General features: G+C 43.4%; 4 protein-coding genes across 9 annotated transcripts; 2 read left to right on the top strand and 2 right to left on the bottom strand.

Moving 5' to 3' along the window:
- Positions 1–27,030: 27,030 nt before the first annotated feature.
- On the top strand, positions 27,031–31,613 carry LOC136531016 (phosphatidylinositol 4-phosphate 5-kinase 6-like). 2 transcript variants are annotated; one of them, XM_066523722.1, is made up of 8 exons: positions 27,031–28,372; positions 29,210–29,374; positions 29,470–29,635; positions 29,728–29,841; positions 30,143–30,336; positions 30,443–30,525; positions 30,608–30,692; positions 30,891–31,613. In XM_066523722.1, exons 1-8 carry the CDS (start codon positions 27,240–27,242, stop codon positions 31,180–31,182), a joined length of 2,232 nt encoding a protein of 743 aa, XP_066379819.1. In that variant the 5' UTR covers positions 27,031–27,239; the 3' UTR covers positions 31,183–31,613. The 2 variants fall into 2 exon arrangements, with proteins under 2 accessions (XP_066379819.1, XP_066379823.1); XM_066523726.1 differs by having other exon boundaries at positions 27,032–28,372; positions 30,446–30,525.
- A 2,445-nt stretch (positions 31,614–34,058) lies between these two features.
- On the top strand, positions 34,059–37,911 carry LOC136531028 (phosphatidylinositol 4-phosphate 5-kinase 4-like). 2 transcript variants are annotated; one of them, XM_066523747.1, is made up of 8 exons: positions 34,059–34,357; positions 35,474–35,638; positions 35,742–35,907; positions 36,015–36,131; positions 36,253–36,446; positions 36,524–36,630; positions 36,713–36,782; positions 37,051–37,911. In XM_066523747.1, the coding sequence occupies exons 1-8, from the start codon at positions 34,332–34,334 to the stop codon at positions 37,346–37,348; spliced, it is 1,143 nt and encodes a 380-aa protein (XP_066379844.1). In that variant the 5' UTR covers positions 34,059–34,331; the 3' UTR covers positions 37,349–37,911. The 2 variants fall into 2 exon arrangements, with proteins under 2 accessions (XP_066379844.1, XP_066379835.1); XM_066523738.1 differs by having other exon boundaries at positions 36,521–36,630.
- Positions 37,912–38,538: 627 nt separating this feature from the next.
- Positions 38,539–57,090, bottom strand: LOC136531009 (rho GTPase-activating protein 7-like). Its single transcript, XM_066523714.1, has 22 exons — positions 56,638–57,090; positions 55,421–55,457; positions 54,782–54,858; positions 52,032–52,099; positions 51,858–51,936; positions 51,611–51,755; positions 51,412–51,531; positions 51,236–51,313; positions 50,541–50,596; positions 50,368–50,437; positions 49,456–49,543; positions 48,793–49,036; positions 48,399–48,623; positions 47,505–47,819; positions 47,314–47,363; positions 46,450–46,510; positions 46,286–46,369; positions 42,909–43,022; positions 42,660–42,829; positions 42,287–42,353; positions 39,337–39,525; positions 38,539–39,259 (listed from the first exon to the last, which is right to left on the bottom strand). The coding sequence occupies exons 1-22, from the start codon at positions 56,722–56,724 to the stop codon at positions 39,071–39,073; spliced, it is 2,613 nt and encodes an 870-aa protein (XP_066379811.1). The 5' UTR covers positions 56,725–57,090; the 3' UTR covers positions 38,539–39,070.
- A 6,230-nt stretch (positions 57,091–63,320) lies between these two features.
- On the bottom strand, positions 63,321–66,890 carry LOC136539842 (uncharacterized). 4 transcript variants are annotated; one of them, XM_066531832.1, is made up of 6 exons: positions 66,508–66,890; positions 65,087–65,222; positions 64,476–64,613; positions 64,271–64,392; positions 63,971–64,099; positions 63,321–63,728 (listed from the first exon to the last, which is right to left on the bottom strand). In XM_066531832.1, the coding sequence occupies exons 1-6, from the start codon at positions 66,573–66,575 to the stop codon at positions 63,551–63,553; spliced, it is 771 nt and encodes a 256-aa protein (XP_066387929.1). In that variant the 5' UTR covers positions 66,576–66,890; the 3' UTR covers positions 63,321–63,550. The 4 variants fall into 4 exon arrangements, with proteins under 4 accessions (XP_066387929.1, XP_066387930.1, XP_066387931.1 ...); XM_066531833.1 differs by having other exon boundaries at positions 63,321–63,722; XM_066531834.1 differs by lacking the exon at positions 63,971–64,099.
- Positions 66,891–71,126: the final 4,236 nt, after the last annotated feature.

Below are 71,126 nucleotides of genomic sequence, written 5' to 3'. Positions count from 1 at the left end.
TTTGCTTGAGCCAAACGAGATGAAATTTTCATATAAGGTTCTCGAAGGGGGAAAAGGCCTAGACAAGCGGACCTAATTTTAACAGCTGGTATGGTAACAATGAGTTCTTGAAATTCAATGCTCACAAAAACTTGTGGAACTCAGGTAGTCAGAATCCAATTGTGCATAGAACATTAGTTTTATCTCTTAGATCAAAAAAGTTGATAGCCAAAATGTGTCAGATTTTTGCAATAGTGACCATTAACATCGTCATCGTACACCACATGCAAGTGTGCACACACCTGCTACGAAGAGAGATAGGGAGGGGAGGTAGAAGGGATAAAGGAGATAAAGGGTGAGATTGGTGAATGAAAGGATAAAAGAGAGAGAATGAGTGATGGAAAGAAATAAAGTAACGACGATAGATAAAGGACAGAGAGAAAGAAGGATGTTGTTTGTGTCTTTCTAAATTTTTGAATGGGAATGGCGCGAGTTGGTTTCAACCGTGCCTACCAAGAGTGCACTATTTCTACATATAGTTGGTGTTTCCAGCTGTCTATTATATAAATAGGGCTCTATTTTTAGAGGCGGTTGGAAACACCGAGTGTCTCTAAAAATAAAATTTCATAGGTAATTTAGAAGCTACGATCCTCCTCTTTATTTTTAGAGGCGGCTAGAAGTAAAACCATGTTTAAAGGAATAATGCGTCTCTAAACATTATTTTTATAGTGCTAGAAGTAGTTCAGCTTTGCAAATGGTTGGCCGTTAAAGTCCCTGTAATTGAATTTGCACAAATGACTCATTGGTCCTCGCAATGAAAGTTACTCGTTGATCCTCATATTTTCTAATTTATTTCAAAATAAACAATGCTATCTAATACTCCCTCCGTCCCCAAATATAAGGCATGCACATATTTGAAAATTCAAACTTTGTTATCTTTGATTAACAATTAGTCTAATTATATCAAAAGCTTGTATTACAAAGGTAGTTACATTAAATTTGTATTTAGAAATACTTTCTAATGATTAAACTTTTGTTCCTATAAACTATGGGTATTCCTAGCGCCCGGTTGTCCAGATGCGGCATTCGTCCGGATGCAATCCCGCGTATGCCCGACGAAAACAACTCCCTTCACCGCGCCCATCCCACTCCAAAGGCAGTGTCCATCCATCCCGGAGCTCCTGTGCCTGTGCCCCAATAGACACAGCTCCCTCGCCAGCTCCCCATCCCACCTGATGTGCCACGCCCATCCCGCTCCTCACCCCGACCGATCCGCCATGGCATCCCATCCCTACCACTCCTGTGTTCGCGGCCTTCATCTTTGCCACACTAGCATGTACATCCAGATCTACTTTTGCAACACTCAGATGAAACAATTGCAACATACGGCTAAAACAGATGAAACATTTGGAACATACACTTGCAATATAGTTATTTGCAACATATATAACATTCAGATAAAACACTTGCAACATACGTTCTGAAACAGATAAAACATTTGAAATATGCTCTTTGAAACATGCTTTTACAACCAAAGCAACATGTGCAACATCCAGATCTACTTGTATAACATCCAGATGAAACACTTGCAACATAAGTCTAAAAATATCTGAAACATATGCTTGAAACATGCTTGTATAGCATAGCAACATATGCAATGTCAAGATGAAACACTTGCAATGTACGTCTAAAATAACTGAAACACTTGAAACATAGGCCCGCAACATGTCTAAAAATGCCTGAAACACAGCGTCGCCGGCAGCCACAGCCTACCTGGTAGGGAACTGCGGTGGCACAGTCCTCCCCTTCCTGTCGATGGTGCGAGGTGGATGGGGGCGCAAGCGCAGGCCTCCCCTACCTCCCCTTCCCATGACAGATGAGGTAGATGAGGGCGTGACGTAAGACAGTGGCGCAACGCTGGTGAAAGCTCTAGTTTGGTTTTGGTTAATTGATGAAACCATAAGTACTAATCTAGTTTATCAAAGTGATTATGAGATAGGTAGCACTATTCCAAGTGGTGAAGCGAATGAAGATCATGACATGATCATGGTGATTCCATGGTGATGATCAAGTGCTTGGACTTGAAAAAGGAGAAAGGAAAACAAAAGGCTCAAGGCAAAGGTATAAGTGGTAGGAGCCTTTTTGTTTCGGTGATCAAGACACTTAGCTAGTGTGATCACATTTAGGTTCGATAGCCGTACTATTAAGAGGGGTAAAACTCGTATCGAAATGTGGTTATCAAAGTGCCACTAGATGCTCTAACTCATTGCATATGCATTTAGGATCTAGTGGAGTGCTAACACCCTTGAAAATGTTTGTGAAAATATGCTAACACACATGCACGAAGGTGATACATATTGTGTTTAGCACTTGGGAGCAAGGGTTTGAAACTCCACCGGCGGAGTGTCCACCTGTAGAGTGCGAACAGTCCAATAGTGCCACCGGCGCTCTGTATAGAAAAGATAGGATTTCACAGAGTGCACCGGACGCTGGTCACGCAGTGACCGGATGCTGGTGTCCTGCGTCCAGTCAGTAGAAGCAGTGAAGACGCTAGCGTCGGTCTTCGACCGGATGCTGGGTCACTTAGGGACCGGACACTGATGGGGTGCGTCCGGTCCTGTTGACGTGACAGCACACAGTGAAGAGGGTGACTGACCGGATGCTGAGTGAGTCCGGTCAAGGGTGACCGGATGCGTCCGATCGTGAAAAATTGTCTCTGGATGCTTACTGAAAATGATCGGACGCTGAGGTCCTGCGTCCGGTCACTTTGAAGCAGCGCATCCGATCATAACTTAAATGTACTAATGACCATTAAGATCGGGCGATCAGCGTTTGAAGCAGGGGCCACGTGGCGTGCATCATGTGACCAGACGTTGGGGAGCCAATGGCCGGCACGTTCGATCGCCCCATTTTTTAGTGGACTGAGGAGCCAATGGCTCTATTTAGTGGGGGCTTCTATTTAAGCCCCATGGCCGGCTCAAGCTCACTCTCTTGGCCATTTTGCATTGACATAGCAACCTTGTGAGCTTAGCCAAAGCCCTCCCACTCATCTCCATCATTGATTCATCATCTTTATGAGATTGGGAGAGAATACAAGTGTATTGCTTGAGTGATTACATCTAGAGGCACTTGGTATTCGTGTTTTGCTATGGGATTCACTTGTTTCTCTTGGTGGTTGCCGCCACCTAGACGACTTGAAGCAGCGAGGATCATCAAGCGAAGGTTGGTGATTGTCTCTGGCTCTGATCATGGTGATTGTAAGGGGTCTTGTGCCTTCCCCGGTAGAGCGCCGAAAGGTAACTCTAGTGGATTGCTCGTGTCATTGAGCTACCTCACTTGTGGGTAGGTTCTTGCGGTGTCCAATTGTGTGGACGAGGTTCGTGCAACACCTCTTAGCCGCCAAACCACCAAGTGTTGGTTGACACAACAGGGACTAGCGTGCCATCAAGCACGTGAACCTCAGGAGAAAAATTAGTTGTCTCTTGCCCTTTGGTATTCTCCCGGTGATTGATTTAGTATTCATCTTGTGATTGGTTCACTCCTCTACACAGCGGTATAATCACCCTACTCACTCATTTATATTCTTGCAAACTAGTTGTAGCAAGCTCTTTAGTGTAGCTAGAATTGAGAGCTTGTTTTATAGTTTAAGTTCATCTAGTGGAGCTCTTTAGTGTAGCAAGTGTGAGAGCTCTTAGTGAGTAGTGACATAGCAAATTGTGTGTTTAGTGATCATAGCAACTAGAATTATTGGATAGGTGGCTTGCAACCCTTGTAGAGCTAGAGCAAAGTTTGCATTTCACTATTTGTTATACTAATCAAATTGCTCTAGTTGGTTTGTAGATTTTTAAATAGGCTATTCACCCCCTCTAACCATATTAGGACCTTTCAGCTAGGCACGGCGCAGCCGTGCTGGAGAAAGCTCTAGTTTGGTTTTGGTGAATTGATCAAACCCTAAAAGTGTTAACCTATTATTCTAGTGATTATGAGATATGTAGCACATTCTAAGTGATGAAGCAAATGGAGAAGATCATGGTGATGGTGGAGTCCATGTGATGATGATCAAGCTCTGGGACCTGGAAAAGAAGAAAGAGAAATAAAATGGGCTCAAGGCAAAAGTGGTATCCATAGGGCCATTTTTGTTTTTGGTGATCGAGACACTATAGAAAGTGTAATCACATTTAGGATAGATGGTCATACTATTAAGAGGGGAGCTCTTATCAGACAACTCGATCATCTAGTGCCACTAGGTGTTGGAATACATGCATATGCATTTAGGCCTAGTGCACAATCGATGAGAAGTGATTAACCTTTGAAAAATGTTTGTGAAAATGCTAACACACTTGCATGTGATGGTGAAGCACTTGGAGTATTAGCACATTTGCAAAGGTGGTGAAAAAGGTGAAGAAAAGGAGGCATAGCCAGGCTTGGGGTGCTGCCACAGGGGCATCGCCATGCCCTCTCGGGTGCATCACCACCCCTATGGCGGTGACTGAGCGAGGAGGCCAAGAGTGGCATGTTCGGTTGGGGGCACCGCCACCCTATCTAGTGGCACTGCCACACCTAGGGTGGTGCCTGCCTAGAGTCAGTCGAGGAGCAGCAACATAGGCGTGGGCACCGGTGCATCCAGTGTACACTTCCGTCATGTGGGTGCTGCACCACCTAGTCACTGCCATGGGTAGGGCGGTGTCATCGTCGCTTTTTACCCGAGAGCAAGGGAAACTAGTTTGGTCACCACCGCGGGCACCGCCGCCCTGATGGCGGTGCACCACCATTTTTATCCAGAGACTAGTGCTTTCGGTGGGTTGTCCGGGTGGTCACCGCCACCCTAGGGGCGGTGCCACCGCTGCCTGTCCGGTGACCGCCTGACTAGTTAACTAGCTATTGGATTCAACCGTTGGGGGGGCACCGCCACCCCAAAGACGGTGCCACCACAGTCATGTTCAGTGCCCTCGTAGAGGCTAGCTCCAAAGGGTAACAACTCTATTTGCTTATGGGCTTATAAATAGAGGGTGTGGCCGGCCTTGACCACTCTCTTGACACTTCTAATAGTTGCATACACCCTTTGAGAGATGAGCACACCACTCCACTCACTTGCACACTTGATTTGATCATTTTGAGTAAGATAGGAGAGCCTCTAGTGCATTGCTTAGTGGTCTAGCATCTTGTGGTACTAGTTGGACGATTTGGGCTAGTGGAGATCTTGTTACTCTTGGTGTTTGCCGACACCTAGATGGCTCGGTGATTGGCAGATCGTCGAGCAGAGGAAGATGATTGTCTTCAGCTCTGATCATTGTGATTGTGAGGGTTTCATGTGCCTTCCCTGGTGGAGCGCCAAAGGCAACTCTAGTGGATTGCGCGTAGCTTGTGGATCCTCATCTCGTGTTGGTTGTGCGGCACCTGGTTATAGGTTAGGCATGTGATGCCTATTAGTGCATGAACCTTCAAGTGAGTGAATCGCCACAATGGGGACTAGCTTGCTGACAAGCGAGTGCACCTCGGAGGAAAAATTGATTGTCATCATTGTCTCCTTGGTATTCTTGGTATTCATTGTGATTGATCATTTGCCATGGCGGTATATCATTCCTACCTCTCTTACATTACTATCCTAGTGTAGCTAAGCTCTTTAGTGTAATTAGTTTTGAGAGCAAGCTTGTGTCTTGTTAGTGGTTAGTGAGGCTTTTTAGTTAGTCTTTGAGAGCTCACTAACTTAGAGGTAGTGACTTAGCCCTTTGTGTGTGACATAGAGATTATAACTACTAGAATTATGGTAGGTGACTTGCATTTTTAGTAGGCTAACGCAAAACTTGCTTCACCTCATATTTGTCTAACCTTTTGGCTTAGTGTTGTTGTAGATTTTTTAATAGGCTATTCACCCCTCCTTTAACCATTATGACCTTTCAAGTGGTATCAGAGTCGTGGTCACCGTGATTTGAGGCTTAACAACCTTCAGTGTCAAAATGGCTCAAATCAACAACACCAAGAAGCCATCCCAATTTGATGGCTCAAATTATCCTTATTGGAAGGCGAAGATGACAACATATATCAAGTCGATCAATAAGAAGGTTTGGAAGGTGGTGGAGACCAAGATTGAGGTTGCTAATGCTGAAGCTCCTACCGCTGCCGAAGAAGTATTACTCCAAAACAATGGTATTGCTCTTAGTGCCATTCATGATGCATTAGATGAGAGAACATTTGAGAAAATCAAGAATATTGAGATGGCACATGAGGCTCAGAGTAAGTTAGAGGAGTCATTTGAGGGCACTCAAGCGATAAAGGGTGCCAAGGCTTACATCCTCAAGGAGAAGTTTGCTAGTTTCAAGATGAAGGATGATGAGAGTGTGCCGGAGATGTTTCATAGGCTTCAAGTGCTTGTCAATGATCTCAAAGCACTTGAAGAAGAGGTGAAGGACAAGGACTTATCCCACAAGTTCTTGAGATGCTTGCCATCAAGATTTGGCACATTGGTCACTATTCTAGTGAGGAGTGGTTTGGACACTATGACACCAAACCAAGTATTGGGTGATGTAATGACCGATGATACATATCAAGATGATGATGAGAAGGAAGAAAAGAAGGAGAAGAAAGATAAGAAGAAGGATGACAAGAAGAAGAGTGTGGCATTCAAAGCCACATCATCTAAGGGCAAGGCCAAGCAAGACACTTCAAGTGAAGATGAAGGTCCATTCTCTTGGGATGATGATGATGATGAGAAGATGGCTCTCTTTATGAAGAGATTTGGCAAGTTCATGGTGAAGAAGGGCTATCATGCTAGAAGGAAGAAATCTTCATCCAAGAATAAGGAAGAATCAAGGAGGTGCTTCAAGTGTGGAAGCAAGGATCATCTTGTTGCTCAATGCCCATACAATAGCGACAATGATGATGATGACAAGAAGAGAAAGAAGGACAAGAAGGAAAAGAAAGAGAAGAAGGACAAGATGACCTTCAAGAAGAAGAAAAAGGGTGGTTCATATGTGGTGACTTAGGATAGTGATGCTTCCTCAAGTGATGATGATGATAGTGATGATGACAAGACCACCAAGAAGAAGGCTTTTGCTAGCATTGCCATAAATGAGAAGCCTTCTCTCTTTGACACTCCATCGACATGCTTTATGGCCAAGGCCACTAAGGTATAATCCAATGATGAGTGTGATGATGAGAAACATGATAACAACGAAAATGATAGTGATGATGATGATGAATCAACTAAGGATGAACTACTTGACATGCTAGATGATGCTAAAGAACATTTTAACATTAAGAGAAGGAAATGCAAAAGCTTATGTAAGAAATTAAAAGACCTTAAGCAAGCCTTTGATGAGCTCAATGTATCTCATGAGAGGCTAGAGAAAGCCCATGAGAAGCTTGGCAAGGCTCACAAGAAGCTTGAAAAGGCTCATTCCTCTCTACTTGATGAACAAAATGTGAAGGAGCATGTTGTAACATGTGATGTGGGCTTAACTTGTGACATAATTAATGAATCTTTCTGCAAGCCTATCAGTGTTGCTCCCACTAACCTTTCTTGTAGCACTTCCACTTCTAGCTCATCTAGTAGTGATGGTTTCATTTGTGATGCCTTACTAATGGTTAAGGATGAGACACTCAATAAGGAGGTAAATGAGCTCACTCTTGTCTTAGGCAAAGCCTATGGTGGAAAGGACCGTTTGCTTATGTGTTTAGGTAGCCAAAGAGCTTCTCTCTACAAAGAGAGATTGGGCTATATCCCCAAAAAAGGCAAGGCGGCCTTTGCTCCTTACAATACTAGTTTTGTGAAGAACAATGGTCGGTTTTTGCACTAGTTGCAAGCAAGTTGGTCACATAGAGCAAAAATGCATGAACAAAAAATCACAAGCTAAAGTATCCTCAATTAAGCTTGATTCTTTCTATGTGCTTACCAAGGGTACTAATGGTGTGAAGGCTAAGTTCATTGGTGCACCATGGATGGACTCAAAGAAGAAAGCCATTTGGGTGCCAAAGAGCTTAGTAACTAATCTTCAAGGATCCAAGCAAGTTTGGGTACCTAAAAAGAATTGATCTTCTTTTATAGGTCAATTATAAAGCTAGAGGAAGACATTGGGTTCTTGATAGTGGGTGCACTCAACACATGACCAGTGATGCAAAAATGTTTAACTCAATCAATACCAATTGCAATGATGGTTATGATAGTATTACATTTGGTGACAATAGCAAAGGCAAGGTCAAAGGGCTTGGTAAGATTACAATATCCAATGATATGAGCATTTTCAATGTGTTGCTAGTAGAGAGTTTGAATGTAACACCCCAAAATTTGCCAATTTAAAATAGAGTTAAAATGATTTATTTGTGAATTATTGTGCACATGAAAATATAGGAAAATAAAAATTTTCATTAATTTAAAATTTATCATAAGGTAGAAACGTATTTGTTGCATTCATGCCGGTCGCACCTCGTGTTTCTATGTGCAAAATGTGTGTTTTTTTATATGTTTAGTAGACGAATATCTATCTTTAGGAATTTTCTAGCTTCTTTCTAGAATTTAATTCCTACTTCTTCACCTTAATCTTTATGTTCTAAGTTCCCAACAATCTTTTTATGAGCTCTAAATACTTTATTTGAGTTCATCATGTTCCAAAGTGTCTCTGAGAATTTTCCCCAAATTTTTGGAGGTTTCGGAGTATTTTTCGTGGCTTAAATATCAATTCTAGACTTTTCTAGAATTATTTTATCCATGAAATTAATTAATTCCGAAAATAATAAATCTCTTATTTTTTCCAACGCTCAAAGCCCATGTGCAATAATCCTAATAAATCCTAAAGGCCCATGCATTTATTTACTAATGGGCTTTAATAATTATTTAGGCCCATTAGTAAATGTGGAGGGGTAACATCAATTAGTACCATATTGCTAGTTGATGTACATGTGGGGAGTTTTTCTTCCTATATATATCAACCAACCCTTTGGGTAAAGCACATCAAAACTATCATATGGGGAGCCCCTGGTTTGGAAAATCCCTCGTGTAGTAAATTATATTTTTCCCTCCTTTCCTCGCCGTCGTCGTCGTCGTCGCTATCGCCGCCGTGCTGCCCAGCCTGGTCATCCTCACTGCTTCTCGGCCATCGGTAAGTGCCCCACGCAACACTCTTGTTCCATCTATCTTCTACGTTTCTCCGAGCCCTGCCCCTGACCGAGCCGTGCCGTCCTGCTCCATTGTTGCCGTGTAGTCGCGACCTACAGGAAGCCAAGCAACGCCAGAGCAAACCGATCGATGCCACCACCGGAGAATTGTTGCCGTCCCACGTATCTGGGAGCCAACGTTGCTACCGTGCCACCATGGCCACTCCATGGACATGCATCTTCCTGGCCGCACGACGCCGCCGATCTTCTTCTAATGCCGCCGAGCACATCAGTTTAGCATATACAACTATGTTTCCTGCTGTTGGCTTCCAGGAGCGCTAGTCGTCTTCTTCAAAATCAAGAGCCATGCCATGCTGCATGATCAGTTTATCTGGAATCATCATCGTCGGAGTTGCGTTGCTGTTCCCTTGCTATCCTAACCCACCGGCCGAGACACCTGTTGCCATAAGACATGGTAACGCAGATGCATGCAGCTGTTGCACGTTCTTCCTTCACATTCAAAGGAAACCAAGTCACGGCTCCTATTTAGCATGCAAGGATTCTATAGAAAATTCACCTAGTGCACATGTTTGCCTATCATGTACGTATCTTCAGCCTTTCATACTATTCATGAGCACATGCAGATTTATCATCCACTCAACTATCTGATGCTTTTCTTTTTCCAATCAATGCATATTAAATCTCGTAGATACCTGCTCATGGAATATTCAGCAACTTTCCACGTACCCTTTAAACCTCCCCTGATTCATCACCATCTTAACCTGTTTTAGTCCATTCATGTTGTGTTAGTACCGTATCGACGCGATCCACGTGTTATTAGCGATGCTAAATGTTTTTGAGCATTATAATTTAAATATTAAGTTGATGCAACTAGTTTATAGTTGAAATCAATATAGATCTTATACTTCGGTGTTTTATATATAAATATTAATATGATTAATTGCTAACATAAATGCGTTTCTAAATTATAATTTGCTTAGGATAAACAAGACCATATAAAACTTGTTTATATGCTCTCACATGCACCATTGTTTTTTTTAAATGTTAAAGTTTAATATGACTTAAATTATATGGCCGTATTTATTAATAAAATATGACTAGTCTTAACTCGACTTTTGAATTAAAAGATGATTTGCCTAATCTGAATTAATATACTTCACATGGTTTTTGCTTAGCTAAAATAAATCAAGCTTACATTTATTTGTTTTATAAAGTGATGAATCTTTCTGTAGCCGTTCTTTTGTCACCAAAGCTTCGATTAGCGTGTCTATCATGTTTGTGTGTTCGTAGCGATGCGTAGAATCGTGTTTCAAACTCTTTTGCTTATTTTTCTATGATTGGTGTACTGTTCTAATTTAGATCTATTGTTTGCTTCGTGTATGATTGTACGGATGTTTGTGTGGTGCTATATGATCATGTCTAGTCGGTGAGGTATACGTGGTGATCAAGAAGAAGAAGAACATTGAAGATTAAAGCTTACCGAAGGATCAGTGTTTTAATGCAAGTATAGCATGGGATCTTCCTTGTTACCTATTCACCTTTAATCATTTAATTCATACTACATGTGTCTACCTTGACTGCCATTAAGGAATTCCTAGTACTTTGTACCTTGTACCTTGATACCTTTGGGGTATTGCATTGGGTAGTATGATGCTAGTGCTCAATTAAAGACCATGATCTTGTAACTTGACTAATGGTATATGCAATAAACATTAAAAGATGCTTTTTAGCAACATGGAACAAGGGGGCTAGAGCATTGGGCTATTTATGGCGCTCTAGATTCCTCTCTCTAAGAACTTATCTGTAAGTGATCATCCGGGACTTATAGTACAGCTGTGAGGGCTACATGGCTCTGGCTTTAGCTCAGTATGAGGACCTTTTCTAGCTTGTTAGTGGTTACCTTTATTGGCGTAAGAATGGCTTGACGAATCGGGTATAGGACAGCCTCTACTCTTATGTGTATAGCCATGATGGAATTGTGCCATTCGACAAGGGGGTTCCTACATCTGTTTGCCGAGTGAATCTAATGGCCCTAACTTGTTAGACGAACCTTTGAAAGGCTTCATAGTAAACCCTGCCGACCTTCCCTAGTAGTGGGTCAAGAGGCTGATCACCTTAGGCGAAAGGGTAAATCACGACTCACAGTGAAAGTGTATAACATCTGCAGAGTGTAAAATTGGTATATCAGCCGTGCTCATGGTCATGAGCGGCCTTAGAACATTTACGGAATAGATGATGGACACTGATGATACTAAAGATGAAGATGCTCACTAATGGTTAACTGTTTATGCTATTCATTATTCATGTTTACCTGATCATGTGTTTATGGCTTGTGATAAACTTGTTGCTACTCAATTGCTAAAAGATGACTCATTAAAAGCTAATCGCAGTAAACCAGTGTCAGCCTTTTGAGCCTCATGAACCCCATATTATATTTGTTGAGTACGACATGTACTTACGCTTGCTTTATTTTTAATTATTTGGATAAAAATCCTGGATGGGTACCAGATTGCTAGAGTTTGGAGGAATTAGACTTGTGATCAACCAGTCAGTTGTCCCTGTGGATTTGGAGTCTTCGCCTGAAGATCAGAGTCAACTTTCCGCTGTCTATACTCTGAGGTTATACTCTTTATACTAATACGCTATGTATTTAAGTATTGTCCTTTGATATTATACTTATTTGTAGCTATATGTGAGATTTGACTTCCTGGGCTCGCATATGGTGTGTATTTAGTTTTGTTCTTAAAACCGGGTGCTACATTGAACTTCAATTTGCTATCCATGGCTCAATTATGTGATCTTAGATTCAAATACATATTTAGAGTAGATGATGTAGAAATCATAAGTGTAGATGGCTCTAATTTAATCTTCAAAGACTTTAGATATGAGAATCTATACTTGGTTGATTTCAATGCTAGTGAAGCTCAATTGTCAGCATGTTTGTTCACAAAGTCTAGTATGGGTTGGTTATGGCATAGAAGGCTTGGTTATGTTAGAATGAAACAATTAAATAGATTGGTTAAGCATGACTTGGTTAGAGGCTTGAAAGATGTTGTATTTGAGAAGGATAAGCTTTGTAGCTCTTATCAAGCTAGCAAATAAGTTGAAAACATCCATCCTAAGAAGAGCATAATGAGCACTAGCAAGGCATTTGAGTTATTGCAAATGGACTTGTTTGAGCCAACACAATACACTAGCATCAGTGAAAACAAATATGGCTTTGTGATAGTGGATATGGCAGAACTACCCAAGTTATATGGCCCACATATGCCTGTCATTGTCTTCTAAACTTCTAACGGCTACACATGGGAGCCAGACAACTCTGGTAGTCTATCGGGTATCCTCGAGGAACCCTGAATCATCCATGTTTCCTTTCCGAGTAGGATACATCACAGGAAGCATTGCAATATTACAACAGTTTGTACAAATATACAAATATATTACATCAAAGTAAGTGGCAGAAGTATTACAAACTATAAATTTACAAACCATTTTTAGTTCTTACAAACTATAAGTTTTAGCCATCTAGGCAGTGGGGTAGCAAAAGAGTACCACTTATATTACAATCAAAAGAAGTTTACCCTGCCCAAGAGTGCACAACAACAACTGCTCTACTGCTAGGACTCCTCTAGAACCATCATGCAGCAGGGGCAAAAGCCTAACTGCTCATGAGGCTCACCTGTAACAAGGGTTTAACAAACCCTGAGTACAAAGGTACTCAACAAGACTTAATCGATGAAAAGGAAAGACTCCAAGGACATGTAGGCTTTACAGGAATCAAGGTAAGTCTGTAGCAAGAATCAAGATTAACTTTTACATAAAAAGCTTACTAATGATTGATCCTTACCTTTAATGTTTTAGCTCAAGTTTAGTTATTATGAGTCTCTCATTGGCACCTAATTTAAATCAATCACTTCTTTAACCATCTCATCACATGATCACATCACTAGGGTTTCAGTTATTAACTATGATGTAAGTTAGAGGATCGAGTCTCCTTCGAGAAGCATGGCAATTCGAATCGATTTAGCCCAGCTGGGGTTTCCTTACCACACGATATATATAGGTCTAGGTCTAGACCTGAACCTACATATATCAACCCTCACTCAGATCCTCCAAAACATGAACGGGTCTAGCGCTACCCAAGAACATAGTACTCCACCTCCCTATGCCACTCTTGGTGGATTCACAGGATGTGTACACGCTACTCTCACAATCTCTCCACTCCCAATGCACGGTTAGCCTTTCACATAATGGAATAGCTGAGGTATTAGGCTTACCGGGGTATGTTGCCAGTACTACAAAGTCCCGACCACATGGTGGCCTACAATGGTACGGTCCTCAATTGACACCGATGGAACAAGCCCGACCAGGTGACCCTGTCGGCTCAACCGCCAAAGACATAACCCAGGTCCCGTCTAGTCTCCAGTTTAAGCATTATTCATTATTTAACGCTCAGGACATTTCCTGAGGAAAGAACCATTGCGAATGATGAAATCACCACTCGACTCTTATTACTAAGCAAAGCTAAGCATTACTAACCTATTATACTAAAACGGGTATCAAGGAATGATATAAGAATATAAAGGCAGATAATGTAGCAAAAGGTGATCAATTAACTCCTATAGTACTTAATGCACCAAACATAAGACTTAGGTGAATAATATTTGTAAAAACACAAGGAAGTGGTTGTATGCTCTGGGGCTTGCCTGCGGTGTCAGGGTTGTCAAATATTTCAGAAGTAACACAGCCCTCGACCCCAACCTCCACAGAGTGAAAACCCTCCTCTGGGACTTGCTCAACACTAGGGTCACCACTTTCGTTCACTAAACATAAATAAATATGCATGCTTTAGGATGATGAAGTGTTACACATGTATCACGATGATTAACAAGATTAATTTAGCTTGAGTACAACTCTCCTTCGCTAAACAATTGGGTTAATTACTCACTAAACACTATTGTTTTTTATCATTAACATGTTAATCATGAGAACACAATCATGTAAGTAATTGCCATGGAACAGCAAGGCGTTAGTGTTCCAAGGTCCACAATCAACCCCAAAGTTCATTCAATTCATTTCAATGATTTAAGAAAATCATTTTTTGTATTTTTATTAATCCATCAAAGGCATCCAAATTAAGTGAGCATATTATTTTCATCAAAACAGGACCAAACTTTTTGTGGAGATTTATTTTAGCATGTAAAGCATATACACAAAATTTCATGATTTTCAGATAATTATTTTAACCAATAAAAATCATGGAAGTTTTATTTATTAATTAAAAGAGGTAATTTTTAGACCAAGCAAAAGTACTGATTTCCACCAACTCATATTTTTCTCTAATCAAACAGGAGATAACAAGCTTACACAAATTTTTTTATAATTTTATCAGCTTTATTTATTTAGTTATGAATTAATCAAATTTTAGGGTTTATTAGCATTTTCAGAAAAATGAAAAAGGATAAAAGCCTTTCTCACCCATTTCCCTCTCACCCTCTCTGACTAACAGTCGGGCTCGGTCAACCGCACACAGTGCTCCCACGCTGACCATGGTGCTAACGGCCGTTGACCACGTGGGTGCTCGCCGACGGCGAGCTCGCCGGCTATGGGACCTACCCCGACGGACTCAGTACTCTCTCACACAGATGCTAGTGGTGATGGGTGAACAGATGGAGCTCGATAGTGAGCACGACGACAGCTCTGGTGGATCAATGATACTCCGGCATGGCGGCTAAGGTCATCGGCAGTGATTCTGGTGACGCCAACTAGCTCTACAAGACCCTCTCGACCTCACAAACACACTAACAGTGCTAGACGAAGGGTTAGGGTACGGTAGCATACCCGCTGGTGGCCATGGCGGCACGGCGGTGCTCCGACATAGCGAACTAGCCCAATGGCAAGGTTCCCAATGGCACGAAGGCCCCCAGCATACTCAACTCCCTCTTGCGCACACACCCGAGGGGTCTGTCGAGTGCATGTGGCTTTGCTACTCACGCAACTACGGTTGCAGCGGCTCGACAAGGCAGAGCACACTGACGTGGCGGTGCTCTAGCCACAATGGCATGGTAGAGGTTAAATGGACAACATGGTTAGACTCAGGAGCTCATCGTGACTCTAGAACGGTAGCTGGTTGAATCAGGGACGTAGTGGAGATAGCTCGTCGACGTCGAGGACAAAAGCAGCGGCGTGAACCAGCAGCGAGGGCACGTTCCGGTGCATCTAGAGTCCCACTGTGAAAACCGACAAGCATATGAGCAACAGGGTGATGAGAGAAAGTGAAAACAAGAAAAAGTTGGAGTGGAGGTGCACCACAGAGGGCTAGCCATGGTGAGGTGGCTCACAATGGTGCAGTGAACATCGAGGAGGAAGACAACGGCGTTAGGACGACTCCGGTAGCTAGAGCAAGCATGAGCTGGCTCAAGCGGTGCACGAGATGAGGGCAAAGCTGTGGCTGAGGTGAATTGCGGTGGAGTGGAGCGTTGGCGGTTAATTTGACGGTGAACCAAGGGCTCAATGATGATGGTGGAAATAGAAGAAGGGGAGCTCGGTGACCGACTAGTGACTTAAGGATGTCAGGGCGGCTTCTAGGTGTCCAGCTCTAGCTTGCAAAGCGCCCAGGTGAAGCAGTTGCATGCTGGCACACGCGAAGGTGGTGCAACCGTTCAGTGGCGGTGGCAGCAAGTAGGTAGGTAGTCTGTTGCCGGCGACGTGCACTATAGTAGACTAATGGCTAATGGTCTTTGTCCATTTTCTCCCAATTCTAAATGGCAACTCACTGAGATCCAGAAACAAAATTTGTTCTCCATACTTTGATCTTCAACTTTGCTTCAAGCATCAGCATCTAAATCTAACTGGATTAGAAGATCTAACCCAAAGAAGGATGGAAGATTGAAACTAAAAACTCAGCATAGACAGACTTGCAGTTAGGGTTTTGAAAATAGTCAACTTTGCAACTTTGGTGAATTAATTAGTGACTAATTAGTGAGCAAACACTTCAACCAATAACATCATTGTGAAGTACAAACTTCATACTTTCAACTGATGCCATTGTTTGAGCAAGTTTATTCATGAAATCCATTTTAATAAAGCCCACAAAAATGAACCCAATGCTGATTTCCAAGATAGCTAAAATGGCTAAGTGCTGAAACCCAAGTTTTGAATTCAAATTTGAGGCTCAACTTTTAAGGTTTTGGACTTGAATTCATGCCCCTTACTTGACACTAGTGTAAAGCACCATCTTTACACTCTAAATTTTATTAGAGCATAATTTCAAGTATTTTAATAAAATTAAAAAATATATAAGGCCATAAAGTACCTTAAGAGAATTTTTAAGTTTTAACTCAAGCATCACACATGCATTGCATTTCTAATAAAATAAATATTGATTTTAGTGGATGCAAGGCATGATTAGCTATTATGGATGATCAACATGCAAGATGATGACATGGTCAAGTTTTAGTGATGCTTAACACCTAGGGTGTTAAGTGGATGACTATACAAGATACACTTGGGTATTCTTTCTAGTGGATAAGAGTGATGTGTTTGCAACATTCAAATCATTTGTCAAGTGCATTTACAATAAGTTTGAGACAACCATCAAGAGAGTTAGAAGTGAAAATGGTAGTGAGTTCAAGAATACAAGAATTAATGAGTTGTGTAATGAATTTGGAATTAGACATCAATTCTTGGCCAAGTACACTCTACAATTAAATGGTCTTGTTGAGAGGAAAAATAGAACACTCATTGATATGGCAAGGTCTATGCTTAGTGAGTATAATGTGAATCAATCCTTTTGGGCCGAAGCTATCAACACGACTTGATATTGTAGCAACCGATTGTATTGTCACCCATTGAAAGAGAAAACACCTTATGAGCTCTTGAATGGTAGAAAGCTCAACATTGCATATTTTCGAGTATTTGGTTGCAAATGCTATATCTTGAAGAAAGGCACTAGATTGAGCAAGTTTGACAAGAAATGTGATGAATTCTTACTTCGATACTCAACCACTAGCAAAGCATATAGAGTTTAGAATTTGGCAAGTGGTACTCTTAAAAAAGTTTATGATGTTGAATTTGATGAAATCAAGGGTTCCCAAGATGAGAATAAAAATCTCGAAGATGTAAGAGGCATTCAACTTTCAAATGTCATGAAGAACATGGATATTGGTGAATTAAGGCCTATGCAAGTGAATGATGAAGAAGATGATCAAGTGCGAATGCTCTCTAACTCAATGTGCAAATTGACACTAATCAAGCAAGTCCAAGTGGCTCTCATGAAAATTAAGAAGATTAAGTGGCTAGTACATCATCTCAATCTAATGATCAAGCAAGTGCAAGCAACAATGTTACAATACTCCAACCAACTCATATTGCAAGGGATCATCCATTGGACACTATTATTGGTGATATCTCAAGAGGTGTACAAATAAGATTAAGATTAGCATCATTTTGTGAACACTTCTCATTTGTATCATCCATTGAACCTGTAAGGTCGAGATGGCGACTAGAGGAGGGGTGAATAGTCGTTTCTAAAACTTAATCGCGTTGGCTAACCGAAACAAGTGTGGAATTAAACTATCGGTCTAGCCAAGACTACACCCCTCTATCTATGTTCTCTAGCACCTTACAAAGATCCTAATTAAGCAACAAAGGTGTCGGACTAACTAGAGCTCACCTAACCAATTCTAGGAGCAAGGTCACATAAACCTATGCCACTAGTATTTCAAGCAATGATGGAGCTCCTATACATGCTAGTATGCAAAAGTATAAAGCCAACTAAGCTCACTAGCAATGCTCAATAATAAGGCAACCAATGCCAAATTAGAGAGCGCAAATACTTAGCTACACAAACTAAGCAAAGTGACTAATAAGGTTACACAAACCAAATTAGCCACGCAAGGGAGCTACTTCTATGCTACACAAGCAAAAAGGTAACTAGTGAGCTACACAAGCTAACTAATCACAAGAGCAACTACACAAGCACAATGTATATAAAAGCAATCACAAGCTTGTGTAAGGGGATTGCAAACCAACGGGAAGAACAAGGTTGACACGGTGATTTTCTCCCGAGGTTCATGTGCTTGCCAACACGCTACGTCCCCATTGTGTCGACCACTCACTTGGTGGTTCGGCGGCTAATTGGCATCACCCGCCAAGCCTACATGTCGGGCACCACAAGAACCTATCCTGAAAGTGAGGGTAGATCAATGACATGCTTAACTAGAGTTGCTCTTTGTGGCTCCCACGGGGCAAGCACAATGCCTCTCACAAAGCTCTTCTCCAGAGCACCGTATAAGTTTCTTACAGGCTTCGACGGAGACCACCACCAAGCCATATAGAAGGTGGCAACCTCTAAGAGTAACAAGCACCACCGGCTTGCAACTCGATCACCTAGTGCCACTCGATGCAATCTCACAATGCAACACACTAGAATCATACTCACTCGCAATTGATTCGCACTCTTGTAAGCACAAGTGAGTTAGAGGACATCCAAGCACACCTACACAAGCCACATAGGCATGACGGTGCTCTACAACCAACCCAAGGCCGACCACACACTCCTTTTATAGCCTCAAGGGCTAAAATAGCCATTACCCCTTCACTGGACAAAGTGCGTACTGACCGGACACGTAGGTCATAACAATCGGACGCTGGAACCCAGCGTCCGATCACTTACAGAGAGGTTCCAACAATGTTTTTTAGTGACCGGACGCGTCTGGACTCTCCCAACATCCGGTTGCTTTTGGACACACTAAAAACACTGACCAAACACTATGACCAGACTCACAAGTGCTGACCAGACACAGACCCTAAGCGTTTGGTCATTTTTCACGCCAGCGTCCGGTCACAGACCTTTCAGCGCTAAAACAGCTATAACTCTTAGCTTCGAACTCCGATTTCGATGATCTTAGGCATTTTGGAAAGCTTACTCAGAGGGCTACACATCCCATGTGCATACTTGATCCAAATCACAATGGATCAAAGTAGTATTCCAATCCAAGGACCATCCTATAGTTTAGAGTACACCGAAAAACCTTTTTCTCTTCTCTAAGTTGATTCACAACAACTCTAACTTCTTCTCCTTTGCAAATGTGCCAACACCACCAAGTGTGCACCACCATGTGTATGTGTGTTAGCTTTTCATAAACATTTTCCAAAGGATTAGTCACTCAACTTGCCACGCCACTCGATCCTAGCGATGATGCAAAGTTAGATCACTCAAGTGGCACTAGATGACCGATATGCAAATAAGTTTGCCCCTCTTGATTGTACGGCCATCTATCCTAAACCCGGTCATCAACTTCTCTGCACACCTATGACCGGTGAAATGAAATGCCCTAGGTTATACCTTTGCCTTGCACATTTCATTCCATCTCCTCCAATGTTGATGCAACACATGCACCAACATGATCAGCAATGATATGATCCACTTCATAATATCACATGATCATATTGGTTCATCGATCTTGACTTCACTTGCTTTTCATCGTTGCCTTCGTCCATCGGCGCCGTCTTGCTCAAGCTTCACCGCCACACGGTCTGTCGCTCCAAAGCCTCTGACTTGCCCTTCATGCTTGCAACCGGTCCATCAAGCCAAGTCTTGTCTTGATCTTTTCCACCTTGATCACATGACTTAATGTCATGTCTCATGTGCAATAAGCTCCTTCATCATCACATGTGTGAGCTTTGAAACATCTCCAAACTATTTTCACCTTCATGCCATATATTGCTCACACACATGTACTTGTGGACTAATCAACTATATATCTCACATAAACACAATTAGTCCACTAGGGTTGTTACTCAATTACCAAAACCACGCAAGGACCTTTTAGAACCAAAGAAGATAGAAGAAGCATTGATGGATATTGATTGGGTGAATGCTATACATGAAGAATTGAACAACTTCACTAGAAATCAAATATTGGAACTAGTTGAGAGACCAAAGAACCACAATGTGATTGGAACCAAATAGATCTATAGAAACAAGCAAGATCAAGATAGGATAGTAGTAAGGAACAAAATAAGATTGGTAACATAAGGCTATACATAAGTTGAAGGCCTTTACTTTGGAGAAATATATGCCCTGGTTGCTAGATTGGAAGCAATTAGAATCTTGCTAGCCTATGCTTGTGCCCACAATATCAAGCTATATTAAATGGATGTCAAGAGTGTATTTCTCAATGGCTACATCAATGAAGAAGTTTATGTTGAGCAACCTTCCGGTTTTACAGATGACAAGAAGCCCAACTATGTGTATAAGTTGAAGAAGGCATTATATGGTTTGAAGCAAGCACCTAGAGCATGGTATGAGGGGTTAAGGGACTTCCTACTCTCTAAAGGGTTTATGATGGGCATGGTTGACACCACTCTTTTTACCAAGAAGATTGGCTTCATTTTTATGAGCATTTCTCATTTGTGTCATCCATTGAACCAAAGAAGATAGAAGAAGTATTAAAGGATGTTGATTGGGTAAATGCAATGCATGAAGAATTAAACAACTTTACTAGAAATTAAGTATGGGAACTAGTTGAGAGGCCTAAGAGATACAATGTGATTAGAACCAAATGGATCTATAAAAACAAGCAAGATCAAGATAGGATAGTTGTAAGAAATAAAGCAAGATTGGTAGCTCAAGGATACACTCAAGTGGAAGGTCTAGACTTTGGAGAAACATATGCCCCTGTTGCTAGATTAGAAGCTATTAGAATCTTACTAGCCTATGCTTATGCCCACAACATCAAGCTCTATCAAATGGATATCAAGTGTGCATTTCTAAATGGCTATATCAATGAAGAAGTATATGTTGAGCAACCTCCTAGTTTTGAAGATGACAAGAAACCCAACTATGTGTACAAGTTGAAGAAGGCATTGTATGGCTTCAAGCAAGCACCTAGAGCATGGTATGAGAGATTGAGGGACTTCCTACTCTCTAAAGGGTTCATGATGGGCAAGGTTGACACCACTCTTTTCACCAAGAAGATTGGCAAAGACTTATTTATATTGCAAATCTATATTGATGACATCATATTTAGATCAACCAATCAAGACTTTTATGAAGAGTTTGGAAAGATGATAGCTAATGAGTTTGAGATGTCCATGATTGAAGAGTTGAGTTACTTCCTTGGTCTTCAAATCAAGCAATTGAAGAATGGTACATTTGTGAGTTAAGGTAAGTACATCAAAGACATGCTCAAGAAGTTTGGCATGAATGAGAGCAAGGCCATTAGCACACCAATGGGAACAAATGATAATTTGGATAGTGATGCAAGTGGCAGTCTGGTGGATCAAAAGTTGTATCAGTCTATGATTGGAAGCCTACTCTATGTGACCGCATCAAGGCCAGATATCATGTTTAGTGTGTGCATGTGTGCAAGATTTTAAGCCTCACCAAGAGAAAGTCATTTGAAGGCTACAAAGAGAATATTGAGGTACTTGAAGCATACATAAAATATTGGTTCGTGGTATCCTAAAGGAGCAAAGTTTGAATTTGTTGGATATTCAGACTCTGACTATGCAGGATGCAAGGTTAAAAGGAAGAACACCTCGAGCACTTGTCAATTGTTGGGAAGATCACTTGTTTCATGGTCATCAAAGAAGCAAAATAGTGTTGCATTATCAACCACCGAAGCCGAATACATATCCGTCGGTAGTTGTTGTGCACAAATCCTTTAGATAAAGGCCACCTTGAATGACTTTAGAATCAAGTTCAAAAAAATGCTATTGCTATGTGGCAATAAAAGTGCAATCAAACTCACCAACATCTGGTTCAACATGCAAAAACAAAGCACATTGATGTCCGCCACCATTTCATAAGAGATCATCAACAAAAAGGGGACATTTATATTGAGAGTGTGGGCACCGAAAATTAACTTGCCGACATATTCATCAAGCTACTAGATGAGAAGAGGTTTTGCAACTAAGGAATGAGTTGAACATATTGGACTTCTCAAATATGTGTTGATGCACCCCCCCCCACTTATATTGGACTTTGATAAACTAGGTTAGCACTTAGGATTTCATCAATTAACCAAAACTAAACTAGAGCTTTCACTAGTGCCGCTAGGTGTTGGAATACATGCATATGCATTTAGGTTGCACAATCGGGGAGAAGTGATTAACCTTTGAAAAATATTTGTAAAAATGCTAACACACTTGCACGTGATGGTGAAACACTTGAAGTGTTAGCACATTTTATAAAGGTGGTAAAAAATGTGAAGAAAAGGAGGCGTAGCCGGGCTCGGGGTGCTGCCATGGGGGCACCGCCATGCCCTATCCGGTGCACCACCACCCCAATGGCGGTGATCGAGCGAGGAGGCCGAGAGTGGCATGTTCGGTTGGGGGCACCGCTACCCTATCTGGTGGCACCGCCACCCCTAGGGCGATGCCCACCTGGACTCGACTAAGGAGCAGTAGTGTGGGCGTGGGTACCGGTGCGTCCGGTGTACATCGCCGTCGTGTGGGCGGTGCACCGCCTGGTCACCACCACTGGTAGGGCGGTGTCACCGCCGCTTTTTACCCGAGAGCAAGGGAAACTAGTTTGGTCACTGTCACGGGCACCGCCGCCCTAATGGCGGTGCACCGCCATTTTATCCAGAGACTAGTGCTTTCGGTGAGTTGGCCGGGTGGTCACCGCCACCCCAGGGGCAGTGCCACCGCTGCCTGTCCGGTGGCCGCCTGACCAGTCAACTAGCCGTTGGATTTGACCGTTGGGGGGCACCGTGTCCGGTGCCCTCGCAGAGGCTGGCTCCAAAGGGTAACGGCTCTATTTGCTTGTGGGCTTATAAATAGAGGATGTGGTTGGCCTTGGTCACTCTCTTGGCACTTTTAACAGCTGCATACACCCTTTGAGAGCTGAGCACACCACTCCACTCACTTGCACACTTAATTTGATCATCTTGAATGAGATTAGAGAGCCTCTAGTGCATTGCTTAGTGGTCTAGCATCTTGTAGCACTAGTTGGGCGATTTGGGCTGGTGGAGATCTTGTTACTCTTGTGTTTGCCGACACCTAGACGGCCCGGTGGTTGGTGTATCGTCGAGTGGAGGAAGGTGATTATCTCCGGCTCCGATCATTGTTATCGTGAGGGGTTCTTGTGCTTTCCCCGACGGAGCGCCAAATGCAACTCTAGTGGACTGCGCGTGGCTTGTGGATACTTATCTTGTGTTAGTTGTGCGGCATCCGGTTGTGGGTTAGGCGTGTGATGCCTATTAGCGTGTGAACCTCCAAGTGAGTAAATCGCCACAACAGGGACGAGCTTGACGGCGAGTAAGTGAACCTCGGAGAAAAAATTGATTGTGTCATCATTGTCTCCTTAGTATTCTCGGTATTCATTGTGATTGATCATTTGCCACGACGGTATATCATCCCTACCTCTCTTGCATTATTTTTCTAGTGTAGCTAAGCTCTTTAGTGTACTTAGTTTTGAGAGCTAGCTTGTGTCTTGTTAGTGGTTAGTGAGGCTCTTTAGTTAGTATTTGAGAGTTCACTAACTTAGAGATAGTGACTTAGTCCTTTGTGTGTGACATAGAGATTATAACTACTAGAATTGTGGTAGGTGACTTGTATTTTTAGTAGGCTAGCGCAAAACTTGTTTCGCCTCATATTTGTCTAACATTTTAGCTTAGTGTTGTTGTAGATTTTTTAATAGGCTATTCACCCCCCTCTAGCCATTAGGACATTTCACCCTGTGATGGAGAAGATGAGCGGCGCTAGTTTTCTTTTTGGAGGAACCGTGAAGAACTGAAGCGGAACACAGAGCAGAGTGGGACGAACGACGTCATGGGCAGGAGCGAGCCACATGAAAAGACGGCAGGGAAACGAGTGTGTGGGCGTGCGGCGTCTGGACAAGGACGGACGCCTATGTCAGAATATTATCGATAAACTATATATATTATAATAGAAATTATGGGTCAAAATATATTTTTAAAGATCACACAAAGTCAAATCATACCTTATATTTGAGAACGGAGGAAGCAGTGAAGACACTATACGAGGTTTCTATCGACAATTAAATATTTATGATAACTTTTTTTTGAAGCACATAGTATAAATATTTATGACAACAGTGTGTATATATAGCATTCAACCTACTCCCTCCGACCCAAAATATTTGTTGCTTTCGCTTTCCGAGAAATAATTTTAACAAAATATATATTAAAAAATATTAATATTTATGATACATAATTAGTATCATCGGAAAGATCTTTGAATCTAGTTTTTTAATAAATTTATTTAGAGATACAAATGTTACTAGTATTTTCTACAAATCGAGTCAAACTTGTGGCATAAAAACCGGAAACGACAAATAAATTGGGACAGAGGGTGTACAAACTTACAAAGGCACGCTCACACCTATCTCTGTGCGAAATCTTTGCTCGGAGCATTTCGCACAATTTAGCAATGATGTCCGTCATTCAGCTCCGGCGGACTGATGCGACCCGGAAGTCGCGGCGCGGGTTAATGCGAGAGCGAGAGGCCGGCGAAGGGCGGGCGGGACAGGGCGGGGACAGCGTGGGACGCGGCACGGAGCACTCCAGGGCCCCGGCCGGCCACCCATGTCGCCCGTGCCCGCGGCAACCAGCGACACCCCCGCTGCCCCTGCGCGGGTGCTCTCCCTTTCCGCCCCCGTCGCTTGCCGCGGTGCCACTGTGCCAGCGTGGCGTACCCCGCACCCGACCGTGTCCTCCGTGCTTTGCTTTAGCGGTTGGCAGTGGCACCGCTCCGCTCCGCTCGCACGGTTTGCATTCCAGTACACAAGACTACGACGCGCGTATAAATTCCAGGACAGAAGATGCGCAATCAAATGCAGTTTGTGGTAGCTTTGGACTCGAATATTTTTAAAATACAAATACGTTAAAGTTGGCCGCGCGAATTCGATACTTTCCTTTAGTTTGTGATTGTGTGTACTATAGGTGAGTTTAATGGTTATTATGTATGTATGTATATATATATCCATAGTACTAGTACTAGTGCAAAAGATGCCGTAGATGAATTATACTACTTGATCATCTGCATAAATTAAAGATCCTATATATGCACAAGCACAATTTGAGTAGTATGGAACATCTAAGGATTGGTGAATGGCGAGGGAGACATTGAATCAACCAAAGTCCATACCAAAAGTTCTCTTTTCCTCCATGGTGTGTTCGTTTGGCTTATAAGCCGTACTTTTTCAATCAACGAATAATATTTTTCTCTCATAATAAATCAGCTAACAGTATTTTCAGTCATAACTTATCAGCCAAACAAACAGGGTATAGCTGGCTTTTGTTTTAGTGGTTTGCTTACCTAGGTTTGGACGTATTCGTGGGAGTCAAGACAACAAGCTTTTGTGCTAGTGCTCATTTTCGGTTTATATAAGTAACTCTTGGTTTTTTTTGCTGAACTGCTTTGCTTTTTCATTTGTCTCTTCTATAAATCTTCCAATGTAGGATAAATTTCTACGTTGGGCGGGCTTTCCAAACTCCTCGCTACCTGTTCTTTGCATCATCAGTTTCAGACCACAATCAAGCTCTGAGGCCTTCCCGAACACGCCATGCTGGATAAGAGTGCCCACGTCCATGTCGGATTTGCGTCTCCATGTCACATTTGGTTGTGGCTCTGTAGAGGTTCAGATGAGCATGTAGTGTCTTCGCGAGGCAAAGACCGCGGACAGTCATCGAATTTCGCGTTGGACGTATCAAGCACCCAAAGACATGATGCTCGCTTGATCGTTTCTGTGGCTTATAAGGCGGCTGATGTTGTTTTGTTGTGGGAGAAAAATACCGTATCATGACTGATAAACATGGCTGATACGATCAAGCTGGTAGGAAGTCTACAACGGGAGCAAAAGCAAAAGCAACTTTGTTTGGAGGTGAAAGCGGTGGAGTCATGTTGAATTGTACGTGTTGTCTTAGGTTGAGAGTTTTGGAAGCCTAGATGTTTAATGCCTATATATGGGCCGCAACTTTTCGGTGAAGCTAATAAGCTTGTTAGCCTCCGCCCATGAAGCCCTACATTGTTTAATTCGAGCATCCGAAGCCATCTTTCTCAATTTCAATGAGTCCAGTGAGAGGATTGAGGGTTTTAGGAACTCCGGGGGCGCCCTTAGTGAGAGCTTTGGGACGACATGGTGTCAGAAGATGATGAACATCTTATTAGCATGCGGAGACATCAAAGTCATTGAGCTTCGATTGGTTAGTGTCAATAGCGAGGGTTGGTGCCAGGGGAGGCCATGTCCATCGGAGCCTGATGGAGACCAGTGGTGAGGGTTGGGGGGGGGGGGGGGGGGGGGGGGGGAGAGCTCAACCGAACTTTGATGAAAAAAAATGCTAAGGGGTTGTATTGGCCATAGTGGAGGGCATCGACTATGCCTTACTTTTAGTAACATTTTCATGCTAAATTCACATCTAGTTCTGACGGGCACCATATGTTGGTGGCAACAAGACTCGTTGTTAAGCAAGTTGTCTCCAACCTGTTACTTCCTTCTCTCACGCTTTTTGTTGCTAGTATGCAATCCGACAACTGTCATACATAGTAGTTTCATTTATGATATTTATTCGTTTCAAATTATAAGACAGTTCTGTTTTTTCTAATATACCTTAAAAGCTATATATCTAAACATAAACGTATACGTAGATACATAGCAAAAAATTGATAGCGGAGATAGTGGTTGTGATAATACTAAAGTATATACATGTGTCTCTAAGATACTATTATAATACTGATTCCGTTTTTCCAAACGATGTACTGTGGATGTGAAGCACCATTCATTTCAGGTGTAGATGTAATCTTTAGCCCACGCAAAGCAAGATTTAGCCGTTGATTCCTCCTTGATATAATAGGATGAAATTATTTGTAAGGATATGATATTACAGATCCGGCGATAGTAGTATTCCTTCCAGAAGAGAAAACGTAAAAAATCATGGGGAAAATAGAAAACATGTGGGCACCTCGCTGCACCCTCCGTACCTCTCCTCCACTCCTGACCCTCCAACTCCAACGTTCCCTCCCTGGAAGGAAGTGGGCCACCTCCCGATCTCCCCACACCGACAATGCTGCCGCGCCGCGCGCGGGCGCGCGGGCGCCGGCGCTGCTAGGATCCTCGCGCGACCCCGCGCCACGCCGGCGAGAACCCCGACCACCACCCGGCGGGGCGAGGGCGACCAATGCGCGAGCGCGCCCGGCACGCGACCCGGGTGTCACCGATGCCGCCGCCCGCGGGTGGCGAGGACCCCGAGGCCGACGCGGCGCCCTCCTGCAGCGGCAGCGGCTCCGCCGACGAAGCCGATCCGCACGAGCGGGCGCTCCCCAACGGCGACATCTACACGGGCCAGTGGCGCGGCGCCGTGCCCCACGGCGCCGGCAAGTACCTCTGGGCGGACGGCTGCATGTACGAGGGCGAGTGGCGCCGGGGCAAGGCCACCGGCCGCGGCAGGTTCTCCTGGCCCTCGGGCGCCACGTACGAGGGCGAGTTCCTCGACGGCTTCATGCACGGCGCCGGCACCTACGTGGGCGCCGCGGGGGACACCTACCGCGGCGTCTGGGCCAAGAACCTCGAGCACGGCGCCGGCGAGAAGCGCTACGCCAACGGTGACCGCTACGACGGCGAGTGGCGCGCGGGGCTCCCCGACGGCTGCGGGCGCTACGCCTGGCGCGACGGCACCGAGTACGCCGGCGGCTGGCGCGCGGGGCTCATCCACGGCCGCGGCGCGCTCGTCTGGGCCAATGGCAACCGCTACGATGGCGGCTGGGAGGGCGGCCGCCCCCGCGGGCAGGGCACCTTCCGCTGGGCCGACGGCAGCCTCTACGTTGGCTTCTGGGGCCGCGAGGCGCCCGGAGGCGCCGTCCATCAGAAGGGCGTCTACTACCCGTCCCCGGCGGCGACGGGCGACTCCCCCCGGGCGCGCGACCCGAGGGACGTGTTCGCACGGGACCTACCGGAGTGCGTGCGCTCCGGAACCGAGGCCCAATCAGCGCTCACGTCTCTGAGATCCCTCAAATGGCTGATGCGGTCGGTCAGCGGGCGCGGCAGCTCGTCGCCTGGCCGGAGCAATGGCTCGGGAGGCAGCCTCGTGCACTTCTGGGGGTCGGACGGGGAGGTCAAGTGCGACCTTGGGGACGACTGGAGACGGCGGAGCGTCAGAGAAGGGAGGGGGCTGCCACCACCGGCGCCCACTCTGGCTCCACACCTCCCCATCCCCAACGGCGCGCCCCTGCGGCTGTCCAAGAGGCAGGGGATGACCATTGCCAGAGGGCACAAGAACTACGAGCTAATGCTCAATCTGCAGCTCGGGATCAGGTGCATTTCTTGGCCGTGATGATTATCAAATTGATTTTTCTGTGTTACCTAGTCGATGAGCTTGAAAATGGCCATTTGATATCTCACATAGTTCCAAAATATTCTGTGATGCGACATTGTTAATTAAGCCTTTAATACTAGCTATCTGTGACAATTTATATCAACTTTCTGGGAAAGCAATGATCCCCTTCTCTCTTAACAATTTCTGCGTATTAAAGCCTTAAATTTTGCCATCGTGCATTGAGAATCTGTGGATTTCCTAGAGCTGGTCACCTGTAGCTCTAGGAAATCCTGGATCTAGAGCTACAGACATGTTAGGGCATTTATATGACTCATTTCGTTTATATTTTAGATTAAATAAAAATATTTAAATCACTTTAATATAGTGTACAAACTACAGATCCAGCATAGATCTTTGAGCTAGAGCTATGCCAAACGGGCCAGTAAGGGCTTCAAACTGGAACAACAGAGCATGTTCTGGATTTTGATGAGTAAACAGATGATTGAGTGTTGTACATCAGGCTTAGCACTGCCTTAGGAATTGTTATCATTAGTTGAAAAACTAATGACACTATTATACTGACTCAGTTCTGATTCTGCTTTCTGAAATAGAGGACAATGACTACACCTTACCTAATTTACTTTACCAATCATGCTTTATGTATGCACTCTCAGTTCTTGCGAATGTGCTACATATTAGATCAGCACAATAGTTTCCTAATTCTTTTAATATATGTTTTCTTAGGTGAGAGGATTTGTTCTTATCTCTAGAATGTCATATTCCTTTCTGACAACAGAAATAAATTTCTTATTTCCTGAATGTGCTTTATGGAATAGGCATGCAGTAGGAAGGCAAGGTCAAGTTTTATTAGACCTGAAATCATCAGCATTTGATCCAAAAGAGAAAGTGTGGACAAAATTCCCTCCTGAAGGCTCAAAATATACCCCTCCACACAATTCTTGTGATTTCAAATGGAAGGATTACTGCCCAAAGGTGTTCCGGTTGGTCATCGCTCCCATAATAAAGATGCATAGTATATGTTCTTAATCATTTCATGGCGTTATGCTCATCAACGTATACATCTATTCAATTGCAGGACACTCCGTAAGCTGTTCAAGGTTGACCCAGCTGACTATATGTTGTCCCTCTGTGGAGATGATGCTCTTCGTGAGCTCTCATCCCCTGGCAAGAGTGGAAGCTTCTTTTACTTGACGAATGATGATCGTTACATGATAAAAACAATGAAGAAAGCTGAAGTGAAGGTATATCTCTTGCTGTCTTTTTCCAAACGCTTTCTATGCTTCTCATATATGCAGAAGTTTTTCTGAATGCATTATTACCTATTACCACACAGATGCTTCTGCGGATGCTTCAAGCTTACTACAATCATGTCCGTGCATTTGAGGATACCTTAGTGACAAAGTTCTTTGGCCTACATTGTGTGAAGTCTGGAGCACACCAGAAGAAGGTTAGAAAACTATATTATTGCCTGTAGCCTCCTCGTCACTTATCCTTGCTATTATTATTTTATTTTTCCGTTTTTTGGAGACGGATAGCAGGAACTATTATTCACTAAAGAGAAAATATAGTTTTACCAAGTTACAAAACTGATAGCAACTGGATTCATCAGGAACACTGACACCTAAACACCGAAAACGCACAATTTTACATACTAATGCATCATACTTGTCATTGTCAAACAGAACATGTTAGTATTGAAACATCATTTATTTGGCTGACTTTATGTGTCCTTCGTACTTACTGCTCAGGTCCGTTTTGTGATAATGGGAAATTTGTTCTGCTCTGATCATACTATCCATAGGCGATTTGATCTGAAAGGATCATCTCTTGGCCGTATAACTGACAAGCCACCAGCAGAGATTGATGAGTATACAACTCTGAAAGACCTTGATCTTAACTTTATCTTTCGGTTACAGAAACATTGGTACCAAGAGTTTCAAAGGTGTGAATATCTTATGCCTGATTCTCATGTCATTATGACCTAAGGAGTGGTCAGTAACCTTGTTACTTTCACCCTTGTGCTAATGTAGATGTTAAATATCTTAAAGCAGGCAAGTGGACAAGGACTGTGAGTTCCTCGAGCAGGAGAAGATTATGGATTACAGTCTATTGGTGGGTGTACATTTTAGAGGTAAGGAAGACATATCTGCATCTGCAGACGGCAGATTTGTTGAAAGCTAAAATCCTGACTTTGTTATGTGCATTCATTGAAGGTGCCATTGACATTGATGGTGACAAACCTGCAACACCTCGCGTTTCAAGATGGGACAGGGATCATTTTCGTTCTGATCCAAATAGGTAATGATTCTAGTAAAATCCTAGTTATAGATTCCTAATTAGTCATTTTGTGTTTGCTTAAAAAAAAGTCACTTTGCGTACCAGAACCCAGGTTGTCATTGGGTTAACTCGTTCTTCAGCCTTCTAATGTGATAATTGGTACTCAAACTTGTTCATGCATTCTAACAGTAATTTTATTAATTTTCTTTGGCTGAGCAGGTGGTCAAAAATTAAACTTGGAGCAAACATGCTGTCAAGAGCTGAACTAACAGTCCGAAAGAAGGATAGTGATGTTTTTGGAGAGCCAACTGGGGAGTACTGTGATGTTATCTTATACTTTGGGATTATAGACATACTTCAAGACTATGATATTGGCAAAAGGCTAGAGCATGCCTACAAATCTTTTCAATACGATTCAACATCCATTTCAGCGGTTGATCCAAAACAGTACTCCAGGCGCTTCAAAGATTTCATATACAAAGCTTTCCAAGAAGATAAAGTAGATAGCTGAAATGGTTTTGAGACACTGCAACTGATATCGTCTGTAACTTCAAAATATGAAAGATCAAGCTGAGGACAGTGCATTGTGACATTTGATTGACAGGCTTGTACATTATCAGTTTGCTGCACCTTACAGGAATTCAGCAGCTTCTTAGGAAGGCGTCAGGATGATTGGGTCTCTGAAGCATCTGGTGGTCCCACAGTTTCCAGGAATCAGACTGGCTGTCATGTAAATATAAAGCAACGTGCACAGATACGGAGTTCAGTCATTCACAAAAAGTAGGAAATGTAACTTGCAGAATCAAATTATACATAGAAACATGTAATGGAATGTGCCGAGCCTTTCAGGGGTCGTAAATGTTATTTGTCTCAGGATACCATTCTTGTCTTGTCTCGGTACTTTTCAATAGATTGGGGGGCAAGGGGGAGTTTTCCGATTCCCAGATTTGCACTTTCTCTTCTTTTCTTTTCTTCCTTTCTTTCTTTCTTTTTTTTAACAAAGCACGACGAGGGCTTATTTGATTGATAGAGGCACTTCACACTTGGAGAATGTTGTCAGTCCAAAATCCTAATTCGACTTCGTTAACCGTTTTTTCCCTGGATGCCAGAGAACTACATGTCACTGCATTAAAGATTATTACCTCTATCTTTGTCATCCATTGATCTGAATGTATCCATTCAGTTATCTGAATATCTGAATGCTTAAAAGAGAGGTGCGTTGATGGTGTTTCTAATAAATGTAAGAGTAAGAAGAAAGCAAGGTTCATTATATCAGTTAATTTGAAGGTGGAATATAATCTGCTGAGAAATCATGTCTTTGGCCTTTCCTATACACTGCTGTGGTGGACCAGCTCGATGCAGCTCACAGCTGAGGCATCAAACGCATCAGTTTCTGGTATTCCTTGAGGGTCAGCTTGTGATGATCGCCATCTGCTTCGTATGTTAGTTTCTGTTTTTTTTTTAAAAAAAAAAATAATGAACATAAGTATTTCGGCCTCCAACATCCACAAATGATTAAATGAATGAGTATAGTCGTTCAATACAAACTCACAGTACTTAGACCATACTTCACCATAGGGTGATACAAAATTTAAGACACGAGAATAAGAAACTAGACTTAAGCTTTAATCCTATTTCGGTTCGCCAACCAAACTTTGAGGAACTCCAGCACCAAATCTCTAACAATCAACTGAGGTCCTCGAGTGACACACGTGTGGTACAGCTTGAACGAACTTGAAGCTTGGCGTGGAAGATCTATGGCAAGTTCCCCTGTCCTACACATCCAAACTATCCCCTTCTTCCGGCGGCAAAAAAACAAGAACCTGGCTAGTGGCTAGCGTTTCAGTGATAAGGAGCAAGGACAACGCTGAGTGCCTCCGGTGAAGGCCCTCAAGACCCTGGGGGAGTCAACACATCACCTAGCTTATCTCGACCATCAGTAACCAAGGGCATCGGTGAGCTATGCCTACCCGTCATCACCCATTCACGCCTTGGGCCTCCACATGTTTACGTGTCTTTGGCACGAATCTCCTAGACGGCGCCTCTAGGGAGAGAGATGACATCGAGCATGCGAGGACCCGCCCAAGCCAGCTTAAGCAAATTAACCTCAGTAATCCCTAGAGCTACCTTCCGCACACTATACTAGCACAAGTCACAGGACCAAGTTGCATAAATACACATATGACCACCATAAACTCAATATTCAATCTTATGAAGAGACTACACAAATCAGCGAAAGTATACATGAAAGATATTATATATCAAGTTAACAAATCTACTTTCTAATTTGAGACTCATACCTAACCTAAATGTGATTTGTGATAGCTATGCTACCATCTTTCATCTAGGTTGAGAGCCCTGCGTTGCGATTTTAGTTTCTAGCTAATAACCCGTGGGCGCCTTTGAGCGCAGCATCACCACAATAAGCTCAATTTTAATCTATTTTTAATTAATATTTTTAAAAATAATCTACTCAAAAACTATTTTTAATCTAACATGTTTGGTCGTGCCAGCCCGTGTGCCATGATCAAATCATGCCATATGCATTGGTGACAACTAACAAGGGCTTCTCATGCTGCCACTGCGGATTCGATCCGGAAGGTCCTATAGTGCGACAAGTCGATTTTATTGCCACTCTGATTGGCGCGGCAGAAGGTGTGCCAAGCCAAAACTCATTGCACCATTACTTTTTCTATCCATCACAACAAATTATTTATCAAGATGAATTTGATCTCATAAAACTCAACAAATATATTGTACATGGTGTAGATAAACCATTTTAGGGACTTAAACAAGCCCAAGTTTCCTAGGTTTTGAAATATTTGATTTCAAAATAGGCCATGTGTTATAGTTTTTGAGTGTTTCTTAGGAGAAACAATTTCAGTTGATCTCTTTCTCCACTTAAATTCAATTAATAAAAGAGGTGCCCAAGAAATTCCCAAACTTAACTATAAGATGTACTCAAATTTGATTAACATCATGACATAAATATATAAATCATAATGTGTGGTTATACCATTGTGCTAACATGTACAATGTCATCTTTTGCATATTTTAAGGACTTGTTTGGTACGGCTCCGAGAGGCTTCGGCTCCTACACTGTTCACGCACTGTAGCGTGTCGGAACCAGAGCCGGAGAAGCCAAGAATTGGAGCTTCACTGGCTCCGTAAACAGTAACCGTGCTACAGTGAGGGAAAAAAGGTGGGGAGTGGAAAACAGCTCCGCTTCTCTAGTAAGCTGGTTTAGTGTGACGTGCGTGGCTGTAGGTGCGGCACGTGGTGGGGGAGACGAACCCGGGAGAGCACACAGCTCGGCGGGGCGGGCAGCGAGCGGGCGCGCGAGCTCGGCGTCGTGGCGGAGCAAAACTTCCGGGGGGCGTGGGGAGGAGAGAGAAACTTTGAAAGGATTTGCGGGGGGCGCGGGTCTCTGGATGGGGACAACACGTGCGGCATTGCCGAGAGGAGGTACGAGAGCGACGCTTTTGGAGGACGAAGACGACGACGAGGGGGCGCGCCGCGACGGTGAGGGTGGAGGACGCCGGCGATGGGAGGGGGCTGCCGCCGCCGTCGCCGGCGACGGGGCCCTACGCCGGCGGTAGGTCGCGCGGGCCGCGGCGGCAGGGCGAGACTATAGCCAAGGGCCACAAGAACTACGAGCTCATGCTCAACCTGCAGCTCGGCATCAGGTAGGTGCCGACCTTACCCGGCCGTGTGTCTCATTTCTTCATCTCAAATGGTTGTGGTTGTGGTTCTGGCTGATGATCCCTTCCAAAGCAAAAAACGCTTGGTTCACCACATTTATCCGGTAATTGATGACCTCTGTTGATGCAATGTGTGCTTAAATCATTGGGCATTTATTCTCTCATATTATGCCATTGTCATAAATCTGTTGATTTTTAGTATTTGGTTGGGATTCGTTCTTATCGTCATTGGAGATTAGATCATCGTGGTCCTATATGTAAAAGCTGCAAGATTTTTCCTTTTTAATGAGAACCTATGATTGCTGAACACAGCAGGAGCTGTTCTTGAACAATGCCAAGCGATGAATTGATGAATGGTTTGTTTTCTCCCCTCCAGCCATGCTATGAGGTTTTTTTTTTTAACATGAGATTTCAAGACGATCACCTAGTCTAATGCGATGTTTTTCAATGTTTTTTTAACGAACATGTTTTTGCTACGATTGAGCTTTATAATAACGGTGGCTAATGTCCTGGAAATGATGACATAGAAAGGTCTACCCCTGCTATTGCATTCGAAGGGCATGGCTGGTAGTATTATGCAAACACCGTGTGCCTTTAGACTGCAATTAATCGGCAGAAATGAATGCAGACAAGTATTTCTACGCTTGGCACATGATCTTTGGTTGCACGCCCAAGCTTGGCAAGTCACTTTTACAATGCGAGGCACCCCTCATTTTTCTATCATATAAAGTTGAAAGCATAAGAGTTTAACAGATTGCACAGGGGAAGTTGAAAGCATAAGGAGACATAAGAGCTTTGCAGATTGTATGGAGAAAGGCCAGGGACATAAGAGTTTGGCAGATTGTATGGGAACCTAAAGAGTTTAACAGATTTACACAGGATTGGCTTTTCTGCATTGTAGTTTTCAACAGCTTAATTTTTCGCTGGATAGTAGTCAGCATTTCAAAATCTTCTGGCATGAAGAGTTTTTGCCATAAGTAGTTTATTTATCATGTACAGATGCAATTGTACTCCTGAAATTAAGAATGCCATAAGCCTTTTAATACATGAATATATGAATATAAATATGTTTATGCCCCACTCATCTTGTCTGCATGACAGGCACGCAGTAGGAAAGCAAGGTCCAATTACGCTTGATCTTAAGTCATCAGCTTTTGACCCGAAGGAGAAAGTATGGACAAGGTTCCCTCCGGAAGGCTCAAAATACACCCCTCCACACAGTTCGTGTGATTTCAAATGGAAGGATTACTGCCCGCAAGTATTCCGGTAGGTTATCACTCCCATCCATAATATATATGTTACACTTTGACTATCGTGTCATGCATGTTCATTGGCAGTTTAACTTAATTTGTTCTGAACTGAATCGTAGGACATTGCGCAAGTTGTTCAAGGTTGATGCCGCAGACTATATGCTCTCTCTTTGTGGAGACCAGGCTCTCCGAGAGCTCTCATCTCCTGGTAAGAGTGGAAGCTTCTTTTATCTCACAAGCAATGACCAGTACATGATAAAGACGATGAAGAAATCTGAAGTGAAGGTTTGTGTGTTTTCTTGTCCTAAGTACTTCCTTGACTCCATAGTCCATAGGTCATCAGCGGCTTTGTTGTTAATCAACTGAACATTTGTTATCATAATATCATATAGATATTTCTGAAGATGCTTCGAGCTTATTATAATCATGTCAGATCATTTGAGAACACTCTCGTCACAAAGTTTTTTGGTCTTCACTGTGTCAAATTAGCTGGAGCTAACCAAAAGAAGGTCAGAAACGAGTATATATCTATTTATCATGGTATAACTAGTTAGCTGTGATGATTACGATATCATGGAAACTAGTTGGCCGAATCCTGATTGTCTCTTTTCTGTCTGTACTATCAACCAGGTTCGTTTTGTCATAATGGGAAATCTATTCTGCTCCGATTACTCTATTCATAGGCGATTTGACCTGAAAGGTTCATCCCTTGGACGTACAACTGATAAGCCACAGACAGAGATTGATGAGTACACTACTCTGAAGGATCTTGATCTCAACTTTATATTTCGATTGCAAAAACATTGGTACCAAGAGTTCCAAAGGTGAGTGATGCTAGAGCTGATAAGAAACCATTAAAAATTTATACATATTAACGTAAAGGTTAAATCTGTTGAAGCAGACAAGTCGACAGGGACTGCGAGTTTCTGGAGCAGGAAAATATCATGGATTATAGTCTTCTGGTTGGTGTACATTTTAGGGATACTAGGGATAGGCTATTGACCGGAGGTTGGTTGAAATGAAAACTATTTTAATATTTTTTACATGGTTATCATGTACCTAACAAGGTGCATTACCGCATTACTTGAAGGTTCATTTGATAGTGACAGCAGCAGAGGATCGTCGCCTCACTTGTCTAGAGGAGATACGGATCCAAACAGGTAAAACGGGACACTCAATATGCTTCGTTTTGGTAAAACAGGATACCAATCAAAACGCTTGCAGCTTGCTAGATCAGGGATGAGGGGGGAGGGGACAAATTATACCATATAATTTGCTGAAATTTTTCTGACAGATCCCAACCGTATGTCAAAACATGGAATCCAACAATTTTTTTGTCATTCCCTTCATCTGTGCTGGCTCTAGTTGCAAATTTTGGATGAATTAATGCTTTCTAATGTTAATGTAACAAAAGCTCTTTTTGGACAGGTTAGCCAAGATAAAACTTGGGTCAAACATGCCGACACGAGCTGAACGGACAATAAGAAAGAGTGACTGTGAAGTGCAGATTATGGGAGAGCCTACCGGGGAGTTCTACGATGTCATACTATATTTTGGGATCATAGACATACTCCAAGATTACGATATCAGTAAAAAGCTTGAGCATGCCTACAAGTCTTTCCAATATGACCCAACATCCATTTCGGCAGTCGATCCAAAGCAGTACTCGAGACGCTTCAGAGATTTCGTATTCAAAGCGTTCCAAGAAGACAAGTTCGATTTGTGAAGACAAATGGGAGCTTGGGAGTGGGAGCTACCGCTGCCGCTGACACAGATAACCAGAGTTGAAATGTAGAGACATCCATGGCACTGCTCGCATCGCGTTGCATTGCAAGCAGAGCTTTGCTACTTCCACACAGACTGCAGCGCACGACAGAAGCTTCAGAAGAAGTCGTCAGATCGATGAAGCCCCTGCCTGCGGACTCTGATGAGGGATTCAGCTGGCACTCATGTAGAGAAATAAGGCTCCAATTCGAGATGTCGGTGCGTTTCAATAAGCAGGTTCAACAGTATTTTCATAAAATAGTCATTTGGCAAACTGCTCTCGCGAAGCTGCATTTCTACAGCTGCTATGTCACACTGCACCGTGTGGTGTGGCATAGCGCGGCGATGGCAAGCTATGCCTAAGAAAAAGTATACATGCATATAGAAATCGCTAATATTAGTGTAGAAGCTGACAACCTACAGAGAAATTTGTAATGACAGTTCAGGGATGTAAATCTTTTTACGAGGCAACAGGTCACAGTTCTTATTATCTGGTAGTGCTAGACTGCTAGTAGTGTGCATTGAATATATTCTCTGATGGAATTGTCTTGGGTTGGATGATTTCAATTGTTTCGGCTACTATCTCAGATCAGTTCAATTGTAAGTCCATCCAGATTAGCTCCAAGTCAACGTTTTCTATTTTCAACTACCAGCTCCAACTACACTCCAGTCCGCGAGTCAAACGTTCAGTGTGGCGGAGGGGAATAAATTGGATGGACCCTGGATCCATTAGCTCCTCCATGCGCCCCCATCACGGATGGTTGACAAGTGACCTACTAAGATCTCGGTAAGGGCCCGCTCGGTTACAGTAGAATCAACCCAGGAATTGATCCAACTGATGAAGTTTATATAAATTTAGCTAACATTCCAGCCAAGAATTTTTCCAGGTGATCATTCCAGGTGAAACGAACAAGGCCTGAGGGATTGCGCAGGCAGACAGGGGCAGTGTGAAGATTGAAACGAACATTTCGGACAGTCTTGTTCTAAAATTTCTATTAATAACTGGACACATTCTTTTCCTATTCAGAAGAATATGAACTGCATAGAAATTGGCTGGAAAGCCTGGGAGACAAGCGACACAGAACTGAATCAAGCCACAAGCGATGGGCACTAATTTGCAAGGATAAAACACAGCCTCAAGCCTACCTCGAATTATTTATAAACTCATGCTGGGTTCTCATTTGATCCCAGTTTTCCTCATCCTTTGCACTAGGCATGAATCAAACGGCCATACAAGTAGTCAACCTATCCAATTTCTATGAAAAGACGCACAAAATACATATACACCGCCACAACACTGGAAAAACTTGTCTAAAAGGCACCTCCATGACAACATTACATACAAAAGACTATGTCACACATCCCACTTGAGCTATTCTCGCGCGACACAAAAGCAAAAACATATTGAAGAACAAAATACATTTACACTCGCATATGCAAAAAAAAAGGGCGTACCCAGTGCAGAGAGCTCCCGCTCTGTGCGGGGTCTGGAGAAGGGTGTCAATGGCAAGCCTTACCCTCGCCTATGCAATGCGAGGAGACCGCGACTCGAACCCGGGACCTTCCGGTCACAGGCGGTAAGACTCTACCGCTTTACACTCGCATATGCAGTTTTCTACAATTGTCAGGCGGGGAGAAAAGAACCCTACTGAAGAATTTACAATCATGAAATTGAATGGTCATCCTACCTTGGGTGGTTCCAAGGAGATGGTGGCTTGTATGGAAAACCCTGAGGAGCAGATCCACGTCCTAAATCAAGACTATGAAGTTGTTCCATCAGTTGCGACCTTCGCTCCTTGAAGAAATCTAGTCTAGTTGTTAGTTCTACCAAAGTGGAGGATGTGACCATTGGTTGCCTCCCAAATTCAATGCCCTAACATACAAAAATATAAATCATCTTAGAAGCTACAGCAGCATATTTAACAACAAAGCACAGCGAGTCTCGCTTACCTCTGCTAACTTTGGGACATTGATGGACACAGAGGTGTTCTCTGTTGACATACTTGTTGAGGCTTCTGTGCCTCTTGATTCGCTTGAGGAGGCATCAAATGAAAGCTTTCGTGTGAGTGGCCTCGAAGAACCATAAGGTAGCACATGCTGCTTGATGTTTCTCCATTGTGACGACTCCACCGAACTCTCCTGCAGACAATATTCAATGTAAGTATTGCTTGATGCAGTATAGAATCCACCAACTTTTCATCAGATTTAAATGGGAATGCCACACATAACCAGTCATTTTAGTGTATAAAAATTCCAATGTAGTTGATAATGGAAGGACATGTAGACTAACGTGTTGAAGGGCAGGCCTGGTGCAGTGGTGAGAGCTGTCTCACTGAGTCACCAGGTCATGGGTTCGAAGCAGCCTCTCCGCAGATTTTGCGGGGGGGAGGCTTGCCTCGGTTTTTCCCTTCCCCAGACCCCACTCATGTGGGAGCCTCCGGCACTGGGTCTGCCCTTTATGTAGACTAACGTGTTATGAACACCGAGATAAAGCTCCAAAAATTTTCTCCATTTTTTTACTATGACAAACTCAACTTTAGCACATGGAAATTTTGCAGTAAATATTAAACCTCTTGACTAAAGGTCGGTCCATTTTACCAGAACACTGCAGACCTGCAGAAGTTAATTTTGAAATTATAAGCATGAAACTCCAACTGCTGCTTCTGTGTGTTAGAGTAACTAGGAATAGTACCATATTGTCTAACCACGTGAGGTGTTAGTCCTATGTACTCTATATAATCAGCCCACGAAATGCAATATAACACAATCTCCACCAATTATATTCTCCTTCATGGTATCATTCGCCTAGGTTTAGATCCTAACCCTAGCCGCCGCTGCTTCCGCACCGCACGCCCCCAGGGAGTAATCGATCTCCGCCGGGGGCAGCGCCACCTCTTTAGGCGCCGGATCCTATTGATCCCGCGCCCTCTTCGTCGTCGTCAAGCGGCAGATCGGGTCTTCTCGCGGCGCGCGCCGCCCTCTCCGCGCTCGCCGTGGAGGATGCTGGGCGTCGCCCCATCCCGCGCCGCCGTGGTGGTGGCCCGGGCAGATCGACCCCAACACCGCGCCGCCATGGTGGCGGCCGGCCAATCTGCGTCATCCTCGTGCGACCTCGCGTGACCGCGACCCGCCGTGCGCCCCGCCCCGTCCGACTCCGGCAGCTCGTGCCACGAGCCGGGACGAGCCGCGCTGAGGTGCACTGTTACCGGGGTACACCTGATCCGTTGCTGTTGTATCTTTTTGGTTTGCCCGATCACTGGTCGGGATTGAGTCGCCCATCACCGGTCGACCTCGCGCATACCAACTCCGGCATCGGCATCGACTACAATGACATCTACATTTTCGACTGTGAGGACTGGATGGGGAAGGCGATGCCGAGGGGATGCCTTCCCGCGTCGCTTCTCGGTCATTCAGTCTGCATGTCTACATCGTCGGTTCGTCATCACTACCACAGATCGGGACGCCTCCGCCGGCTTCTTCCATCGTCGCTCCACCTCGCGCGTACTCGGTCCGTACAACCGATTATGCGCGATCCACCTGGCTTCAGTGACGTCCATTGCCGAGTACTATGCACATCTTCTCCGAGCAACAGGGTTACTGGCTTGCTGCCGTGTCGCCTCGTCGGGCTGCAGCACCGCCGCCCGTGTGTCCGCTTCGCCGTTGCATCTACATCACCGTCCCCTGTGCATCGACGACTGTACTGCGCACTCTTTGCTGCGCCATCCGTCTGCACAAGGTCTTCGTCCTGCTGATTGGGTTGGGTCTTCGTCATCGAGCTGCCGCTACCCGCGCCGTCGCTGAGCCATGCTCGCCGGTCGCACCCCTCGCATCGTCGTTGAGCCCTGCTCGCCGATGCGTCTGCTCTCGCACTCTCGCACTGCTTCTTCTTCGTCCTACACAACCACGTCGACAGCATCACCGTGGTTGGGGCCCTCTACCTTGTATGCCCGGTATTGGCAACACCGACGCGTGCTTTCGTCCCCGATGCGTTGCTGGGACTGGCAAACCCAGCCCACGCCTCGGCGCACAGGTGGCTTGACTGCATCGACTTCGGCATCGACCCTCCCGTTCCTACCCCGTCTGCCTCGATTGCGTCGTCGCCTTTCTTCTACGTCTACGACGGCCTTGACTGCGTTGACTTCGGCATCGCCCCCTTCCACGACGACTGCCTCGACGCGTCTCCGTCATCATCATGGCGCCCCTCGCGCGCCTGTAGCTCCATCGACATGCAATCCGACCACAACTACGTCGACCTCGGCCATCTTCAGCACGGCTTCTTCGACCACGGCTATTGCGCCCTCACGCTCGGCTACCTCGACATCGGCACAAAGGGCTACCGCCTTGCATGAGGACTCATCAGCTTCTTCTCCAGCCACATCATATGCGCCGCATCGACTGTTATGACTACAGGGGATGTTAGCTTCAGCTTCTTCTCCAGTCTCACCGTTTGCGGCGCTCCCGCTGTGACTGCGGGGGATGTTAGAGTAACTAGGAATAGTACCATATTGTCTAACCACGTGAGGTGTTAGTCCTATGTACTCTATATAATCAGCCCACGAGGCCCAATGCAATATAACACAATCTCCACCAATTATATTCTCCTTCACTGTGTAATTTGGTCACTAACAGCTTTAGTCAGTAATCAAGGCATGACACTCAGGTATTCATTTTCTATCACTTAATTTTTGCTTACCAGCTGAACAGGTTTTAATTTTCTAATTATACCAGCCATGAACAATAAGAGTACCATTATATTGCAAAACTGAAAGTTTGTAATCAACATAGCATTTCAAAAGAGAACTGAATCATGCATGCTAACAAGTCAAGCTCTAGGAATTGGAATTTCAACAGGTTTCAGCTTAAATACGAATATTGTGTAAAAAAGAATTTCATAACATACCTCATTTCTCTGCTTCTCTTGATTGCAGAAAGCAAGGTTCATATCAAATCCTTGTTGAACAAAGTTTCTGGTAGATCAAAAGTATCATGTCAAAATCTGGGGAACATGGGATACACATCACATGTCTAGAAGCATTGACCTGCTAATTGCAAATGCAAGAATAATCTAATCCAGTGACATAGTGCATACAGTAGAATCTACAATACAACTTACAACCAAGTTTAGCATGATTCTCTGATATTTAAGAAATGAATTCCCTTGAATGGCTTAGAACTACAGACAAATGCCCTTGGATTCAGACAGTTGCAAGAAACCAAATTCCAACATCACCAAAGATCTAGAAACATCCCAAAGGAAAGAATTTGTATCTTACTGCTGTGAGAAGTGACCAGGAAGGCGGTGATGACGATCATTTGCATCCACTACAGAGCCAGACTGGTGTTTATGTTGTTGATTGAGTTGGAGGTGAAGCTCTGCAACCTTCTGTTTTAACCTTGCAACATCAGCTTCAGCGAGAGCAATCTCCTCAAGCTCTGCCCTTGTCTAACGTACACAGGGAAGAAAATGAGACTCAATAAAACAAAGCCAGTAAGTGTAGGTATGGTAGAAGGTAGTAAGGTACCTTCACATCCATCGAGCGAGCACTTGAAAACTGTCCAGAAGACATGCTCAAGCCAACCTCCAATGCAGCTCGCAGATCCCTCTCAGCTTGTAGCTGTTCTTGCAACCTCGAGACCTACAATTATAACAGTTGTAGAAAGTACTATTATAAAAGTTATAAAACCATGTACACATCTGGATTATTCAACAATAATATCAGCAGCAAAATAAAGGGGAAAGTACACATTTGACACCCCCAACTTTTGGATTATGTTCAGTTTAAGCCTTGAATTTAGCACGGGTAATACTTTTTGTCCCCTTGATTATTGAGTTGTGCGCGATTCAAACCTTCCATATAGCTAGCTTATAGGTTACAGTTACTGACAGATAAAGGACTTGTTTGGGACTTAAAGGCTTTGTTGTTGTTGTTGTTGTTGTACTGACAGATAAAGGACCGTCTATAATTTCCATCTATAGGCAGGACCACCCCAGTCTAGCAGGGACACAGATTTGCAAGGCTATGCTTCCTCAGACTGTCATCCCCCCACCAAAAAGAAATAAGGTAAACTTCTTTCCATTCTTGCCTAGCGACCAAGATTTTCACACTTGTGTCTAGGCGGCAAAATTTCGTATAGAACGCTACTGAAGTGTTGGGATTCATTTTCAATAAAAATCCAAAAGCAGGTTTCCTAGTGAGACGCAAGAGAGTTCTGTAGTGCTCTTGCTTCTCTCCTCCATGTGCCCCGGACCCTTCTTTTATGTTGTAACCTCATCGCGAGATCTTTCGGGCCTAGAAATAGGCCATGTAACTTGAATTTCCTTTTCTACCTAAATAGAGAGGCAGAGCTCCTACCGTTTTTCTTCTGACAGAAAAAAAAAAGTTCAACAGAGGAAGAGTCTTAGTCAAAGAGGTTTCCAGTTTCCTCGATCTTTCTCATGCAAAACTGTGTGCACGAGATTTTCATCTCGCAAAGCACCTAAGTGAAAAGAAAGAACACATCTCCTTCCTTTTTTATTACCTTTTCTTGCATGTGTACAAGGCCCAATCCATTCTTTTCAAAAACGAATTTTGAAGAACTACTAATCCTTAAAACATCTCTTGGTGAAGGAGGATGGCTAGGGTTCGTGAGAGAAAGACAAGGGACTTCAACCAAGTTAAGTGCATTAAGGATGAAAGGGAGCATCTCTTGGTGAAGGAGGATGAGATCTGACATCGATGGCAAGAGTATTTTGACAAATTGTTCAATGGTGAGAATATGGACACAACCTTTCAGTTGGATGACTCTTTTGATGACACCAATAGGCGCTTTGTGCGGAGAATCCAAGAATCTGAGGTCAGAGAGGCGTTGAAAAGGATGAAAGGAGGTAAGGCGATGGGACCGGATGGTATCCTAATCGAGGTGTGGAGATGCCTCAGGGACATAGCTATAGTATGGCTAACCAAGCTGTTCAACCATATTTTTCGATCGAACAAGATGCCTGATGAGTGGAGGAGAAGTATATTGGTACCAATCTACAAGAATAAAGGGGATATTCAAAGTTGTACGAATTACCGGGGAATTAAGTTGATGAGCCATACTATGAAGCTATGGGAGAGAGTTATCGAGCATCGCTTGAGAGCAATAACGCGGGTCTCTATGAACCAATTTGGTTTCATGCCCGGAAGGTCAACCATGGAAGCCATTTTCTTAATAAGGCAAGTTATGGAGCGGTATAGGGAGAAGAAGAAGAAGGACCTACACATGGTTTTTATTGACTTGGAGAAGGCTTATGATAAAATACCAAGGAATGTTATGTGGTGGGCTTTGGACAAACATAAAGTCCCAACGAAGTACGTCGGTCTCATTAAGGATATGTACAACAATGTTGTGACTAGAGTTCGAACAAGTAATGGAGACACGGATGACTTCCCGATTAGGATAGGACTACATCAAGGGTCAGCTTTGAGCCCTTATTTGTTTGCTTTAGTGATGGATGAGGTCACAAGGGACATACAAGGGGACATCCCTTGGTGTATGCTTTTCGCGGACGATGTAGTGCTAGTTGATGAAAGCCGGACAGGAGTGAATCAGAAACTGGAGTTATGGCGGGAGACTTTGGAGTCCAAAGGTTTTAGACTCAGTAGAACTAAAACTGAGTATGTGAGATGTGACTTCGGCACTACTACTCGGGAGGAGGAAGATGTTAGTTTGGAAGGTCAAGTAGTGCCTAGGAAGGATACCTTTCGATATTTAGGATCAACGCTACAGAGGGACGGGGATATTGATGAAGATGTTAGCCATAAAATCAAAGCAGGGTGGATGAAGTGACGGCAAGCGTCTGGTGTCCTATGTGACAAAAGGGTACCACAGAAGCTAAAAGGCAAGTTTTATAGGACGGCAATTAGACCTGCTATGTTGTATGGTGCAGAATGTTGGCCTACGAAAAGACGACATGTTCAACAGCTTAGTGTCGCGGAAATGCGTATGTTGCGTTGGATTTGCGGTCATACAAGAAGGGATCGAGTTCGAAACGATGATATACGTGATAGATTAGGGGTAGCGCCAATTGAAGAAAAGCTTGTCCAACACCGGTTGAGATGGTTTGGACATGTGCAACGGAGACCTCCAGAGGCACCGGTGCGTAGTGGAATCCTAAGCCAGGATAGTAACGTGAAGAGAGGCAGAGGAAGACCGAAGTTGACTTGGGTAGAGGCAATAAAAGATGACTTGAAAGGATGGAATATACCCAAAGACTTAGCCTTAGATAGGAGTGCTTGGAAGACAGCTATTTACGTGCCTAAACCTTGATTGCTTCTGATGGGTTTCAACTCTAGCCTACCCCAACTTGTTTAGGACTTAAAGGCTTTGTTGTTGTTGTTGTTGTCGTCGTCGTTGTTGTTGTTGTACTAATCCTTAAAACTTTTCAAGGAATCCTTCATTAGTGGATGTGAATTCTTTTTCAGCTTGGTATCACAGACACTAATTATACAATAGGTATAGGGTGTTACAAAACTATTTAAAAAAGCAAATTAAAGCCAGCAGGAGAATATAATGACATCCACCATCACATCTCCCAACAAACCAGTAGCAAGTTCATAGTAAAAGCTCTTGACAGTTTGAATAACATGCTCCAGAGATGGGGGACTATACCTAGAAATCCAAGGTAAACAGGACATCCCAGGGGCTAAGGTACCAAAGTTATACTCTGTTCCAAATTATAAGTCATTATGGCTTTTCTAGATACATAGTTTTTGCTATGCACCTAGATATACATGATGTCTAGATACGTAGTAACAGCTATGTATCTAGAAAAGCCAGAACCACTTACAATTTGGAATAGAGTGCTTTCCTTCTTAAAAGTTTCTAAAAAACAAACCATGGATAAGCAAAACTGACAAGACAAGGAAATGGAGCATACATCCTGTTCCAAAGCCAATCTGCGTTCATGTAGCGCTTGTTTTCTTCTTTCCAAACTCGCCTGTAGAATTGCATTCCCTCTAGCCTGAGAGGCACTTACTCTATTAGACTACAGGAAACCACTAGATCAAGGTTAATGAGCACATATGTGCATTCTTCCCCTACCTCTTTGGCAATTCTGTTTTGCAGATCATTCTTCGCAATCTCGAGCCTTTGAATAGCAAGCCTGAAATGTTTATTTGCGTAATAAAAGTAAATAAATTGAACTCTGGTTACAAGCATTCAAGAAAAGAAAGGAAAGTACCAAAAGAAAAGCATGCTTTGTTTGTAAAACGCAGAGGCAGATGTGGTAACATAACAAGAAAGCTAAGAAACAATTATTGTCATTGTTAAATAGTGAGCTTCAAATACAAACAATATTCCATATTTATAACTAAGTACTCCCTCCGTTCCAAATTATAAGTCGTTTTGACTTTTTTGGTACATCTATTTTGCTATGCATCTAGATATAACGTCTGTCTAGATACATAGCAAATTCTATGTACCAAAAAAGTCAAAGCGACTTATAATTTGGAAAGGAGGTAATAAGAATGGACAAAAATATGCTACAATACTACTGTCATAAAGGGTGGTATTAAATTCCCTCAATGCAAATTACTTCTCATAGTTACAACCATGGTTATTAAGGCAGTAAGGCGAGGCCTGGCGACGGACTACCGCCTTACGCTTAAACGACTAAGCGTGAGGCGAGGCGACACCTTAAGAATTTAAGCAAAACTTAAAGCATCAGCTTAGAGCAGTAGTTGACGAAGAAAAAAGAAAAGGAAAAAAGAAAAAGAAAGGAGTAAGAAATGGACTGGCCCAGCCCACCAGGCAGCCCATGTGCCCCTCCCCCTCCTGGCATGGTGGCTTTATCTAGAATGGTTCCCATCTCCCGATTTCTCATAGTTACAATTACAACAATCAACAAATTCCACTCCATGAAAAATTAGTCACATATGGTTAATGCTTTAATGGCAAAGAGCTTACTCTTCTTCTCCAGATGAATCGACTGATTCTGAGTTTTGGCTCTTCCTTGCCTGCATGAACCATGCATAAGAATCAGGATTTGAACGAGGCTAATGCTATACTTAACACAAAAACAGGAGCAAAATGGAATTCAATTAGAGTGCAATCAAAGGAAAACAGAAAAAAAAATGTAAACTACTTTTCTTGCTTACATTATTCCTCCCCCAAAAGTTACTCCGCTTCACATGTGGGTGAGATCCATTAATTTTGTTTGACTGTCTCTCTACAGAATATTCAGAACTTTGGCTCGGTACAGAAATTCCAGGATCAAAAGAAGAAAGGATCTCCCCCATAGACAGAGTCTCATGACCAACTGTTGGATTAGAAGGATTGTTTTCACTGAGTAAGGTGTCCACATTTGCTGAACCGTTTTCAGTTGAACGGCTATTTTGTATTTTGCTCAAATTCAAATTTCCTTCCAACACCTCCACAGGGCGTTCCGCGTATGACTCCTCAGCATTGACTGCCTGTTCAATCAGGAAAAGGGCAGTAAGCAACAGACAAAGTACAGCATGGAAACTAGCACATCAACAAATACAGCATTAAATATTAGAACTCGCTATAACAAAACCTAGAAAACAGTCAACACAAGGAATGTTGGCGCCAGAAAGGAATGTAACAAGCAAACATGCTATCATAAAAATTGGAAATCCACCAACAAACCCTTAAACATAGTTCTTCCTTAGATGCATATCCAAAATTTAACACACACAAAATGGGGCTTCTGGCCTGCACTATCATTTAATTGCATACACACTAGATGCTGCTAGGTAATAATGAAAATTGGCAACACTTCCACTCAAGCCATTCATATTTCTATTGATCAATGACAATGTTAAGTATATCAAGCCCATATATTGCAGGCGCATATGGGCTTGATATACTTTAACAGAAAATCGGACACATTACGCTTGGTATGCCACCATTTCATATCATCTCTTGAACACCAGTACCATACTCACACTAAAGACTCACAGTAGTAATAGTAAAACCACTAAACACCAATTATCAGAAAAATCAAAAGAATGAAGCACACAAAACCAAACCTTGTAGTCATAGAGGTCGCTGCCAGCATATCCACTGCTCTCACTCAATTTTCCACTAAGTATACGCTCCACGCCATTGTCATCATTCATTTCTTGATCTACGTCATTTTCTGCATCATGAAATCCATTGTCCTTGGCATCCAAATTCCCATCATCAGTTGATGCTTCAGTACCACTATCTTCAATTTGAGATTCAGGTGACAAGGAACATCTGAGGTGTTCATCCTGAAAAAATGGTAATCATAGATGATCAATAGGGAGTGATGCTTGCTTTCTCTCTCATGTGCAAATTTTTAAGCACTGCTAACATGATATATGCTCAAATACATTTTTCTAGAGCCAAATTCAATGCGGATACTGCAAAAGATTAAATCCAAGGCTGAAAGAATCTTACATGAAAAATGCCATCATATTCCTCCAAGAGAGTTGCGACAATTCCTTGAGCACTGTTTGCGGCATTTGCTGCAGCAAGAAGCTGAGCAGAATCGTCACCATCCATATCAAATACCTCATCCATCTCACATTCACCAGCCAGAAGTGGACGCAACAGAAGAGGTGCCATACAGGCAGCAACTGCCGATGCAGTCATTCGATTTTCAGAAGTGTGAGATGCAATGGTGTGCATCATTTTTAAAATTCTACAGAAAAAAAAATAAAAAACATTACAACTATTTGAGGAACGATTTTTTGTAATAACAAATGTTCCAATACCTATGCTTCACATCATTAATAGCAGGGATGAAGAAAAATGCAATAAATACATTCACTTAATGTTGTAAAAATTGTAATTCTGAATAAAGTAGACAAATATTGTGAAGCCAAGGAGTATTAGTGATTATTTTAAGTGCAAGTAGCATCTGCAAGACAATAATGACATGCTTAGCCTCATTAGCAAACTGTATATCACACACAAATTATCATGCAGTGCATTTAGCATAAGCTATTAACCTGTCTGACCAAGAGAAAGTCTACCGATAAGATAACTTACCCAAAAAAATAAACTAGATGTTATCCAGTGCTTAAGGATATTGCTATGATAAAAAAATGAAAAACTAACCTCTGCAACAACCTCCGATTGGGCTCAGGAAATGTCTCAGATATAGCTGAACACATAGCATTTATCCTAGCATCCTTAGTTTCCAGGCCTAGGGGCAAGTGAAACAGGGTAGGAACAGTAAGCCACATAGTAAACATCAAAAGAAAAAGAATGCATGAATAGTCCTGGGCTCTTGGATACATCCATAATAATCATCTGAGTTATTAAGATGCAACACCACTACTAAAGTTTTAGTCTAAAAAAAGTTTCGTAAGCTTCAGATGAACCCAACATGACCTACCAACAAAGAGAAATCCACAGGTGCAAGTTCTGCTAGTTATATTTGGCCAGTGACCAAAGTAACCAATGTTACTCAGATACCTCATAATTGTGTGAAGCTGGACACCCACACTTGTGTTGGATTCCAAATGGTATCTGCCGTGTACCAAACAAATTTGATGCTTCCATCAGCCACACCCAAGTTGGACTCTGAAGAGAGCTGCCTTATGTTTATACCCAAAAAAACACAGAGGGCTCCCTTTAGGTATTTTGTATGAACTACTCCCTACAGTCACAAGAGCACCATTTTTGACATGGACTTTGACTGCTTATTTCTACTATACTATGTTTACAAACCATGGCAAAATTTATATTAAGAACTTTTTAGACAAACCTGCATGCACGCTACCAAATGTTCAACCTTAACAAGCACAAAGTAATTGATTATCAAAGTTTTCATAGGCTGACTGCAAACAACCCAAACCATCACCTGTATGACTGTTTACCTGTTTACAGTACTAAACAAGATACTTCCTAGATCATCAGCCCCACCACACCATCCATAAAGAGATTTAAGGCATATAATATTTACATCACATCACAGAACATATAAATAGTCAAGCATAACTGGCTTAAACTAAATATAATACTTACGAAATGCTTCCAATAATGCTGTACAGCAAGAAGCAGGCACGGGTGATGATGGTAGCTCTCGGAGAACATGCTGAAGAGGCATCCCAACCAATACAGTTAGTGAGAAGCAATTATCAATTATTCATGATCTGTGGAGCATCAAAACAAATATGAAACTGCAATTGCATGGGTACCTTTACACAGTCACCGACAATGTGAGCATCCTCATCTGCTGAAAACTCGGTCCTTCCTGGTATGGAATTGAAATGATATGTAGGCAAATCAAACAAATGTTGTCATACCAACACAAGAAGCTTCCAAAACCAAAGACCTGATAACAAATCTCCCTCCCTCCCTCCCTCTCTCCTCTCTTAATGCATAGCAGTGGCAGGCAAGGCGATATGAACATGAAGGAGGAAAGAAAGGGGAGGGGGGCTATACTACTGACCCAGCCCATCCACTCCCATAAGGCCATAATCATACTTCACTCGATGCTTCCCTGTACCTCCACCTATGTTTCTGCATTCCCTTTCAAAGCAGCGCCAAACACTAGATCCCAGTATCCCTCCCTCATGCAGCGCTGTCGCTACTCCTTGTCACTCTCCATGCCCCCTCACTGCCTGCACCACCCCTCAGATAGAATACAGACGCATCACCCTTCCAAGTCGACTTCAGCCACTACTCCCCTCTATATCAACTGCCACCACAGCTGACTGGAGATGGTGCTTCCCTGGTCCAACAGCGCCGGAGCCAGCAGGGAGAGTTTCTTATTAGCCTTGTTGGCAAGTTCCCTTCCTATCTTCTCCCTCCCTCCCTCCCACTGAATTCCGTGCCTTGTCGCCTAGGCGAACAATGTTTAATAATACTATTCAAAAGAAATGGTGCCAACCTTGTTCATATTCTTGCAACCTCCTGTCAACTTCTTCCACATCTGCAGCCTGCCTCAAAATTCCTTCCACTTTTATTCCTGCAAGAGAAGATTTGCAAAACAATCAAAACTCATGCCAAGGAAATTAACTTAGCAATATGTAAAAACTTCAGGTTCAAGATAGTTTTTGCCCCCACCATGTTTCTCAAGAAAGCGCAGGGCTTTTTCTAAAAAAGAAGGGCTGCCATCAATATCCTCAAGTGCAAGCAGAATTGGCCTGCCTGTCACCAATGACTTGATCGGCCTCTTCTCTCTCCCTGTGGACAATGGGGAAACGCATAATTAATAAAGTTCTGAAGATGAGAAGAATGAAAAGAAATAGTGCAGCAGGCTAACAATTTGGAATAGCTCCTTCATATGTGTCAGTTGTGTCATTGCGAAATATCCCATTATGTCCCATCACAAGAGCTGCATTTGGAGCTTGTGCAAGAGCTTCTTCCAATGCTGTTTTCCACTCAAACAAATCTTCAGAAGTTTCTGCCTGTTACGATTTACAGAGGTGAATTTTTTAAGAGAAATAGAGAACACAAAAAACTTTTATCAGAGGGACCTAATTATTGAGTCAAAAAGAAATGCCGAATACCTTAAGAGTGAATGCACGGCCATCACGACCATCTGGGAAAAGGACTGTCAACAACTTCTTGTCTTCTCTGACTACCACACTGCAAGTGAGAAGTGCTCATAATACAGTTACTGATGCACAACAAACACAACAAAAAGGAACATGAAAAAGGAATTACAAGACTGAGATAAATACCTCCCAGAATTGTTCAAATCAATTCCTCCTAGAGTAACATTCACTTCACCTCTCTGGGGCAACGTACTCTGCAACTCCAACAAAAGGTTATTAGTCAAGTGAGAAAATGTGTGCTTACACGAGATATAAATTGGATGGGTAAAATAACAAGAGAAAAAAAAATGGCCATGTAGTAGTTCAATTAAATTCTACTAGGAATATCAGGGAAGAAGAACAAGCTGCTAGGCACAGCTAAGAATCTGGCTCTATAGGCTAGAATGAGGGTATAGTTACAGTGGACAACAAACCAAGAGTGAAGGCCCCAGCGCCAGCAAGCAGTCATGAATCATGAGGGCAGTGTTGTATGGCTGAGGCAAGGAGGAAATGTCATTCTGATTTCTGCTTGTTCTTTTTTGATAATCCTCCTCTTTTAAAAGAATTTAGAACTAATTGTTAGGGCGGAAGTTTATTTAAAGGATCAAATCTCTAACTTCCTTATCTAATTTAGCCAACTTAATGGGCAACAAACAAATCCTGATTGTGGACCTGCTGCTCATAGCATGGGGTTTATCATTTCCAAATAAGTGGATCTTTGATGCAAATCTTTATACAACTATATGGTATCCAATAACATAAGTTAGTTCTCATACATCCAAAGCAAGGAAGAAGAACAGTACAGAAAAAGATGTGGCACATGATAACATTACTGCTGCATGTAAGACATATAGGGCGTGTTTGGTTCACTTCCTCGCCAAGCCTGGCTAGCAAAACTAAGACAGGCTAGCTCTAGCCAGCTTTAGCCAATGCAAGCAGCACATGTTTGGTTGCCTTACTGTCTAAGCCTAGCTAGGAATCAGTGTGTTTGGTTGTCTGATTTAGTTTGCATAGAATCACCTCTTCCTTCAACTGGTAAGTTTACCCCTTTGAAGACTTTGGTCGAACAGATGGTGGGCATCTACGCAGAGCAAGGCACCTCGGCGAGCAAGGTAGCAGGCAGCGATTTGTCCTTGTCCACCGGCCGGCACAAGACCTCCTCCGCACGAGCCGGCGGCCGCGGACACCCTTGGCGCACGAGCCGGCGGCCGCGCGACACCACACTTGCCAGCGAACGAGCACGGCGAGTACGAAGAACAGCACAACGGTGCAGCTGAGCTGCGAGCTCTACTACGCACAAGTACGAAGAACAGCGCGATGCATGGTGCAAGTGCAAAAACAGAGAGGGAGCAGAGCGCGGTGACAGGGGCGCTAGGCAGCCAGGTAGGTCGTGTCGCGGCTACCGGATAGCCAAGCAAGGCTAGCAACAAATCTCCATGGAGAAGTTGGAGTCCAGTAGCTCCTCGATCATCTGCTCGACATGCTGCTCCTCCAGGAACCTGTTGCCCCATTCTGCGCCCGTCGGTGGAGTCGCGGCCGAGGCAGCTGCCGCCGCCGCGGAGGCCGCCGCTGCCTCCTCCCTCGGCTGCTATGCGGCCTGCACGGACACCAGGTTGAACCGGTGCAGCTTCTCGACGAACACAGCGGAGAGGAACGACGGGGAGGCGGCGGCGGGGAAGTTGGTGCGTGCCGGCCAGATCTTCTTCTGGAGGAGCAGGGCTCGCCGACCAGATCTTCTGGAGGAGGAGGAGCATGCTCGCCGGCCGGTGCCGTGGTGGAGGAGGAGGAGCAGGCTCGCCAACTGGTGGGGTGGAGGAGGAGGAGGGGGAGGCGGAGGGCTCGCCGGCCAGATCTTCTGGAGGAGGTGCATGCTCGCCGCGGTGGACCGGCGGCGAGAGAAGGATGCAGCCGCGGTGGGACGGCCTGGCGGCGCGGTGGGAGCGGCGCCACGATGCAGGACCGCCGCGAGGACCGAAGCCGGAGGGAGGGAAGAAGACCGAATCGGGAGGACCGGAGGTGACGCGAACGGCCACTCGCTCCTAGCCAAGCCTGGCTCCGCGAAAACGAGGGGTGCGGGCGTTTCCAGGAAGCCACCTAATCCGTACAAAATGGGCTTGTCCAAGCCTGGCTAGCAGGCCATACAGGGAACCAAACAGGCCCAAGTTGCATTATGCAATGCCTGGCTAGGGGCCAAGCCAGGGAACCAAACACACCCATAGCAGAGAAGAGATTGCCTTATAAACATATCAACACTTCAACAGTGAAATCAACCAGCAGTCTACTATTGAGGAAGTGAACCAGCGAATACTCATGCATGTTGTTTGTTTATGTATGAATGCGGACAAACTGAATTTCCAGGGTGCAATTTGGAGAGAAGTATCCAAGTTCTAAGTTACCAGATCCATAAGTAGTACTCCCTCAGTCCAAGAATGATGAGCGCATAACGTATGGGGCCGAGTCAGACACTAGCGTCGCTTCACAGCGCACACGCTGTTGGCAAATCTGGCTAGCTCTTGCTGTTTTCCGTTGTATGTGTGATGGGCTAACACAAGCTGCACTAGTTGCATCGGCGTTGTCACGTGGATCACATAAGCATGATTGGCTGCACGTGGCTCCAATACAATGACGATTAATTTAAATGCAAGTATGCAACACGGAGAGGGATTTCCTCCCCTTAGTCTCGGTGTCCAACCCTTTAGGCACTTATCAATTCTGGATGGAGGGAGCATCATTTTATCAGTTAAGGAAATCTACGTTGTACTACCACGAGAAGTAAATCAACCATCAGATGTTACAGTTGATGGTAATTTCTCCTTGGAATGGTTTATATTGAAGTTCCGATCTAGCTAATCATAGAATTCTGACAACACAGAGACTTCAGGTAAAGAGGTACTAACAGGATCACTCTTGAAGAAAACCAATGATGTTCGTGTGAGGATGAACCAACGTTTCTTCCATGATTTCCATCCAATCCCTGAAAAAGCAAGATGCATGAGTTCTCTTTCTCAATAAACAATAAGAGGTACTAACAGAACAGAACTTAAAAGAGTACAATTAACCATGTTGAACTGAACTAATGAGATCAGTGTCGCATCAAACGAATTTATATAGCAAAAAGATCGTTTGATCACTTGATTTTATTAGTATTAAATAATAATTCCAATAACTCAAATTGTTTGAGCAAATAGATTGAGAGGTTATTTAGTTGGTTGATTTGCTGTCGAGCAAAAAAAACAATTTGAAAAACTAGTGTCTAATACATGACGGTATATAAGCGGTTACTTTTCTTACACAATTAACTCAGGAGAACTGAGAAAAAAAATTCGATACAAGCAATGATTTTTTTTCATGCATAAAGCAGCTCCTTCAGGCTCATCTTTAAGAAACAATCTTTTCAGTTTTTACATACAATTCTAGAATTTTCTTCAAGTTCGTGGTGAGAATATTTTTTATTGTTCACCAAGGAACTTACATGACATGAGCACCGTGTGGGAAACACTATGTTGAAAAAGATAGATAGGGGGATGAGGGGCTACCTTTGGATGATATGAAAAGAGGCCCACTCTTGAAAACCTGGTTAGAACGGTTATGGCATCAGACATGTAATACAAACAGCAAATAATGAAAGAGTACTGCAATAGCCCACCCCCAGAACCCTAGTTTTCAATCTTGTACCACCAAAGGCTGATTCAGTATAAGTAGTATGGAGCAATAAAAAAAATGTCCTGCTCAGTTAAGTAGTTTTGATTTCAGCTCTAGTGATAACAGGAAATGCCCAGCTGTATCCTAAATGCGGCAAGCATGAACAGGTACTAGGAGTCACCGAAGTGGTTCGCTTCAATTGGTCAATGCATCTGTGTTTTTTTCTAAAATAAATAACAAGATGTTATCATATAAGTATCTGGGCTGGTCCATTAACGAAAAACGTCTTTTTTGAATTTCCATGACGCCTACACATTTTCGATGGTTGATGGCAGGTTGTGCTACAGTAAGTGTGTTTCCATATCAGCCTCATAGATTCTTCTCCCTCGTTGTATTGTTGCTTCTCACAACCACAACACCACTCGCTGCTTGGTTTCCCATATACTCTAGCATATTTTTACTGTTTCCACCCCATGTTGCATACCACGAATACCCTAGCCTGATCTACCCTTTTCAGCCTGTCCCATGTTAATTAATATCACTTTCTTTTGCGGAAAAATCAATATCACTTATCTCAGCAGCCCGCCAAAACCCCTAAGTTTTCAAGGCAGATCACTCCCACAGTGCTCTTCCCAGCATTGTGCAACCAACACAACAGCCTCTAGAAATGCACCTCTAAGTTGTATCTCCGCTGCACCCTGATGACAAATTTCACCTACACCCAGTCCAAATCTGAACTGTACTACCAGCAATCCACCAGTATCATCATCTATCCGTTCAAGTGTAGCTCCTGAGGACCCAGCCAGGCGGGAACTCTACAGGCCGTCACCTCAGCACCGCAATCCAACCAAGGTCCAATCCGCCCTATTAATAGTAATAGAAACAGCGACTTGTACAGGCCAACACCACAGTGGAGAAGCGCATCCTTGCAGCTCAAGCCATGCGAGCTCAACAAGCAAGCAAGGAAGGTACCGGGCACCGGGCACCGGCCACCCAGCGATACGCGAAATGGGGGAGGGAGATGCCCATCAGCACGGGATACGAAAACCGCACCAAACCCCCACCCCGCAACCCCCGGTACCCACGCAAGGAACAGCGCGAACGCACGCACCGTGTTGCCGTTGGCCGCCGCGGCGCAGCCACCTCCGCGCTGCTGGTACCGCTTGAACGCCGCCTCCGCCACCGGCGCAGACGACATCCTTGTCCCACCTGCGCCTGCGCCGCCGCCGCCGACAACTCAGATCGGCCGCCCCCGCGCTACGGCAGCCGCTGCATTGGATCCGGAGCAGCCGCAGCGGGTGCCGCCGCCGCCGCCGATCTGGCGCGCCTCGGAGGGGCGGCCGTTAGGGTTTGGGTTTTGTGCGGCGGCTTCTGCAGGAGGAGGCAGAGGCGGAGAGGAGGAAGCGGTGGTGGTACGGCGAGGGGAAGGGGAAGGAGAGGAAAGGAAAGCGACGCAGATGGTAGCGCTGTGAATGCGATGGCAGCGATGGCGCTGTCCGTCTTTCCGGCTTTCCGCTCCCTCCTCTCTCTCTCTCTTCCTCGTCCAGGCACAGCTGCACGGGCTGGCCGCTTTGGAGCCTCTCGGGCGGTGGGGGAGTGGGGGTGGGGTTGGCCGGTTGGGGCCTTGCTCTCTACGCTTTCTCAGCCAGCGTTCGGATAGTAGGAGATCTGTGTTAATCTTTTTCGGTTAGGCCCCTGCCCCTCCTAACTAATCTTACCTATTATGTCTAATAAATATAAAAATGAATAATTCTTATTTTTTAATAAATCAATCAGTCTTAAATTTAACTAAATATATAAAAATTAATATTCATAACATGTAATAAACATCATTAAATTAATCATAAAATATATTTTTATAATAAACATATTCGAAATATTAATGTAGCGTTATTTTTACAAACTTGTCAAATTTTACTTAGTTTAAAACTAGGATTACATTCTTTTTTTCATAGATGTAGTATTTTGTGCCTAAAATTTTTAAATCAAAGAGAGCGGTGTTGCCTTAGTAATTAAGTGTATTTCCAATCCATTTATTTAGTAAAAAAATGAATACAAGTAAATAGAGAAGAGTAAATGGGAAGAGTAGACATAAACTTATGCCCTGTTTGACAAACTCTAGCTCTACCAAATATGTCCATTTTCTAGAGTTGGGTGTCTGTAACTCTAGGAAATCCTAGATCTAGAGTTATAGTCATATCATTATCAAGTGCATTTACATGACTCATTTTATTTATAGTTTAGATTAAATGTAAATGTTTAAACCACTTTCATAATTTCATATCATACGGTGATTTGATTGTTATACAGGAAAATCATGTGTCTAAAATTAATCAAATATCAATCGATCAAGATTCAAGAGTTTGAAGTAGTGTATTCCTCGTGATATATTCGAGCTGTCTGAATATCATATAGCTAGCTTTATCGTGATGCGTCGATCTCTCCGGATATGGTTGATTTGATTGTTATATTGGAGTTCACGTGTCAATATAAAATCCATCCCAAAATATCAATCAAGAGATTGAAATAGTCTATTTCTCCTTATTCAGTTGTATCCCTCTTTCCGTAGCGACTTCACTGTTAGTCTTTGCAAGTAACAAGTGGGCGTCATTATATGCCGTGCCAAGTGTGTGTGTGTGTGTATATAAATAACAAATAAAAAGAAACATCGAGCCGTCTGAGGCTTTTTTTTATACCTGTATCAGTGCCTCGCCATTATTTAAACACCCAAGGGCGTATTAGCTAATGTGTTAGTGGGGGGTGGGGGGCTGCCCGCCTGGCTGGCTGGCTGGGCCGTTGAGAAGTGTGGCCCCTGCATCCCCTTTCGCTTTTGTTTGGTTCCTCACCTGCTACAGTATCCTGGCGGATGGATCGTCTCGTGGTCCTCGTCCGGGCACGGGCGCGCCGGAGCCCGGAGCCTAGAGCGTCTCTCGCCTCACGACGCCGCCGGCGTTTTGGCGGGCGTCGACCACTTCGACTGGAGGCCTGGCTCCGCGCCCACCATGATGAGCCGCCGAGCTGTCGCAGGTCGACACGTTTAACGTACTTTTGTTCGGCACCGTACGTCCCTGCCGTGTATACGCTCAAGTGTACGTATTCGCCAGTATACAGAAGACCGTGTTGTCTTCGTGCAGAATCGGGTACGCTACGCCACAGCGGAACATTCCTACCCTAAACTGCCAGAAACACGGGCCTTGTTTACTCGGCAAAATTTTTGAGAAAGGGTACTGTAGCACTTTTATTGTTATTTGGTAATTAATGTTCAATCATAGTCTAATTAGGCTTAAAAGATTCGTCTCGTGAATTTCGTCTAAACTGTGTAATTAGTTTTATTTTTATTTATATTTAATGTTTCATGCATGCGTCAAAGATTCGATGTGACAGAGAATCTTCAAAAATTTTGCAAAATTTTAAGAACTAAAGCACACAATGGAAAACATCGTAGCAAGTAGTACGAGGAATCTTTTTAAAAACATACTATTTTAATAAATAAGTGTAAACTCTACAGGTTTAACCCATCCCAATAACCAAGATAAGATTAAACCTCCACAACATTACATCAATATATATATATAGACCACTTTGAGCCAAAATCAAAATGAGCCATATGCCACATGCAACCTCCCCTTCACCCAGATGGGCCCGACGTCCCACCGGTCCTAGACTCAAGTCCTTTCTTGACTTGAATTTAAATTGTTATTTTCTCTTCTTAATGATTAATAAAAAAAACCACATAATTCCTATTAGGTTTGATATTTTTTAACTCATATAAATGTTATGGCAGGTAGCAACCCACCTTTTCTCTAATCGGGGCTCATATTTTTGGGATTTTATTTGCCTGTTGTTGTTTTGGAAGTTGTTTATGAGACCGAAGTATAACAACAAAACAAAACAAAGAAAAAGTATACCTTATTTCTTTAAAACTATATTTTTTAAAGAAGGGAAACCAGAAAAAGGCATGCAGATGGCATATTTGCCAATGCCATGGCAGCTAGCGACCTAACTTTTCTCTAAAATCGGGTTTTATATTTTTTGGATTTTACAAGATATATGCCCGTGGTTGCACTGGGGTCATGATTTTTTTTATTAAACCTCAGTGATTAGATGCGGACGCGTGAGCTCCGAGGACTTCATGTCAGATACGGACATGTGAATCTGATCTTCGTATCGGTGTTAAGTAGGACACAAACATGTGAGCTCCGAGGACTTCGTATCGGATACAAACACGTGGATCCGGTCTTAGTATAGGAACCGAGTAAGATGGGGACACGTGAGCTCTAAGTGGAGGATAATTTGTATCAGACACGAAGAGGTGACAAGGGTTCAAGATTCGGTATCATTGGGTAGATAACGACGATAGTCTTTTTAGGTGTAGAGATTTGCATGCTGTTGTTTTGGAAGCAGTTTATTAGACCGAAGCAACAACACAATCTCCTACAACTAAAAAGAACAAAGTGTGGACACTATTTTGGTGCGACAATTGCCTTGGTTCGTCCGTCTGTCATCTCATGCCATCGATCTCATCTCCCACGCTGTCCAACGGGCGAGCGAGAAAAGGAAAGGCGCGATAGAAAAAGAAACTGTCATCCCTGCGATCCTCGCCTGCTTTGAAGGAAACAAATCAATCACCTGAGGCCACATGCATGGAAGAAAACAATAATCATGCATGGAAGGAAACAATAATCATGTATGGAAGGAAACAATAATCATGCATGGAAGGAAACAATAATCATGCATGAAACAATAATCATGCATGGAAGGAAACATCAGTGGTGCCAAATAAAAGATGTGCAGATTATACATAGTGAGACTGATGAACCTTCTGTAATTTCCTAAACAAATATTCTCACCATTAGTATATAGGTACATTCCTCTGCGTTTCTTCGTGCTCCCATTAGTATATAATATGGAAGTATTGTTGTGTTCATCACCACTTCCAGTTGACTACTCCCATTAGCATATACTTCCTCTACCCCAAAACATAAATCGTTATGGGATACGTGCAGGTTAAACTTTCTCAACTTTGACTAGGTTTGTACAAAATACGTGCAACATTTATATCTCCAAATAAGTTTATTATGAAAATATATTCAATGTTCTATGTAATGATACTAATTATGTATTATTAGTATTAATATTCTTTTATATATAATTGGTTGAAGTTAAAAAAAAATAACTTCTCGGGAAGCGAGAATGAATTTCATTTTGGGACAGAGGTAGTATATGAAAGCAGTGTTGAAAATATTTTAACAATCAAGTTCGTCTCTATCTGATTGGTAAGCTTAGACATCATAATGGCATAAAAATTTTTGACTGTCATGGACACCCTCATGGATCAGTGCAAAGCATCCTAATCCTACAACATACACAAATGACAACCTTAAAATTATGATATTTTTTAAAGGGTGGACAATAAAGACCATCTTAGATGTTCTGACATTAGAGTATATACGTGCAAACATATAGGCATGGTGGTGCAAGTGAGCAGCCAGCAGGAGTTGAGAGTCAGGGGTATTTGGATCTTAGACTAAACTTTAGTCCCTGTCACATTAAATTTTTATATATCAATTAGGAGGACTAAACATGAGCTAATTATAAAACTAATTACATAAGTTGTGGCTAATTCGCTTGCCAGCGCCGTGTATAGGATGGTATGGAGATGTGGTGGAACTTATTCGTGGATTTGTTGGCGTACAAAAAAAAATGGATATCGAAAATCTCTTCCTGCCGATATAAAAAATGATCTTAGTCGCATCATGGAAAGATCTACGCAGTAGAGTTTGTGAGCCGCGACGCCATGCTCTATATGACTGTGTAAATTTCACGAACTTAGCTTTTTGGATTAAATGTCACTTTAATGTCGGTCATATATTTTTACAGTATTGTTATCTTATCGTGCGATCCGTGTGTTTTTAGTACAAAAGTTTATCTGTCCCGTAGCAACGCACGGGCACGAACCTATTTGCATATATACTCGAACATGTGTATACATGATTATATGGAGATGCAGCGGAACTTATTCATGGATTTATTGGCGCATAAAAGAAATAGATATCGTAGAATTCTTTTTGCCGATATAAAATATTATCTTAGCCGTATCATGAAAAAATCTATACAATAGAGTTTGTGAGCTAGCGACGTCGCGCTCTCCGTGACTGTGTTAATTTCACGAACTTTGCTTTTTAAATTAAATGTCACTTTGACGTCAGTATTTAATTTAACAGTATTGTCATCTTATCGTGCGATCCGTGTGTTTTTAATATAAAAGATTTAGTTATCCCGTAGCAACGCACGGACACGTTACCTAGTAAAAACAAAAAAGTACACCTTATCTATTTCATTTTTTTTAAAGCACACCTTATCAAGGGAAATCAACAGAGAGCATGGAAAAGTCAGATGACATAATTGCCATGTGAGAGCGAGGCTGCTTTATGACTTGGCATAAAAGAGGAGAGCAGGGTATAGCACTTTAGCATTCACAATTGTGATGACTCCACTCCATCACTGCATACGAGTAGATCATGATGGAGAAATGACAATGCTCCATCTAGTCCCATACTGGATCTGACTTTTCTTTGTTTTCCCTTTCTTGTTATTAAACATAGATGGATCTAACTTTTTTTACTAGTACATGCAGATAGCTATTTTTTGTCCGTAGCAGTAACCATCGCATGCTGCAATCCTACAGTCATAACATATAACACTAAAGCATCACATGCTGCAGCCCTCATGCCATTGCCAATTTGCCATGGGCTCATCGTCGCAGCCAATCTTGGCCTGTTGAGGAAACAGCAGCCCCACACCAGCTTCTGCAGAGGAGATCACAGCAGTAGATTTAACCATTCTCATCAAGGCTCACACAGTAAGTTAGTAGTAGTAACCTGTTGAGTAAGCCTCTGTACAAAACTATCGTACGACCAACAAACAGACAGAGGTACAATTTGTGATGAATGAGCAGCTGCTGCTGCCTGAAGATGTTTCCCTGTCTCTGGCCCATTTACCTTCGAAGTTTGGACACGTTTGTAGCTTGGGGCCAACGGCCAAGCAGTGCACATGTATGACTGCAAGGTAGGTAGTGCATTTCAAGTCCTCATCTCATCACATGGAAACCATAACTTACAGTAACTTTACCAGATTAAGATTGAGCACGTGAGCTGTGACTCCCAAGTAGGAGTATAATGGTTGCCGGTGTAAATCCAAGCCAAAATCTATTGCCACTTTGAAGCAAACTTGATCCAGATGTAAGACTAAGGTAGATTGATTTGATTAGTCTCACAAGTCACAACATCCCTGCAGTTCAAGCAGTCAAACCAAACCTAACGCTCCAACCTACATGATGTACTCCGTAGCTGATAACATCGGGACATCGATTAAAGACAATCTTTCCCACAAATTGATACACTAGAATACTAAGCAGTTTCCCATAGCAAAATATCATTGCTTTCCAATCTGCACGTCACTACTGGATATAAACGAAAATATTAACAACTGCTGCACCGTGTAGCAATTCACGATATGGTACCCCGGTTGTACAAGTCAGGCCTTGTTTAGATGCCAAAAAATTTAGCAAAATGCTCTGTAGCGGTTTTCGTTGTTATTTGGCAATTAGTGTCCAATCATAATCTAATTAGGCTTAAAAGATTCGTCTCGTGAATTTCATCTAAACTGTGTAATTAGTTTTATTTTTTATTTATATTTAATGCTTGATGCATGGATTCGATGTGACGGGGAATCTTGAAAAATTTGACAAAATTTTGAGGAACTAAACTGACCCTCTCGACTTACAGATGAACAAATTCAAGTCCAATGTCAAAACAAACAGAAGTTTCAGAACTGCCAAGGGCGAACATATTTATCCACGGTTACTTTACTTTTCAACAAACCCATTACCCATGCCTGGGGCTATACTCTCAAACAAACTCGATTTATGCACTGATTCGAGGGGTTATTATACATTAATACACCTCCTATGGCATGACTCTCCTGGTCGAGAAACAACTTGACAAAGTCCATGGCTACTGGAGCTAGAAACTCTCGTCCCTTTGGAACAGTATGGAGCCAATCATAACTGCTATTCCAGTGACAGCAATTGTGAAGAGGAGCCGCTTGTGTGGTGAAGCATGAGCAGGATGTGCTGGTCGTGCCGGTCGCACTGGCGGCGGTGGTCGTAGTACTCTCTCTGGAATTGCTCTGGCACTGACACTTTAAAAACATTAATCCGATTAACACTGAACTTATACAAGAATTGGCATCTAATTTTCTTAAAAATGATGATACAACAAGTGCAAACCAAATATGATATCAAACTTAAACGTTGAGTCCCATTACCATCTTGATGAGAAAAAAAAATATTGAACTTGGAAGTAGGAAGGCCTGGGTATTTGATTTGCGTAATGAATTCCAAGCATAGAAGGGCAGGCCTGGTGCAAGCGGTAGAGTCTTACCGCCTGTGACCGGAAGGTCCCGGGTTCGAGTCGCGGTCTCCTCGCATTGCACAGGCGAGGGTAAGGCTTGCCACTGACACCCTTCCCCAGACCCCGCACAGAGCGGGAGCTCTCTGCGCTGGGTACGCCCTTTTTTTAATGAATTCCAAGCATAATGAGTTCCATGGATTTGGTTTGGTACAGAAATAATCTAGGTTCACTAGAAATATATGATTGCAGTATGTTTATGTTGGATCATATCGATGTTATAAAAATGAATGATCCAAAATTCCGTAAATGGAAAAGGATATCTGTTTATACCTGGATGTGTCTGCAGAACCATTTGAGTTCGTATGGCACTGTGTTTCGTGCCCTATCCATTCACACAATCTAATATACTTTCTGCATGTTTGGCAGAGTTCTGTTCGGTTTCCACATACATCCTTTATGGCAAAACAGTGTGATCAGACCACGTATAATAAATTTTCAAAATATACATAGCTTCACAGGAAGTAACAAACTATACCTGATGTTCATGGAGATCAACTGCAGGCAATTCAAACTCGCAATATTCACAAGCAACAATTCTTTGAGGGCACTTTTCACCTTTATGAAGATCCCAGCTCTCACGTTCTATTGTTTCTTTGCAAAGGGAGCAATTGATCTGTATGCAAGAAGGAAAATATATTTAATGCACTAAAATATAATTACCTAAACCAGATGTTCTAAACATCCTGGGCATAAAATGTAGTTCACTCCTCTTGCCCCTATATATTGACAATATTCATTAGCTCATAGTTTCAATTGCTCAATGTAACACAAAACAAAATGTATATGCAAATTGCAAGTATACGAAGCAGCTACCACACTATCAAGGTGATAAGAAAAGGACCGGTGCCATAAATTGACTGTAATGTTGATTCTAACTCTGTAAATTCTGCAATAGTGCAATTAGCTTAAAAGGTAAGCATGGTGCAATCATACATATGCTCCCATTTACTATGTCTATAAGAGCTACAAATTTACAACATTATTAAAATGAAAACAAGTTTTGTCAATCATGCGATGCAAAGAGAGACAGATTAAGTATGTCATGGATGTCATAAGGAATCACACTTAAAACAATTGCAAACATACCGGGGCATGGTTTTCATCATAGTGTTCATCCATAAGTTTCCTAGGAATCATTTCGCAACAGTGCTGGCACTTTTGGAGGTTACGGGCGCAATGTACTGAATGCAAGTCGATGTTCGAAGATGGGATCTCTCGCTGACTGATGAACATAAAAGATAAAGCAAATTAAGCGACATCTGATCTGGCAAATAAAGTACGGCTGCTTGAGCTCATCAGACTACAGTTGACCAGCAAGTAACAAGCTGCATAAAACTTGACTAACAACAGTAGTTGGGTAAACTGTAGAATGAAAAAAATAGCTGATCCTGAGGAAAATCCTATTCTAGAAAGAATGGGAATATAAAGGGATTTAAGTGTGTTTAGATATCGATACCCTCTCCCATGACTGATTCGTTCCAATTTCTAACAACTAACGCTATGAAGAACAAACCATGTTATTGTAGGCGACCAGGTATAGGATCCCATAATTGGATGGACATTAGCTAGTTCGTTACCAAGTCCACCAGTTAACTGTACAACAGAATACCAGGTCTTGATCCTGCCTTCTATGTTGTATATGTACTGCACATTGTGTTGAATACAAGTCAAGCATTCTGCAACCACCTACTCTTACAGAGTTACAGTTTGTTCATCATTTGTATAAGTAATCAACAAATTAGCCCAAAAAGAATAAACATGTGAATGCACATTGTCCTTACATTGGATAAAAAATGAATAACAGTGCCTTGGTACCAATGATTAGGAAATATATCTCCTGTTTTTTTTTCTTCAGCCAGCAGTTGATTAGTATCTAAGGTTATTTCAACAATCTGTGCAGAAATACATATACCAACCATCGCACAATTCATCATTCATTCTGATTTGTAAATTGTAATTTGTTTTGCTAGCTTGAAATGAAAAATTATGGCAGATTTAGGCATAGTCACTAAGGGGGTGTTTAGTTTGAGGATCAACTCATCCTAGATGAGGTGATGCATCATGAGTTCATTCCATGAATCCGGTGGAATCACCCATTTCTCATGCTTGTACTGACTAATTGTTTGCTTGAGCCTTGAGGGATAAGGGATTCGTGGAGAATCTAACTCATTCTTGAGTGAGAAAAATGATGGACCACTCCATTCCTCAAACCAAACACACCATAAGAGTAGGACGTCGCATATCCCTTATAACTCCAAATATGGTGATACGCCAATAACGTCATCAACATACTGATCACGCGGTACGGCGGATCAGAACCCAACAAACAGCGTCTTCCGTCACCATAGAAATTCTCCTCGTCGTTGACCGAATCGGGGTTCTCCCCAGCTCAGATCCAAGCCTACGAGATCAAGCGCATCACCGACACGGCGACGCACGAGCACCAAGGAACCAGGAAGCGGGAGGGACATGGAGAAGGAAAAAGAAATTAGGTGGTAAGAACGGACCAGTGGGCGCAGGTGGACATGGCGGCCACAGCTGCGGCGGGATCGGAGTCGGCGGCGGCCGCTGCCATGGCGCTTCCTGACGGGCTCGCCTCGCCGCTTGGGCTGCGGCTCCCGATCAGATCGGCGACGGGGCGCTCCCCTCTCCCGTAGTCGAGACGGCGCGGCCGAGCAGAGGCAGGCTGCGGATGAGAAGGGGGCTCCGAGACGCAGGCGGGGGGCGGAGACGCGGTCGTGCGAGGCGGAGCGATTGATCGGTGGGCACGGCAGCGACAGAGAATTTATGGGAGGGCGAGACGGGTGGCCGCTCGCCGGGTGGGTAGATTAGGCGAGGGGGGTCGGTCAGGTTCGCGTTTGCCGGCTGTAGCTACCGGCACCGACCTTCCCTTCCCCATGTCAAACATGCCAGCTTTTTAGGGATTTAATTTATCTGCTTTGGAAGATTGTTTTATCGAATTCATGATTTTCTTACACAGTCCCAATAAAGTTTCATCAGAGTTTCATAGACATTAGATATGATAATTAGCTAATGTGGTACCACTCATCAATTAATGAAAATTGTAGGTACCACCAACAGAGGCGTATGTGGTGGTATATGTTGTTGTTAGGGTAAACATGTATGTGATGAGGTACAAGACTCTTGTTGTTAGATAACACTATTTTTTTCTATGCAACATGCATATCATTTTTTTTCTATGAAACATGCATATCTTTTTGGTTTTTTTTAAAAAAAATTGTAGGCAATTTTTGACGAGATGTTTCGTAGTCTTGTTTCCAAGAAAGTGATTTAGTTTTTCATGGTAAATAGGTATAGGGTTCTAACAACCTATTTAAAACACTCAATATGGTGTTAGTTTTTCATTTGGGAAAAATATTTGCGAGAACTTTTTTTTTAAAAAAAAGCTAATCACGTCTCCAAATCTTGAGGATATTGAACCGACCAAACAATTTGCTTCTGACAAATTTACAGCTAATTGTAATATACCGAATGAAGGCCATGTTCGCTTCTTTTATAATTTATCTTTTTCAGTTTGATTTTTCAGCCGGAACAATGTTTTTCTCTCACAACAAATCCACCGAAACAGTGTTTCGGCTTGTTTTTTCAGCGAAGCGAACAGGGCCGAAATGTCTGAATGAAAGAGATTCACTAGCGAAGTCTATGACCATCAGGTAGAAATAAAGAAGACAACTTGGTAACCCGTTGCCTCCTTTTGTACAGACTCAGCGGCTCCGTTGTCTCGACGTAGGCGAAGGTCCAAAGGTGGTAGTAGCCGTCCTTGCTGTAGGCCACCACCGTTCCCTCGTCCCTAATCCGCAAGGACCTCACCTCGCCGCTCTGCAACCTCCCCGCCGCGTCGCGCATCCTGTGAGCGTATAGGTGGTGCTTCAGGCTGTGCTCCTCCGCCCTCACGGTGAGCACGTACTCGCCGTGCGCGAAGTGCGGGCCCACGAGCCGCTGGCACACCCCCGCTTGCACCTACACGCTGTACTGCCGGCTCCACCCCTGCTGCCGGCCGAGAACCTAGACGTCGGTCTTCGCCGGCGCCCATCTATCGGCGCAGACAGCGAGCCCCAGCCTCCCGCAGACCTCCATCAGGCGGATGACATAGCCAGGCCCGCCCTCCACCGGCAGCGGCGTGGCGAACGCGACGCGCTCCTCCTCGTGGTCGAACGACACGACCCTCTCAGCGCCCTTGGTGACCTAGTACATGGCGTCGTCGACGGTGACGAGGCTGGCTTCGACGCTGCACGTCGCGGTCGCGCCGCCGGGGAACGAGACCGGGACGTCGCGCCACGCCCGCGCGGGTCCCCCAGCGTGAACACCTGCAGCGCGGTGAAGCTGCCGGTCATGTCGGCGTGGCACGGGAGGTGCAGTATAGTGTACCGCCCCATCACCGGGAGGAACCTGAAGCTGTACTCCTCCCCACTGCTGTAACACCCTAGGTGTTTGGCTTCCACTAAATTGCATGTCATTTCATAAACATGTGCATTATCTATGTCATCATGTCATTATTACTGAAACGTGCATATGCAACATTTTCAACTGTATATGTTTCATGCTTGATTGTTGTGAATGGTAGTAGTGCAACATGTGAATGTTACATGAAACTCTCATACTGAAACATGGCAATATGGTAGTAATGTGACAAGTATAGGATAACAACAAGGTCATGCAACATGTGAAACATTGTATTGAAACATATGTATGAATTGCTTGTTTTACTTTCTTTATCACATGTGATCAGTAGAAGTGATATAACAACTTTGTAAAATGGTTGATCATGGTCTAATACACCTTAACTACATTTAGTTTACTTGTTGGAACATTGTTCATGTAGACCAAAATGACCAAAATGTCCTCAAGTGCAAGTTTGACTTAAATTGACCCATGGAGTGTCATCGTTTGACTGATTCAAAAGTCCAACTTAGAAGCTTTGCATGGCTGTGCACTCTTTACAAAATTTGTAGCTAATTTATCAAGGAACAAAAGTTGTTTTATGACCATCTCATGAAAATGGCTAGAACATGCTCTAACATGGCCCACAAGTCAGAAGTACATGCTGATTCCCTACTTAGCAAATTTTTCTAAGTCCTAAAGTGAATTACAGTTTCGGGTACCAATGTTTGGAGCCGTGTATCTCCCTAACAAAGCCAAACCAGCTCGAGCTCCAATGGACAGAGTTGTAGTTCACATATAGATGATCAACTTTGTTAACTATGGCGTAGTCTAGATCGTCACGGATTAGGAGTTAATCGTCGTCAAACATGCTCTGTCAGTCGGGGCAATGGGCGACTGAATCGCGTTTCTGAAAAACGATTCAGTGACCGTCATGGCCGACCGGCGCAGAAGCTTGACACCACGTGTCCTCCACCCGTCGCCGGCCTTCTGTCGCGCAGGCCACGCGCCGTGGACGTCCTGGCGACGCAGCAGCGCCTTGAAGCCGCCCCGCGCCTGCCCGAGCGCACTCGCCGTGCCATTTTCATTTCTTCGCCCCCTCTGCTCGCCGTCACTCTGCTGGAACGCCAAAGCCGCCGAGCCAAAAATCCAGCCCCACCGCGCGCCTTGGTCCGATTGCTCCCAGCCAAAGCACCGCCATGTGTTCCTCCACATTAGAGACCTCACCGTCGTCGCTTTTTCTCGCCAGGTAGAGCTCACCGCGTAGGCGGCTCCACCGGGTCGCCATGACCGCCGCCGCCGAGCACGCGCGTGGCCGTGCTGCTCAAGCCCTTTCCCTCTCTTTCTCCCCCTTGCGCTGGTTTCTGTGGACCCTACTGAAACTCGTGGAGCCGGCCATTAGGGCCGAGACGCCATGGCCTCGCCGGAGCCGGCCGTGCAGTGACTGAGCGCCGTCGTGGCCATCGCCACCTCTCTTAGTTGCGTTAATCGCTGCGAGTAAGGGTTCCCCTAGGTCCGCTAGGATGAGACAAGCACGTAGACACCGTTTCCTTCGCCGGAGAAGCCACCGGCGGCGAGCTACGCCACTGGCCGTCGCTTCTCCCCTGCTTCTCTCGCTGACACGCGGGTCCGCCCTGTCAGCCGTTGACGCACGCGGCGGGAGCACGCTGGGCCACGCCGTCGGCTTGGGCCGCGCCTGTGCACTCGTGGGCCGCCGTTCCTTGGGCCAGCCCACCTGTAGCTGTTAGGTTTTCTTATTTGTTTTGTTTATTTGTTTTCACAGATTTATGTGCATGATTCTAAAATATGTATTTCCTAGTATATAGATCCAAATGATGTGGTTCTAATTTTGTTAAGTTCCTGGTCATGTCTAGTATTTAATAAAAATATAATAGGAGCACATGTTTTAGAAAACTTGGATGAATTAAATAGGAGTTTGAAATGTGTTTTTAGAAGCATGCAAACTTGTTTGAATTTTATCTTGAGTGTCTGTGGTCCAAAAATTATGAAATTTTGTGGGTCCTCTATTTTGGTTTATTAGAAGCTCTGGTAAAAATTTCAGAGCTAGTGCATGTGTAGTTTTTAAGTTATCGAATTTCCTTTTATTAATAGGTGGATCTTGTGTGAATTTTCATAATTTTTCTATAGATCCAGTGAAGGTGAAATTTGATGGGTGCTATTCTTATGATAGAAGGGTGCTAGGAAAAATGGGAAATCTGTTGCTTGACACTTTTCATTATGATTTCTTAATTATGCCATTTTAAGCCAGTATGCCTTATCATTTTTGTGTAGACTGTTATACTTACTCAATGGCTTTGAAATTTTTATGGTAGTCTACGTGAAGCATGAGATAGCTACTGTAATTTTTGTAGATTTTTCTGAACAGTTTTACTATATATTGCTTTAATCACCTAATTAACTAGATAAATTAAAAAAGGATATTAAATAATTTATTTAGAAGTTAGCACTATACTTTCTGATGTTTCTTAGGTATGAAAAACAAGTTAGTAAACTTGGTTTGGTCAAATTAGGCTTTTGCACCATCATTAAATAATTAAGTTAGCAACCCTGTCATGCGGGACAGATTCTAGGTCTACTGGAATTGGATTCGGTCAACTTCAGAATCATGCTTTGATGTTTACAAATAAATTGTAGAGAATTTCATAAGCTTTCCAGAATGTCCTCTTGCAAGTCATTTGGAGTTATAGAACTCTGGTTATGATAG

The sequence above is a fragment of the Miscanthus floridulus genome, chromosome 2 (assembly GCF_019320115.1).
Source record: "Miscanthus floridulus cultivar M001 chromosome 2, ASM1932011v1, whole genome shotgun sequence".
Taxonomy (NCBI): Eukaryota; Viridiplantae; Streptophyta; class Magnoliopsida; order Poales; family Poaceae; genus Miscanthus; species Miscanthus floridulus.
This window is presented reverse-complemented; position numbering and strand designations above follow the sequence as displayed.

Bases quoted from the DNA above. Each gene is read 5' to 3' on its own strand.
- LOC136531016 (XM_066523722.1), top strand. From the start codon at position 27,240: ATGCGCGAGCGCGCCCGGCACGCGACCCGGGTGTCACCGATGCCGCCG. The intron at 29,375-29,469 runs GTTGGTCATCGC...ATTCAATTGCAG, and splicing joins TACTGCCCAAAGGTGTTCCG to GACACTCCGTAAGCTGTTCA. The intron at 29,636-29,727 runs GTATATCTCTTG...ATTACCACACAG, and splicing joins TGAAGAAAGCTGAAGTGAAG to ATGCTTCTGCGGATGCTTCA.
- LOC136539842 (XM_066531832.1), bottom strand. From the start codon at position 66,575: ATGGCAGCGGCCGCCGCCGACTCCGATCCCGCCGCAGCTGTGGCCGCC. The intron at 64,614-65,086 runs GTATGTTTGCAA...TCTTGCATACAG, and splicing joins ATGATGAAAACCATGCCCCG to ATCAATTGCTCCCTTTGCAA. The intron at 64,100-64,270 runs GTATAAACAGAT...CATTAAAAAAAG, and splicing joins GGTTCTGCAGACACATCCAG to GGCGTACCCAGCGCAGAGAG.
- LOC136531009 (XM_066523714.1), bottom strand. From the start codon at position 56,724: ATGTCGTCTGCGCCGGTGGCGGAGGCGGCGTTCAAGCGGTACCAGCAG. The intron at 54,859-55,420 runs GTAGCCCCTCAT...TTGCTTTTTCAG, and splicing joins TCTTTTCATATCATCCAAAG to GGATTGGATGGAAATCATGG. The intron at 39,526-42,286 runs GTATGTTATGAA...TATTGTCTGCAG, and splicing joins AAGAGAAGCAGAGAAATGAG to GAGAGTTCGGTGGAGTCGTC.
- LOC136531028 (XM_066523738.1), top strand. From the start codon at position 34,332: ATGCTCAACCTGCAGCTCGGCATCAG. The intron at 35,908-36,014 runs GTTTGTGTGTTT...AATATCATATAG, and splicing joins TGAAGAAATCTGAAGTGAAG to ATATTTCTGAAGATGCTTCG. The intron at 36,631-36,712 runs GTTGGTTGAAAT...CATTACTTGAAG, and splicing joins GGATAGGCTATTGACCGGAG to GTTCATTTGATAGTGACAGC.